Here is a 60,948-nt window from a genome sequence, read left to right on the forward strand (position 1 = left end):
CCAAAGGAATGTCTGTACGTGTGAGCTACAGTGGGCTGTGGAGAAGAATTATTCTTTAAGGTTGCTCACTTCCCTGTCTTTCAACACTTTGAGCCATTTCATTGCCCTTGAGACTTGAAAAGGAAAGCACCTGGGGACTTCCCTTGTGGCGCAGCGGGTAAGACTCTGAGCTCCCAATGCAGGGGGCCCGGGTTCGATCCCTGGCCAGGGAACTAGATCCCATATGCATGCCACAACTAAGGAGCTCACTACCACAACTAAGACCTGGCTCAACCAAATAAATAAATATTCAAAAAAAAAAAAGCAAAGCACTTGTCTCCCTACTGGGACAAGTGAAGCTATAGGCCTCCAGGACAGAAAGCTCTATTGACCCCTTGAAATGGCAAAAGGAAAATTGCCTCTTGAGAAAATTAGCCCTACTGTGTGCTGAGCACTTTGTTAGATAATTTAAAAAACTATTTTATTTACAGAAATCGTCTCTCAGTTTACAGATGAGATGTAGGAAACTAATAGTGACACACTATATAAGAAAGAATAGTAATAACCCCTAAAAATGTATCAAGCAGTTACAATGTGCCAGGCACTGCTTTAAGTGCTTCACATGCATTGACTCATATGATCCCCGCAACCCTGCAACATAAGTACTATTCTTACCATTTTACAGGTAAAGAAACAGAGACACAGAGAGGGTAGATCACCTGCCCAAGGTCCACAGTTAGTTCAGGATCTGATGCCAATCAACTAACTGATGAATACAGTTAGTTCAGACCCAGGCTATCTTGACCTGAGAGCCCATGATCTAAATCACTACTCTGCACTGTACAAACAGAGGGAGCCCAGAATTGAGTAGAAATCATGGAGATGCTGAGATGGACCACTGCTGGGAATGTATGTCAGGAAAAAAATGTTGGATGAATATAATGAGATCAATTTATGAAGGGTCTTTGAAGACAGGCAGAAGAATATGAACTTGTGATCAAAGCTAAAAGACTAATGCCTTTCCGTTCCACCTCACTGCACTGTAACATGCAGGGGTTCTTAATGTAGAATCCATGGATGGATCTTGGAGAATCTTGACCCCCCTGAAATTTTAGTGTATTTGTATCAACGTACACATTTCTGGGAAGAGGGTCTAGAGCTTTCATTGGATTCTTAAAGAGGTCCATGTCTTCCAAAGATTCTTAGCAGAAGTTCTTAACCTTTAGAGGGTGAATACCAAGGGTTATACCAAGTCCCTGTTCAGCCCTAGAGTTGGTGTAACCTTGGGTAAAACTCAGTGCCTATGTTTCTTCATCTGTAAAATAGGGATAATAATATCTACCTCTCTAGGTTAGCTGTGCAAATTAAATGATTTATTATCATTATAAATCATAATATATACAAGTCATACTATATGAAACTCATAACATTAAATGTATAAAAAACTCTAAAATGTCATAAAACAAATAAATGTGAGTTATAATGAAACATTTCATTTTAACATTTTTTCCCAACAATACAGTGAATTGGGTACCTGAGTAACCCTCCTGATGAAAAAAATTAAAATATTGCATAGAGGGGCTTTTTAAAAATTACTTTTTACGATGTTGCTGAGCTGCTGTGAAAGTAAGGAATATGCCAAGCCCCCAAATGAAGTGAAACCAGGAACTGTGGAGAGGGGAAAGTAAATGCCCAAATTGTCCTTAACCCTCACAGGATGCCTGTCAAGGCCTGGAGACCGTAATGTCCTCATTTCGTATCTGCAAAGGATATATGGGAGACAGGAGATAAATCCCAGGGCCCCTCCCAGATAGAACTCTAATAGGATATCCCAAAGGATTATAAGTACAATGCAAGAGCCAATGTCAAGTAAACCCTCACACTCAGAAAGGAGAAGATATGAAAATTTCCTGTATGAACTCTGGCCCTGGGAAGACGGGAAAATAAAATTCTCCTTTAAGAATTCATAATTTACAAGTCAGTTCCCTCATAAAATCTGAAGTCAAATCACATTACTTATATAATCCCCAAATCCTCAAACAGAGAATTTAAAGTGGTGTGGGCCAATGGCGCCACCATTACTGACAGCAATAAATGCACATTGTCTCTGAAGGAACTCAATTTCAACACAGGCCTCTCACAAATTGCTAGGAAATATGAGCAGCTCATGGTAAAAAAAAAAAAAAAAAGTCACCAAACACACAAGGTAACAAGGCACCATAAGGGAGAACAAGTAGAACTGAGAGATGGTGAAACAGACCTTCAAAGATATTGGAATTACCAGACACACAATATAAAATAAATTTGTTTAATGTATTTAAAGAAATAAAAGACAAACTTGATACTATGTGGGAACTAGTACATTTGGAAAAAGAACCAAATACAATTTCTGAAAATGCAAAAATATGTTAATTGAAATAGAAAATTCAGCAGATATTAGGTTAGAATTGCTGAGGTAACCATTACAAGAGCCTACAACCTCCAAATAAACAGAGGTGAGGAGTGGGGAGATCAATCCAAAAAAAAAATGTTTATAAAAAAAGAGAGAGGGAAAGTACAACAAATATAATGCACATTACAAGATGAGAGAAATAAATAAAAATGTATCAATCTCATTGGATGAGCTAAATTCTCCAATTCAGAGATAAAGGATATCAGACCAAATAAAACAAAATCCAGCAATGTTCTGTTTACAAAAGACAGATCTAACACATAAGAACACAGAATGACAAAGTTTGGACAAAGAAATACTAGGCAAAAAATAAAAATAAAGAGGACAAAATAACTATAGTGAGGCAAAAAGCATCACTAGAGATAAAGAGGGTCACTACATGATGATAAAGTTCAATTCACCACAGAGAGAAGGCACATTTCTAAGGTGCCTAATGCACTAATACCTTAGCCTCGAAATACTACAGAGAGAAATGGACAAATCCACCATCCCACAGTGGAAAATTTTAACACAAATTGTTAAATTTGTAACAGTAATTGATAGGTCAAGTAAACAAAAATTCAGTAAGGACATGGGAGATTTAAACTGTACAGTTAATAAGCTCTATATGTTCCAGTCATCTCTTTGTCTATCCCTACTTCACTGTCTTAATTACTGTAGAATTAAATAAATCAACCTTTAACCTCATCCTTGTCACACAGCAAGTGCTCACTAGATGTTAGTGCAGCAGCAGCAGTAAATTACTATGTGACTTTGGTCGAGCCACTCAACCTGTGAGCCTCAGTTACCACTTCTAAAAGTGGCCATAATAATAAATTATTTTTCCAAGTTGCTTTGCAAACCAGAAGAGTATGTTTGTGAAGATATTTCATAAACTATGGGGAAAAACATAAATGAAGGATCATTGCTTTTACCAGTTAACTGGTATTACAAAGCACCAAGGGTCAAGGTAAATAACCGTCAGAGTGGTCGCCTGGTGGAGCAGCAGCACTAAGGGTGTCCAGGGAGGGCACATTATGCCAGCCGTGGTGTGGACCCTTGGGCTATGGGAGCTGGGAAGAGAGCCCGCAGGTGAAGGCAGATCAGGAAAGCTAGAGGGGTGAAGGCTGCCCTCTGGTGGATGAGCCTGGAATACCTTGCTCAAACAGACTTGCACTTTCTGGGTGTCCTTAGGTAAAGCACTCCCTAGTCGGCACCTCTACATCCCCTCAGTTCCACAGACTTGCTTCCTATATACGATGTACTGTAGGGTGGGGTAATTTGGAAACAAAATTTTCATTGTGGCCTGTGCCTTACAGTGGCAAGAGCTCACCTCATCTCAGAGCCTTGCTAGGGGCAGTCTCTAAAGGGTAAGTGATTGACCGTAGATCCCACAGTACATCAGTAAAGAAGACGGCCTGGGCTCCCACCTCCTGATGATCAATCTCGTTTAGACCAGAGGATGGCAAGGGCAACCTCTCTGACTATGGTTGGAACCTCAGGAAGCCAAAGGGGAGCAGATGACTCAGGATCTAGGGCCTTTATGGCACAAAGACTTATTCTCAGTTCTCACCTGAAGGCGTTGAAACATTATCAAGGCTCTGGAACTAGTGGGTGCTTAACATTTGTTTGTAGAACAAACGTTGAAGGGAGGAAGTGGGAAAGGGTGTCCGAATTTCTAATAAAGTAGAAAGAGATGTTTAGGAGGAGCTGCTCAGAAGCCCCCTTCAGATGGCCTGGGGATCTCTGAAGGGAAGCTGGAGAGAGGCTGAACTATTCCTGGAGGCTGGAACAAGAGTATGTCCCAAGGGTCCCAGTCCAAAAATGGGCAGAAGACCTAAATAGACATTTCTCCAAAGATATAGAGTGCCAACAAACACATGAAAGAATGCTCAGCATCGCTAATCATTAGAGAAATGCAAATCAAAATTACAATGAGGTGTCACCTCACACGAGTCAGAATGGGCATCATCAAAAAATCTACAAACAACAAATGCTGGAGAGGGTGTGGAGAAAAGGAAACCCTCTTGCACTGTTGGTAGGAATGTAAATTGATACAGCCACTATGGAGAACAGTATGGAGGTTCCTTAACAAACTAAAAATAGAACTACCATATGACCCAGCAATCCCACTACTGGGCATATACCCAGAGAAAACTATAATTCAAAAAGAGTCATGTACCACAATGTTCATTGCAGCTCTATTTACAATAGCCAGGTCATGGAAGCAACCTAAGTGTCCATCAACAGATGAATAGATAAAGAAGATGTGGCACATATATACAATGGAATATTACTCAGCCATAAAAAGAAACGAAATTGAGTTATTTGTAGTGAGGTGGATGGACCTAGAGACTGTCATACAGAGTGAAGTAAGTCAGAAAGAGAAAAACAAATACTGTATGCTAACACATATATACGGAATCTAAAAAAAAAAAAATGGTTATGCAGAACCTAGGGGCAGGGCAGGAATAGAGACACAGATGTAGAGAATGGACTTGAGGACACGGGGAGGGGGAGGGGTAAGCTGGGACAAAGTGAGAGAGTGGCATGGACATAGATACACTACCAAATGTAAAATAGATAGCTAGTGGGAAGCAGCCACATAGCACAGGGAGATGAGCTCAGTGCTTTGTGACCACCTAGAGGGGTGGGATAGGGAGGGTGGGAGGGAGACACAAGAGGGAGGAGATATGGGGATATATGTATACCTATAGCTGATTCACTTTGTTATAAAGCAGAAACTAACACAACATTGTAAAGCAATTATACTCCAATAAAGATGTTTAAAAAAAAGAAATTTACAATGCAGGCCTGGCAAAGCCTTGCTCCATCAACTTGGCATGGAGCCCCTGCATCAGGCTGGAAGGGTCAGACCACTATACCCCACCTCCTCCCATTGCTAGATACATGCTGCCCTGGGAAGGGTGCGCGACCTTGGGTGAGGGGCTCAGCTGCAAGTCGTGGGCTGACTGCACTCACCACAGGTGGGCACCAAGTCCTTCCTTGAAAGTTGGTGTCTACCACAAACCACCTGGAGCGCTCAAATCCACTTCCCCGTACACATTCAAGGAGCAGCTCCTTCAGGTGTCCACTGGCCCTTTTCCCGAGGGAACTTGGGAAGGAATGTTACTGGGATGAACCACAGCCGCCACCACTGCAGCTGGTCTGGTCATCTCCCTCCTCCTCTACCCATTCCACGTTCCCCTCACCCTCAGCTATCACTCAGTGGCTCACTTGGTGGCATGATTCAGACCCTCATCCTCAGGGTGCCAGAGCCCCTGGTCACCATGCCTTTCTCAAGCCAGGGTTACCTTACCTGGCCATTTACAGTTACACCTGGGCTGGGGAATACCAAGAAGGAGCCAAGTAGAACACCTGGGATCCACACGTATTCCTCGGTGTCCCCATGGTGGAACAGCAGCCTGTTTATAATCAGGTTAAACAGTCTTGCCATGACAGTGACGTCACTTCTTGACTGCGGGTCCCTGGATACAAGGAGTTCAAAGCACCCAGGAGCCAGACTTGGCTTATAATTCAGTGTAAATTTCTGGGCAAAAGTGTGCCCTCTTTGCCTCAGAGTGGCCGGGCCAGGAAGTACGAGGTCTCCAAGGGCTTATTAGAGTAAGGGTAAGTGGGGTCACTCCTGCTTCGCCCCTTGGCTACTGTATTCCTACATTCTTCCTCATGGAGACGTAGCACCGTAAAGTTCTTTGATTCAACCAATGCTCTGTAGCAAGTACTGCCCATCAGTGTCCCATTTGGGCCAGAACTTTATACTCTCACCTCCTTCAATCACTAGATGTGGGCCGCCTCAAAGAGGATGTGACCTTGGGGAAAGGGACTCTCAGCAGCTGAGGCAGAGGTGACAGCCACAGGCAGTCAGCTAACCGTACTGCCCACAGAGGGGGGCAGTGAGCCCTTCCGTGAGGGTGCATTATGAGTGAAAGGACCCAGATTAACCTCGTGCCCCTCCTTCCCCCTCCCCCACCAACGCACACACCTTTTTCCTTAAACTTGCTGTCCTCATGGTCCCAAGATGATAACATGGTTCTAAGAATCACATCTAGAGAAAGAAAGGGGCTATTTCCTCCAGTGTCCCCTTGAGAGCAAGGAACCCTTTCCTAGGACACTGCAGCAGACTTCCTCTCTTGTTTCACTGGCCAGAAAGGGAAACTGCATGGTTTTGGAAGGCCTTCTGGGGCCCCAAATTTTTATCACCTGGTCCCAAGACCCACCCTCTCAAGAGACTCCCTCTGGACCCGTCCACAGTCCCTCCAGGGTCTCTTCAAAATTCATTCATGAATACAATGGAATATTACTCAGCCATAAAAAGGAATGAAATTGGGTCATTTGTAGAGACGTGGATGAATCTAGAGACTGTCATACAGAGTGAAGTAAGTCAGAAAGAGAAAAACAAATATCATATATTAACGCGTATATGTGGAACCTAGAAAAATGGTACAGATGAACCAGTTTGCAGGGCAGAAATTGAGACACAGATGCAGAGAACAAACGTATGAACACCAAGGCGGGAGAGCAGTGGGGGTGGTGGTGTGCTGAATTGGGCAATTGGGATTGACATGTATATACTGATGTGTATAAAATTGATGACTAATAAGGACCTGCTGTATAAAAAAAAATTAAATTAAATTAAAAAAAAATTCATTCATGAAACAAATGTATTGAGCATTCACTGGGCACCGGGCACTGTTCTAGGCACTTGGGATATATCAGTGAACGAAACAGAGATCCTTGCCTTCATTGAACTTACATTCTAGTTGGGGGCGGGGAGATATTTATGAGCACAAACAAGTAAATTAGTATGTTACAATGTGATAAGTTGAAACAAATAAAGAAGAAGCAAAGAAAAAGTAGAACAGAGTAAAAAGGATTGGGAATGCTGCAGAAAGGGGCTGGCTGACTTAATAAACAAGGTAAGGGTAGGTCTCACTGGGTGAGATAGTAACAAAGTCCTAAGGAAGTAAAAGAGGTATCAAAGCGGAGAACTAGAGGAAAGGCATTCCAGGTGGAGGGTCAAAGACCGTAAGGTGGACATAGTCGGCGTGTTCAAGGAACAGGCCAGGAGGCGAAAGGTACCTGGGGTAAAGTGGGTGAGAGGGAGGATAGTAGGAGATCGGGTCAGAGAGCTAGCAGGGCCGGGTCGTGTAAAGCCTTGCAAGCCAGTGAAGTCTTTAGCTTTTCCTCAAGCGAAACGAGGAGACTTTTCTGGGATTTGAGCAGAGAAGTGACATGATTGACTTTTTTTTTTTTTTTTTTTTTTGGTACGCAGGCCTCTCACTGCTGTGGCCTCTCCCGTTGCGGAGCACAGGCTCTGGACGCGCAGGCTCAGCGGCCATGGCTCACGGACCCAGCCGCTCCGCGGCATGTGGGATCCTCCCGGACCGGGGCACGAACCCGTGTCCCCTGCATCGGCAGGCGGACTCTCAACCACTGCGCCACCAGGGAAGCCCTGACTTATATTTTTAAAGGATTGATCGAGCTGTTATGCTGAGAGTAGACTATTAGGGATGAGGTTAGAAGAAGGGAGACTTAGAGACTATTGCAGTAATCCAGGCAAGAGATGGTGATGGCTTGGACCAGGGTGGTAGGAGTGGAGGAGGATAGAAGTGATTAAGTCTGGATGTCTTCTGGAGATGGAGCCAACAGATGCTGCTGATGGATGAGACGTGGAACGTGAGAGAGATGTGTCCAAGATTACTCCAATTGGAAGGATGCTGAGATAGAGAGGGATCAACTGAGATGAGGAAGGCAGGAGTGGGAGAGATTTGGGGGAACAGGAGATAGATCAGTCGTTGAGCTTTGGACACGTTGATTCTTGGGTTCCCAGCGATTAGCATCAATTCAAAGCTAATGTCTAGTATTTCCTAAAAGGTCTGAATTTCCCCTTCCCCCTTCCTTGGAGGAAGATTTACAGCATATGCTTGTGGCATTGCTACAAGGTCCTCCCTGAAGGGACCTGGCCTCCTATTCAATCAGGACTTCAGGTCTGTGAACTGGCTTCGATGTGGAAAGGTTGAGATGAAAGGTTGAGATGCTCCCTTGTGACAACAATTTAAGTTAGCCTTCTGCCCATAAGACATGGAGGTTTTTCTGTTACATAGCTCAATCATATTTAGTAAGTTGCTCATCTATTTCATTCCTAGAGACACTGATCAAAGATCCCTGCAAGCCAAGGGAATTTCCTGGCGGTCCAGTGGTTAGGGCTCCATGCTTCTACTGCTGGGGACCCGGGTTCGATCCCTGGTCGGAGAACAAAGATCCTGCAAGCTCTGCGGTGCTGCCAAAAAAAAAAAAAAAAAAAATTCCCTGCAAGCTGACACACCCTGATTCTTACTTCATCCTGCCTCATGTTACAGTAAAAGCCCCCGCCTTGCCTCAGGCAGTTCAGCCACTGGCCTCTTCTCCTCTAGGACCCCATCATCCCCAGTGAAGTCAGGGAGCCCATCTCAACAGTGCCTCCTTCAATATCCAAACTACAGAGGACACCCACCGTAAAATTTTTCAAGGATACTGATGCTGCTGTCACTAATGCTTATCTCAACACCTAGGTGAAGAATTATTCTCTGAGCCCTCTTGGGAATGTACTTGTTGGGAATAGGGAGTATATGCAATTTCATGTGCTAAATCTTCTCCAACATTCCTATCTTTTTAGACGACAGATACATTCACCAGGAGAATGCTGGCATCTCCACCTCACAGAACACAGGTCACGTTGAGTACTAGGTTCAGTCAATCGAACAAGCCAACTATGAGAGCTACTTTCAGGTGCAAAAGATAACATATTAAATCTAGAATCTCTAGTAAGGGCGCTCATAACAATAAAATCAGTCTGATCCAGTGTTGTAGTCTTTCCTCCTTGACTCCACCCCAGCTCTACTCAATTAGATTCTCCAAGGATGGAGGCCTGGCATCTGTCTTGTTAACAAGCATCCCAGGGAATTCCCTGATGGTCCAATGGTTAGGACTCAGAGCTTTCACTGCCAGGGAACTAAGGTTCCGCAAGTCGCCCAGCACAGCCAGAAAAAAACCATCCCAGGTAAACTTCATGTAGCCAACTGGAATCCACCCAAGGACCAGCTTTGGGGAACCACTGGTCTGATCCACTTTCCTCCTCTTAACAGATCAGAATCTGAGGGTGGAGAGAGAAAGTGACGTGCTCCAGACCAAAAGTGAGTTCATGTCCAAGTCAGGACCATAACTTTGGTCTCTTGACTCCTTATGGGAACTTCTGCTGCTCTTCCAGGCCAGCTTTACCACAAACCTGGAAATATCTGGTCAGCATACCTGAGAAATTCGTGTGGAGATGGGTTGGACTGGTGGGCAAACCAAGGCTGCGCATGTTCAATGCTACAGGCACTGGGATGAAGGTGACCTAGTTTGGGAGAGAATGATGTGTTTCCTTCTGGTTGATCTTGGTTGTAAGGGACTATAAAATCAACCCAACAGGGTTAAGCCAAAAAGAAACGTACTGGCTCACCCGGTGTCAAGACCACGTGTAGGTTTGCTTCACACGTGATGAGATACGGAGGCTCCGCTCATCCAGGTTGGTTTTCACTGTCTGTTCTCTGCTGACTCTGTCCTCGGGCAGGCTGTCCTCTCAGGGCTCTGTCTTCCCAGTTTCTTGCATAGCAGAGAACAGAGGGAAGCTTTGTCTCAGTCGTTGCAGCAAAAGTCTCATCGGCTGTAATCAAGTTACATGTCCAGCTTTAAATGACGTACTGTAGCCAGAGAAATGTGATAGGCTTTTTGACCCACACTTAGGTCAAGTGCCCCACTGAGTCATGTTACCCCACTCTGGGAGCACAGGGACTGAGAGTGGGAGAAAAGTGGCCAAGATCAGGGTAAGAATGCCAGGAGAAAGATGAGTCATTGCTGAAAGGTCAAAACTGCAGATGTTCCCAGTCCTAGGAACGATGGGGAACCTGACAACGGCCCTGGAGAAGGTGGCGGTTATAATCCGGTGGTGATGTTAAGGTGTTGGTTATAATGCAATGGTGGTGTGAGAGACGGTGGTTATAATGCCCACCTCTTGGGGTGTCCGCCTAGTCCTCAACCTCCACTTTCTCTGGGAATTGCCCTCTTCACGTATAAAAGGGTAGGTCCTCACCTTCGGGTATGTTCAGTGTGACACAACACCTCCGTGGCCATAGCTCAGTGCTACGTTTACAAGTGACCAGAGAGGCTCCCACCCATAAAGGGCCCTTGATATAAAAATTACCCCAAAAGTCATTTATTAAGGACCACATGGGCATCTGCCACTCAGGACACAGTGCTCAGCGCTGCACAGTGTAAACTCAAACCCTCAGCATCTACTCAGCCCTAACACCATTCAGCCCCAGGGAAACAGACGTTTCTCCACACCTCTTGCCTCGTCCTCCAAACAAAAGACGATTGCATCGCTCTGCCGGAAGGTTTCCACTGCTGCTGAAATTGCAGCCAGCCACTGTTTGGAGTGTGGGGGAGACTGGGGAAAGCCCTTAGGTAAGAGAAAATGCAGATTAATTAACTGGTCAAATCTTTCCTCTCAGGGAGCATGAATGTGTAGATTCCTTCATAAGGAAGTAGTGTTTCCCAGAAAATGCTAGCATCCATTTTCTTGCTTCACTTCGTGTTCCAGTGGGTAGTGTGGTATTTGCCATAGTAGCGTATGATGGCTGAGGAACGTTCTGCAGCATTAAACAATGCATTTTACACTTAAATTTGTAAATGAAGGTGAAGCATAATATGGAAGATATATTCTTGCCGATTCTCTACTGTTATGAATCTAGACATTGCTTAATGAGATGGTAAAAGTCGTGATGTAAGATATAGGGATTTATATGATGTCATTAAGATACATTGTAATATGTTCTGTGCTGATGATAATTTATCATATACACACCATTTAAATATTTGAACATGTTATGTAACACTTATAATTCATCTCTAAATTTAAGTATTAAGTATTGAAAATTTATTTTCAATTCTAACTGCTACTACCTCAGCAGAACAAAGTTTCCTCAAATTGAAATTTTAAAAACCTGAAAAAAAAATAACCAGACTAAGGAAAGGTGGTCTAATTAGACATTACTATCAGCAGAATACAAATTATGTGAAAATTTAATTATAGCAACACAATTGGTAATTTTGCTGAAATCAAAGCAAGAAAACTAGGTTTTATGGAATGAAGATATAATAATTTATTAATTATTCACATCTTTGTTTTTTCACTCATCTAACATTGCTGACCCTCATCTAACAAAACACCCCTGTATGCTCAATGATAATTAAATTCAATCATCTTTGGTACTTTGATGACTTTCTCTGTATAAAAAAATCAAAACATATTTTTCAGTGTGTCATTACGAAAGTGTATTTGTCAAGGTAGGAGGATAGATTTCTTGCCATTGCTTTCTATGAGAAGCCCCTGATTCCCTTCCACGTGTTCCTCTACTTTCCTTAGTGTAGACTGGATGCTTTTTGTTCCTTGTGCTCTATCTAAAGGCCACTTGGTGAAGACAGTGGTGGAAGGTGGAATGCTGGAGATGTTGATAAAGATGGGATGATGCAAGTGTAGGTGATAAGGCCTGGAGCACAATGCAGTTGGGGCTGACCTCCTTCCAATCCTTGCTTGGGTCCAGAAGACTTGAAGTCCTGCCCAGCCAACAGATAAGCAAGGCAGGAGGGCCAGCGGGCAGGGAGAGCAGACTTGCTTGAGCCCCGCCTGAGGGGTAGAATCGAGGCAGGCTGTGCTGCTCAGTGGGTAAGAGCCGGCTCTGGAGTCCCAGCTCTACCATCTGCAAGCTGTGTGACCCTAGGTGAGTTACTTTGCCTCTCTCTGCCTCTGTTTACTCACCACGTCACATGGGGTTTTGTGAGGAGTAAGAGAGGTACTGAGAGTCAAGCACTAGCAGAGCGCCTAGCACAGAGTAAACCCTCAGTAAACGCAGTTGGTTTTGTTCTAACTCTAGGTTGTAAGCTCCTGAGAGCAGAAATCCTATCTGTTTTATTTCCGTTGTTCGTTAGCATCTTGTAGGTGTTCCGGGGGAAAAATGTTTAATGACACCCTCCTCCCCTCTTCGGCCGCCCCCGCGGCGAGTAGCCGGCAGCAGGCGGCGCCGGCTCTGCCCAGAAGCCACACCCCTCGGAGGGAGAGGGCGCGGGAGCCAGGCTATTGTTGTGGTCGAGATTCCTTCCGAAACGGAAAGCCCGGAATTAGGGGATAGCGGCTCTAATCTGTGCGGGGCTCACCCACGGCCGGCGGAGGGGGGCTCCTCCTGTGGTGCCGGGCGTTACAGACCCCAGCCTGAGCCCCTCCCTCTCTCTGAACTCTCCACCTCCCACCGAACCCCCGTCCCCTGCCCTGAGGCCCCACCTCTCCTCTAAGCCCCCTTCTCTCACTGAGCCTGCCTTTCCTCGGTGTCCCCATCGCCTCCCTGCACCCATCTCCTCACAGAAACCCCTCTCTTCCCTGCACCCCCTCTTCTCTCTAAGCCCTCTTGAGCACCGGCCCCCCTTCCCTCTCAGCAGCCGCCTTCCCTAGCCTCTTGCCCTCACTGAGACCCGGGCTCCTGCCGTCCCCTTAGCCTATTGCTCTCACCATCCCTCCCTCAACGACACGGCGCCCCCCCCCCCGACCCTGCCCTCTACAGCCTCCCCTCCCTCCCATCCCACCCCCATCAGAAATCCCCTCCAGACCCAGATCTGATGCCCCCTCCTCTTTGAAAGCTTCCCACCCCAGCCCGGGCAGAACAGATGCCCCCCATGTGCCCTGCTTTGTTCAGCTTTGTAACAGCAGCGCTGCTCACACTTGAGCTGTGATCAGTCCTTCACACTTCTGTTCCCCCCACCCCTGCAGCAGGGTGAGCTCCCTGAGAGCAAAAGCCAGGTCTGGCCCATCTGCTTGCACAGGGCAGTGTTCAAAACGACTTGGTGATGTGGCTGAGAGTGAGACTGTGGGATTAGAAAAAAAGACTTAGGCCGTCAGTGTCGGGGAAGGCGCTGGAGGGCGGGACCTGAGAAGCCAAGACTCCTGAAATTTACAAGCACCTGACGCACCAGGTGCTTTCTCAGGCACCACTTCTTTGTGCCACACAAAAGCTGGTCTTGCTCTCATTTTACACAGAAGGAAACTCAGAGAGGTTAAGTTCTTGCCTGAGGCCACAGAGCCAGTGACTGACTGACCAGGATTAGAATCAGAGGCACCGAGGTGTGGTTGCCTGTGGTGAGAGGGCAGTAGCTGGCTGGTGAGGGAAGTGACACATTTCTCCTCTGCGACAGTGTGGATCTGGGGCCTGAGGCTGGAGCTGAAGGGTCTCCCGACCTGTCCTCATCACTCCTGACACTGACCAGAGATGTGTCCCCATCCTCCCACCACCCTCTCCTGGAAGGAGCCAGTTCTGACTCAGCCATTCCCATCTACCCTCATCCTCAAGGTGATCCGGGAATGAGCTCGGAAATAGGAAGGAAACATCCCTCGGATTTGGCCTCCCCCCTCAACAAAGGTCCTGGCTCTAGGGCCAGAAGGAGTCACTTTAAGGCTCTCCCTGGGGACCCATGACCAGAAAGACAGATGATCCGATTCAAGTCAAGTGTGACCAAGCGACAGGCAGGGCAGGCAGCTGGATCTCTCATGATCTCCTCCACCTCCCACCTCTTTCAGGGCTGACTCCTTCAGGGCTCTCTCAGCCGAGAGCCAGTCCATTCAAACCTCGCCCCCACGACTCTGCTCTCCAGGACGGTAGTATGTGTCTATTGACATCCTGGGATAGGGTACCGTCACCCCTCAGACTGGGAGCTCCTGAAAGCAGGGCTCTTTGACCAGTCCCCACCCCCAGACTCCTGAGGGCAGGGCTGTGTCTGGCCCTTCTGACTGGGGACTCCCAGGGCTGGGGCTGTGTCTCCCTACTCTGAGCACTCCTGAGGGGAGGTGGGCTCACCTTTAGTCACCCTCATCGGACTGGGGGCTACCCCAGGGCAGCACCTGCGTTGCACTCTGAATCCCCCTCTTTCTGTAGCCCAGTATCTGTCTGGAGCTGAGAAGGAGGCCCCGGCCTGCCCTGCCACCCAACCCGGATGCTCCTTTAAGACCAAAGGGATGGGGGTTGTATAAGAGTCAGACACAACAGCCCCATCCTCCCCCTCCTTCACAGGCCAGGTTTCCTGCCATTGACAGCATCCCAGCTGGGCCCTGCCCGGCCTCATGCTTAACCCCTTCATGACCAGATCTCAGGGCTACTGGCCTGCACCTGCAACCTTCATCTATAAAATTAGGAAAATAATTGGGTTGTTTTGAGGATTAAATGGGTTAATCATTGTGTGAAGTACTCAGAACAGTGCCCTAGGATATATTAGTCTCTCAATAAAAATTAATTGTTCTTCCTAACTGTGTGAGCTTGGGTGAGTCATTTCACGTATCTGAGCCTCAGTCTCTTTAGCAGTCAAATGGAGAAAATAACAAACCTACTTCCGAAACATAGTCCTGGGGATGAATTGTGATCATGTATACGGGAGCATTTTATAGAGTGCTGTAACAACACAATATGGAACTATCTATCATGAACAACAAAAAAATACTCCCTCTAACTAGGTAATAAAAATCTCTTACCAGGAGATGGGCCTTCTGGTTTTCAGACTTATTACCTTACTTGACAGGCAGAGGGTGCATTGGAAAGAGTGGATTGGGGGTTGGAATTAAGTACCCCCCTTTAATCCTGTTTCCTTACCCATAAAGTGGGGTGGTCACTCCTGCTGGGTCCTCTGTTTAGGGTCCTTGGGAGGGACAAAGGAGATCAGAGAGCACAGGTGTGAATGTGCTTTGCAAACATTAAAAAGTGCTAGAAGGGAGGGAAAGGGATTTGTGAAAAGTGGCCATGGGGTGGTGGTGCAAGAACCGCTTGGCAAGGACATTGGTCTTTGAGCTCTGGGTACTGCAGAGTTTACCCACTGGGGAGAGAAGAGGGGCTCTCTTGGAACCAGCGTTGTGGAGCCAGGGCTCCCCCTGAAGACATGAGGTGTCAAATAAGAAGCTGTGCTAGCTCTAGAATTTCCCAATGGGGGCAGAGAAGGAAGGGGGTCCTTTACCCAGGCTTGGCCCCAGAATCATCCCTTCATCACCCTCTTCCCAGACAATCCCATTTGCCATCAGAGGACCTTGAGCAGAGGCAGCTCCAATGGGCTCCCTTGTGACCTTCATGACAAGACTTGCTGGGAGGGGCTCACCCGGCACATCTGCAGCACCACTGCCCCCCGCCTTTAGGTTGCAGATTCCTGGCCTCACCCCTTGGGAGAGCAAGCTTGACACCATCCACACACCTGGACCGGGACAGGTCTAAACCTGCTACAGAGGGAAAAAGCTGGTTAACTAGAACCCTGCGCCTTCTCATCTGAATGAGGATGACCTGCCAAGGCCCAGCAGAGGGGGCTGACCCCACGTGAATCGCATGTCCCCACCCCAGGCTCTGGAGGAAGCTTGGGAATCAGGAGACCTTGTTTGGGGTGCTGGCTGTGCCCCAAGCTCACTGTGCCTCTGTGAAAATCACTTAACCTGTCAGGGACCGTATGACCATCTATAAAGTAAAGGAGCTGGACGTGGTCCAAAGGTCCTCTCCAGCACTGAGACTGTGACCAGGAAGGAGTTAACAGAGGCCAGGCTCCAGGTCAGGAAGGCAAGGGTTAACCTGGGGGGGTGGAGGCTCTCTTGGCTTTTCCTGTGTAGAGTGAGGTTTGGCTGCCACCAAAGTTACTTCCAGTCCCTGCTGTCCCTCCTGCCTTCAGTCTGGACCTGCCTGGGGACCCTGGCATTCAGCCTCACCATGCAGAGGTGAGTGCATCCTGAGCCCAGGGCTGGGGTGGGAGGGCACCCAGGGACCCAAGGGCAAGGAGGCTGGCACCAAGCCAGGGAGCACAGTCCCCTAGCCTGCATCTGCGTCCAAAGCCAAATGCTTGGGCAAAGTTCGGACCACTAACCCCAGTACCGGGAGAGGGTGGGCAAAGGGATGGCGGGCGCAAAGATGTCTGCCAGGCTTCTAGGGTGGAATGTCTGTGGTTGGGCACCAAGGCAGCCCAGAAGGCAGGGAAGAGGCAGTGGACAGCAAACTATTTTGGTCCCTGTGTTTAGGAACTTTTTATAGCCGCCTGCTCAGGGCTCGGAAGAGAAGGAGGGGACAGGAGGGTACCCTTGAGGTCAGACAAGCACAGTGCCCTCCTGGGACCTTGGAATCTGACCTATTGCCAAGTTTAGTCCTTGGGAGGCAGGAAGGAGGGCACTGCCAGGCTTTCCTTGTTGCCTGGTTTCCCAGTCACCAACTACCTATGGACTGACTTGCTAGACCCTAGATGGGTGTGTGTGTGTGTGTGTGTGTGTGTGTGTGTGTGTGTGTGTACACACAGGCTGCCCTGGGGTGGGTAGGGTTGGCAGTCTCTGCCCCAAGGCCCCTTCCCCCATCCCTGGCAAGTTCTGTTCCTTTGTTGCCTGCAGACCCGAGGTCTCCTCAGCCCCCAGAACTGATGTGTCCCTCTCAGCTGAATGGAGGATGGGGGGAGCAGGGAAATAGGGATGGGGTAGAGTGTACTGAGCCGTGTGGGTGGCCCATTCTGTTACTGCCAGGGGAACTGTCAGCTCTTGATTTACAACCCCTCCGGCCCCCCTTCCCCAGCAGAAGGGAGCTGGATGAGAAGGGTCACGGGGTTTTAGGACGAGGGACCCTGAGGGCAGATTTCTGGGAGCGCAGGTTATTGGGAAGAATTAGTGGAAGGAAATTTTTAGTGAGATAAGGGGCCAATCTCTAGCAGAAAGTGCTTGGTTTTACAGCAGCAGGAATAGAAGCAAAACATAGAGGAAAGTTTTGATAGGCAAGTGAGATACTCATTTGGAACTAGTTCTGGACTGTAAAGCAAAGAGATCTGGGTTCCAGTCCTGGGCCCAAACTCTCAGTAAGGCCTGAACAAGCCTCCTCCTCCCTGGGCCAGTTTTCTCTTCTATGAAATGGAAATGCAGAGGTAAACAAGGTATACAGTTGGGCATTGTGGAATTCCCTTCGCAGGGGCACAGAGCAGGTGGCAGGTAGCTGGCTGAAGTGACCTGGTGACCACCTCCCTCTTTCCCTGATGGCCCTGCTGGGCCTGGGTAGGGCAGTTGGCTGCAATTACTGGAGGCTCCTACCCTGTGGTTATATCCCTGACCTCTGTGTTTGGGGGCGGGATGGGTGGGTCCTGCTGGAGCCAGCATGTGGCTGGGAAGCCTCCTTGTCTTGGACTCAGAGTTGCTAGGTTGGGAAGAGGTATTTTTTCCGGTTGAGGCTACTGTCGGGAATTGGGCAGGGACCAGCCCCATTTCCTTTTCCAAGTGTCCTGCTTGCCGATGCCTGCTTGGCATGGCCCTGTGGCCAGAATGGGGCACCCTCAAAGGGGCATATGCTTCTGGGTGGCCAGGGAGCCCCTGCCCATTGTCTCTGAGGGATAGGCGTGGGAGGGATACCTGAGCCTCTGCCCCCTGGGCATGGCACCTGGCTGACTTGGATGGGGGAGGGGTGGCTGGCTGAGCCTATTCCCAGGAATGCCTGCAGGAGAGGGGCAGGGACATTTCCTACTCTCCCCCTGACCATTCCTCTTTCTCCACAGGTCCCAGGAGGCCCCAGCCAATTGCTCTCAGCTCCTCAACTATCTGCCTACCTCCAGTGGCTTATGGGGCACTGTCCTGCCCAGTTCTGCTAAGATGCTCCTGGCCTCTCCCTCCACCCCATCCAGGGGACGGACCCCCAGCGCTGTGGAGAGGCTGGAGGCCGACAAAGCCAAGTATGTCAAGACGCACCAAGTGATAGCGCGACGCCAGGAGCCAGCTCTGCGTGGGGGTCCCGGGCCGCTCACCCCGCACCCCTGCAACGAGCTGGGGCCCCCTCCATCGCCCAGGACGCCCAGACCTGCCCGCCGGGGCAGTGGCAGGCGGCTGCCAAGGCCTGATTCCCTCATATTCTACCGCCAGAAGCGCGAATGCAAGGCTTCAGTGAACAAAGAGAACGCCAAGGGCCAGGGGCTCGTGCGTCGCCTCTTCCTGGGCGCCCCCCGAGACGTCGCTTCAAGCAGCCCAGGCTCAACGGAGCGACCCGCGGCTCCTGGGGGTTGGGCCGCGCCCCAAGATGCCCCAGACGCAGCGGGAAAGCGGGCATTGTGCCCCACGTGCTCGCTGCCCCTGTCGGAGAAGGAGCGCTTCTTCAACTACTGCGGTCTGGAGCGCGCGCTGGTGGAGGTGCTGGGCGCCGAGCGCTTCTCTCCGCAGAGCTGGGGCGCCGACGCCAGCCCCCAGCCCGGAACGTCGCCGCCGCCCGGCTCTGGGGACGCCAGCGACTGGACGTCCAGCGACGGCGGCGCAGAACGCCGGGACCGTGCGGAGTGCGGTGGCTCGGAAGCGGCGGGCTCGGCGCGGGACGGGCGCCCCCAGGTGTCGGTGGTGGAGCGCAACGCGCGCGTCATCCAGTGGCTGTACGGCTGCCAGCGCGCCCGCGGCCCGCCGCGCGAGTCCGAGGTGTGACAGCCGCCGTTCGTGAGCAGGCTCTGGTGGAGTCCGGGGTCCGGGGAAGGGCAAGGGGTGAGCGCGGGGCTGGACCCAGGCACGGGCGGGGACACCCTGCCTCTCACGCGCCGGGTGCTTTTGGGCAAACCCTTCCCTTTGGATCTCGGTTTCCCCTCGTGAACCTTGGGAGGATGGGACAAAAAGATCCCGAAGGCCCTTCCCAGCGCAGGCGGCGGACGGGGAGGGGGCGGCCTCGTGGCCCCTGTGGAGGCCGGGAGGCTAGTGAAGACTGGGCGAGTGAAGACTCGGGTGGGAGATCAGAGAACCTGCTGAATAAAGTCAAAAAGTTATTTAAAGGAGTCGAGAGGCTGGATTACAGAGCAGACGCGCGAGGGTTTTGGAGTGTGGGTTCCAGGCAGACTGTGCCTCTCGGGACCGCAGACACACCCCTCGGTGATCAAAGTATATTTGAAATGGTCACAAAGCGCTTGGCAAAGTTCCTGGCATATAGGAAGTGCTCAATAAACGAAGCCGCTATGACCACCACCGAATTAGTACTAACACTATTATGATCGTCTCCGCCACCGACCCCCTCCAGGAGGGTCCAAATTAGAGCTGGGAGCCAGGAATCGCGCGTTTGGGGAGTTTTGGGGAGGGGTCTGCTCCAGAAATCTGGGGTTCACCAGCCCCTGAAGGCTCCCATTCCTGGAGCTTTGCTACCCATTTTGGTTACTAGATATGAAGGGCTGAGATGTGGAGGATCCAGAATCGAGGACAATAAAGGACTCTTCAAACCAGGCCTTTGCAACCCGCAGCCTCACATCTTGTCACCGTCTTCCTTTCCCTCAAAGACAAACAAGGTCACCTGTTTCCTCACACGTTCACACCTGTAAGTCTTTGTTCACGGCCTTCTCCCTTTGCCTGGGTTACCTTCCCCTTTCTCTCCACTCATCCTTCTAAGATTACATATACGCATTCTCTCTCAGGAACTCCTGAATTTCCCAGCCGGGGTCATCTCCTCTGAGCTCCCAACTACAGCCTTATTTTTGTGCCTCAACTTATCACCTTGTGTGGGACCCGCTGGTAGTCTGGGTTCTCTTGTTAGTCACTGACCTTCCCCTAGTACAGGGACAGCCCACGTAGCAAGGCCACAAGAAACGTTTGTCGAATTAAAAGGGGCTGGACAGGGCGGCGGGACTTGTCCTTTAGGGTTCCCCAGATTCCTGGAAAGTTGTACCCTAAATCGAACACAATCTACCCTGATACCTAAGAGGTCTCTGGTCATTTTATCCTTGTATGTTTGTGGGGGGAGAAGGCGAGGACCAGTCCAGCTGGACCCTGCCCTGAGGTTGCCTACCCAAAAGCAGCCTTCCCCGCCGTATGGAAAAAAGCACGCGGTCACACGGAGTGTCGGGCCAGGGTTTTTTTTTATCGTGGGAGGGGAGGAGCGGTCGCCCAGTTAGGCCGGCAGACTAGTCGCCCTTGGGCGCAGCTTTCACCCTCATCTCGGCCAGTTTGTGGGTGAGAAAGCCCCACTTGAAGCCGGCTGCGGGATCGGCTTCCCGCGGCTCGGGGCGCTCGGCGGCCTCGTCCCCGGCTTCAGGGTCCCGATCCGGAGTGGGTTCCGCGCCGCTCAGCATGGACGCTGCCGCCGCCTCCTCCTCCTCCTCCTCCTGCTGCTGCTGCTGCTGCTGCTGCTGCTGCTGCTGCTGCTGCTGCTGCTGCTGCTGCTGCTGCTGCTGCTGCTGCTGCTGCTGCTGCTGCTGCCGCCACCTGCTGGCGAACACGTCCCAGAACCCGGTCCCGCGCGTCTCCGCCGCCTCCTGAGAGGAGGGCTGCGCCGCCAGCGGGCTGCAGGAGAGAGGCGGGGTCAGGGGCTGGCCGAGAGGCCCCGGAGAGGACAAAGGACAGGAGGCGGGGTCACGGGACCAGTAGTGGGGCCAGTGGGGCCCGGGTGAGGTCAAGGGCTGGAGGGGCCCGGGAGACAGGCGGCAGGGCCTGGAGGCAAGGGGGAGGCTCAGAGGCATTGGGAAAGGGGGCTGGGGTGGGACAGGGTCAGGGGATTAGGTGAGGGGTCTGGGAAGAGGGGACCGGGATCAGGATCCCTGGGGAGAGAGCTGGGGTCAGGGGTTTAGGGTAGAGGAGAGGGGCGAGGCCAGAGGAGGGGAGCCAGAGGCGCAGGGTCTGGGAAGGTGGAGGAGGAGGAGCCCTGAGAGAGGGGCGGGCGGAAGGATGCGAAGAGACTGTGGGACCCGAATGGGAACGTTAGATCCGGGGAGGGGGCGGGGTCAGACTCTGGGGGCGGTCGTTCCGGAACCCGAGGGCAGAGCCCTGGGGAAGGAGACGGGGCGGGGACAGGGTTCTGGCTCCGGGATGGAGGAAAAGAGGGTCCAGAAAAATGAGGGTCGCTGGGTAGAAGGATGGGTGGAGCGACCCCGAGGGAAGGAGAAAGGCCTAGATCAAAGGCTTACGGGAGAGGGGAACTAGGGAGGTAGCAAGTAGATGTGGGGGAAAGGGCAATCAAGGAGCAGTGATGAGGCTTGAGGTAGGGAGAGGGGGTGAGCGGGAGGGAGAAAAGGAACCCTGGGGCAGGAGAGATGGGTGGGTCAGGGGGAACCTAAGGAAGAAAGGAATAGGGGAATGCCAAAAGGGAAGTGTGACTGGGCTGGAGGAAAGGGCAGAGATGAAGTGTGTGCCAAAATAGAGCTAGGAGGAAGACAAGGCCCCGGGTCTGACCCTCTACGCCCCCAGCATCAAAGACCTGCTAAGACAGTGGTTCCTAAACTATTGTCCTCAAGTCTTCAGGGAGCTCGCTGAAAATATAGATACCAGACCTCAGCCAACACCGGCTGAATCAAAATCTTTGAGGGAGGATCTGGGAATTTGAGTTTGTCTCAAGTTCCCTGGGAGGATGAGGGTTTAGACCAATACTTGGGAACCACTGATCTGAACCACTCTCTGTTCCAAACACCTAAAACTTCTCTCCTGGGTTCCCTTCTTCTAGGGAGATGACCCCTCCCACATGGATGGGGAGAGAGAGCCCGTAATACCTTTTAGCATCTCAATCCCAACAGCTGGTAAATTCCTCCTGAGATCTAACCTAATCTCCCAGATATGCTGATTGGGCCTCTTTCCTGCTGAGAGAAACAGAAACAGCCAGGGGCTGGCCCTCCCCAGTCCTCCGTAGTCAGAAAGACAAACAAACCAGAGGAAAGGACATGGGAGAAGGGGATCCCCAGGCCCATCCCAGACCCCCTCAACACACACACGTACTGGTCAGCACAGGGCTCTGGTGGCAGCAGCTTGTCCTCGTCTTCTTTGTTAAACAGAGACGACATTGTCAGCCAGCCTCTCACCCCAACCCCCTGAACCTGGGAGAGAGGGGCTGGGAGTCAAGGAGGGCCCCCAGCACCACCTCCCAGGACTCCACAGCAGCTTCTGCCAGGCTCCCCAGGGTTGGGGTGGAAGAAGGGAGAACTCACCCGGCGGGCCAGCTGTGACATGGGATTGAAGGCCTCTTCAGCTGGTTCTGCTGCTTCAGACTCCACTAACGCTGGGTTCTCCTTCTGGGACACAAGACCCCTACCCAGCATGAGAGAGGCCCCAGAGGAATATGACTTCCCTCCCCCACTGCTAGCCTGGTACACATAGACCTGGCACCTCCAAACCCCATGGAACAAGACGCACACCTAGGCCCCTGACACCTTCCAAAAATACACGCAGCTGTACCTCTACGCAAATCTACCTGTCACACATTTCCTGTACAGTCAATCCCCACAGACACCTTTGAGCTCACATACTGCCCACCCACAGACACATGCAAAACATGTGGACAAGGGCTTGCACGCCAGTGTAGACACACACCTGTACAGGTGCGTGCCTCCGCATGGCTACAACTCTTCCCCTGTATGTACACAGATATATGTGCTGTGAGGCACCTACACAAGGACACTTACACAGTTATACCATTCACACCTGTGCACTTCCACAACTGAAGACAGCTGCACGGAGGCCCACTCACAGCACACAAAACCTCTCCACTCATCCAGACACCAAGACACAGATGTTCACACACGCCCAAACACACACGCCATACAAACATAGTACCTGCGAATGCCTGCATGCCTCTGTAGACTTCTGCCCCCCAAAAACACACCTGAAAACACCTGTAACCAGTTCACACCTGCACACACACCTTAAATGGGGGTTCCACATGGACGCCAATCCCAATACTGACCCACAGACACTTCTACACAGGGCCAGCCCTAGACACCAACCTGTGTAGACAGACACGTGTTCACACTGACATACACACACCCCAGCACTAGTTCCTGCCTCTGCCATGTCTGTTTGTGCAATTGCCATTTATCGCAGCCTCCAGAGGTAAGGCTGTTTTGGAGCCTTTTCAGTTTTTCTTTTTAAATGTCAGAATAAACATGGTCCAAGTATGGCTCTGTTCTGTTGCTGCTACAGTAACCCTCAGTGTACAAGTGCCACTTCCCCTACTTCCCGGGGGCTTGCTTCCTCTCAAGGTGAGTCATCCTGCTTTTGCTCAGCTCTGCCCATTAGAAAGTTGTGTCAAGCTGAGTGTATCTGTGTGGGTACTGTGCATTGGTCCTAAAAGGATCCCTTCCGTGTGGCAGCCCTTGAGATCTTTGGAGACAGTGGCCACTCTTCCAGTGCCCCCCAAGTCTTTTCTTCCTTGGTTTTCTGGAACGTCCTGACTTTCTCACACTGCACCGTGCCATTGGTCATCCATGAATTGACAGTTGCTTCTGTACAAATCTCTCTTTCTCTCTCTCTCATAGCCAGTCCCTTGCCCTTAGTATCTTTCACTCCTGCTGCCCCTCTGCCCATGCCCCACCCAGCAAGCAGGATACTACCCACCTCCTCTGCCGGGTCCTCCTCAGATTCCCCACTCAGGGTCTGTAGCACTTTGGACTTGTAGGTTTTCCAGAAGGTTTGGTTCATGGCTGCAGGGGAAATGGGCCTGGCACCCAGGCACGGGAAGCACCCAGTGTGTCTGGCTCCAGGAACTTGGTGAGGCTGAGAGCCTGTCCCAGGGATCAGGTGACCTCATTAAAGATGCACCAGCCTCCCCAGATGGCACAGTGCCCAGCAGGTGAACCCGATCCAAAGGAGTCTGTGGTGAGAGCCAGCTTCTGCCACTTCAGCCCCTCGTCTTGACCCATATTCGCCAAGAATAATGAAGACTCCCTCCACAGAAGCCTCCTTCCTGGGCCTAGGAGTTCTTGAATTTGATCATTTGGAATGGCTCCAGAAATATTCTCTTCCATTCACGAATTCCATTTACAAAGTCCTTGTGCTCAGGACCCACAGTGGTTCCCCCTGTGACTGTAGCCATACCAGCTGTGCCCTCAACAGGGCTCTGCCCTATGTCTGCACTCAGCCTCTGTGAACTGGAGTGGGAAGGTCCCAAGGCTCCCAGTCGGTGCCCTGGGCTTACATTTCACCGCTTTGTCTGGGCTGGAAACTGATTCCTCTCCCCAGGGATGCACGTGCTGGTCTCCCTGTTTCCTGGCAACAGGTTCCAAAGAACCGGAGCCCCTGAATTATTGCTGAGTTCCTCTGGTCAGCCTGGAAGGCACCAGGCTCTGGTGCATGGGAAAAGGCTCTCTGGCCCTCTCCCCACTCTGAGCACACAACACCTGGGCTGTATCTCTCCCTTTGATGCCAACCCACGCCTGGGAGTCCAGGGCTCAGAGAAGGGGCTCAAAGATGGGAGGTCCTTCTGGGAGCATCTCCTTTTCTTGTGAGAGGAGCCGACCCCTCTTGAGTCTGACAGTACGCCTAAGCACTGTGATCTCTGGGGAGGAATAACTGGGGAGGGGTGAGAAGTGGCGAGGGCTTTCTCAGGGACTAGAGGTATTTCTGTGGGGGCCGGGATCCCAAACGTATTCACTCTCGTTCATTTATTAATTTATTAACATCACAGACATTTTTCAGTGCCTCCCAAAGATGCAGTATCCCCGCCCACACGCGCAACGTGGAGTCTAAGATCTGGGAACCAGGAAGGGGTGATAAGGCCAGAGGACGGTGCTGTGGGCCAGGCGGGGCGGGCAGGGCAGCGGACGGGCCGGCATCCCCCCAGGGCACGCACCACCCTGCCCTTCCAGCAACGGAAGAGGACGCTTCGTGGGGCCCGGCCCCGAGCTCCGTCACTGACATCGACGGCCGCCTGGGGGCGCTCGAGGCGCGGCCCGCGCAAGTGACGTCATCAGAGGCGGTCTGGCAGAGCCTGATCATTCCCAGGGCGTCACAAGGCGTCATTGAGCAGTCCGGAAGCGCCCACACGTGTTCTCCCAGCTCGGCTCTGGGACCCCTAGTCCTGCTGTCACCCGCCATGGGTCGCTCCCGCCGGACGGGCGCGCACCGAGCGCACTCCCTGGCCCGCCAGATGAAGGCGAAGCGGCGGCGGCCGGACCTGGATGAGATTCACCGCGATTTGCGGCTCCAGGTTGCCGCACGGCCCCGGCCAGACCCAAGCGCGGAACCCGATCCCGACCTGCCAGGGGGCGGCCTGCATCGCTGTCTGGCCTGCGCGTGAGTTACGGCCGGGCCCAGCCTGAGGAGGAGAAGGGTCCGCGGGACGGGCCGGGGGTGTGAGATTCGGGTCCCGGGACGCGCAGGGTCTCTTCTCCTGGGACCAGTGGGTCTGCCGGCCTCCCATCCCTTCAAGCCCGGAGCCTAGCATCAGGGAATGAGCTAGAGTCAGGGAAATAGGCGTACCTGAGAGGCATCACCTTCTAACTATCCTCCTTACCCCCCATCCCTACAGGAGGTACTTCATCGATTCTGCCAACCTGAAGACCCACTTCCGATCCAAAGACCACAAGAAAAGGTATGAAGTAGTAAGGAGAGGATTGATGGATGTGTCCCGGGCAGACAGGGCTTGCATCTGGTCAGCTCTCAACTCCTATTCTTTTTCCCAGGCTGAAGCAGCTGAGTGTGGAGTCCTACAGTCAGGAAGAAGCAGAGAGGGCAGCGGGTATGGGTTCCTATGTTCCTCCCCAAAGGCTGGCAGTGCCCACAGAAGTATCCACCGCGGTCCCTGAGATGGACACGTCTACCTGACATGGCCTGAGGATGCAAGGCAGAGGAGCTGCCCATGGACAGTGATGCAAGGGCCAGGCTGGGAGAGACTATGCCAGTCTCTTTTGGTTTGGGAAGTAGATGGCCTCTGCCGGGTGCCCTCCCTCCCAATAAAAGAACTGGATAAAGAGAGCTTGCCTCTGACTCACTAACCTCCAGGCCACTCCTCCAAATTCAAGCCCTGTAAGGGTTTCTCTCTACTCCTGTGTACAGGGCCCAGGGTGTTTGCTCCCTACTTCAGCTTTAGAACCTGCATCCTTTCCGTCCCTCAGGGGTCCTAGCATCTGAGCTGAAGCCCCCCATTGCAGCCCAGGTGTGTGGGGGGGATGGGTAGGATCAGGTTTATACTACCTTGCTTCCAATGAGGGCAGGGAGTGACCCCCCCCTCAGAAAAGAAGTAGGCTTCTGAGATTGTAGCCCCCGCGAGTCACCTACCCCCCAGGGCCCAGGTGAGAGGCTGCCTACTTCATCATGGAGCCTGTGGCGGCCGCCGCTGCCCCACCATCTTCCAGACAGCATAGCAGGAGCCGCCCAGCCCGAGGATAGCCAGCAGTGCAGCCACGATCCCCACCAGCGGACTCCGGGGCTCTGCCTTCAGGTCCCCGGCTATCTGCATCTGGAGGTGCACAGAGGGTCCACCTGAGGGGTCAGCTGAAACTTCTGGGAAGGTGGGGGGTGGAAAGGGGCTGAGAAGCTACAGCTGCGGCAAGGAGATATGGATACCATTGCTGCCCCAGGGAGATTCCACCCCAATCTCTCTCGCTTCACTGCCTATGTGGGCTATGTGGGCCCTGGCTGCTCAGGCGGCAGGGAACGTGACAGCCTGGCTGCTGGGTATCATCCCAGCCATGGTAGGGGGAGGAAGGGGTCGGTCCCAGAAGCCACCATTTGGGGGTGCTTACCTGTAGCACTCGGAAGTAGCCAGGTGTCAGGCGTCGAAATCGCATGGTGGGTGCCGCTAGTCTTCCTGATGTCCTGTGGGATGGAAGCGGGAATGAGGACCAGTGGCGTTCATGGTACCAAGAAGCGGAAATCAGGACAGAGAGGATGCTCACCAGCGTCTGCCTTCCCAGGTCTGGCAGGGGGCGGGGCAGCTAGACCTTTAAATCTGTCCCTTCCCCCTCCTGCCCGCCCTGCCAGCCTTAGGAGCAGCTGTCAGGAGAGATCAGCATCAGGCCTGAGCAGCACCTCCCCCACCCACCAGGGAGTCCAGGCCGGGTAGGCAGGAGAGGCCTTGCCTGGCAGTGTTGAGAAGTCTCAGGCCTGGACCAGGTATGGGAGGGCCTCCCAGCCCTGGTCGTGGCCCTAACCCTACCTCAGACGATTGGATGTCACCAGTCAGCTCTCAGCAAAGGAGGGGTTGGGTGCCTTATTAGCACCCCTCCAAACAGGAATAGGCCTTTTTCACTTGGTTTCTGTTGGATCAACCACACCTACCTTGGGGGAAGGCACATTCCACCCCTTTCCCCAAGATGGAGTTCTTGTAGGGACTTCCTTACCTCAGCTTGGGGACAATAATAAAAGATCTGCATCTTAAGAAAGCTGTCTGAGGGCTTCCCTGGTGGTGCAGTGGTTAAGAATCCGCCTGCCAATGCAGGGGACACATGTTTGAGCCCTGGTCCGGGAAGATCCCACGTGCCACAGAGCAACTAAGCCTGTGCACCACGTCTACTGAGCCTGCGCTCTAGAGCCCGCGAGCCACAACTACTGAGCCCGTGTGACACAACTACTGAAGCCCACATGCCTAGAGCCTGTGCTCCGCAACAAGAGAAGCCACCACAATGAGATGCCTGCGAACCGCAACGAAGAGTAGCCCCCGATCGCCGCAACTAGAGAAAGCCTGTGCACAGCAGCAAAGACCCAATGCAGCCAAAAATAAATAAATAAAAATAAATAATGATAACATTAAAAAAAAAGAAAGCTGTCTGAGGTGTGCTAAAAAATAGTAGCTGACTGGGAGTTCCCTGGTGGCCTAGTGGTTAGGATTCCAGGCTTTCACTGCCATGGCTTGGGTTCGATACCTGGATCCTGCAAGCCACGTGGTGTGGCCAAAAAAAAATAGTAGTTGACTGTGCTGGGCATTATTTGTATGATTTCATTTGGTATTGATTAACTCATAAAAATGGGGGGACAAGCATATTTCCAGAATAGCATGTAGAGTATCTGCATATAGAGAGAATGGAAGAACACCCAGAAAACTTAACAGTGGCCCAACCTGGGCAACAGGATGGGGACATGCTGGGGAAAGGGCATGTCCTCCTTCCACTTAATGACCTACAGTTATCGCTGAAATTTTTACAGCAAATAGATCCAAAGACCTTTCATAAACTCACAAAACTCCCTTCAGAATAGAAGCTGCCGTTTACTGTGCCCCTCACTGCCTATAGCCCTGCCACGTGTTGGGGACCCAGAGTAAAGGCACTGGTGTGGTTGTTAGGACACCAGTCCTTTACAGGGAGTATCTGAGTACACGTGGCGAGTTCTTGTTGGTTTCTCCCCTACAGGATTGTGAGTTCAGGGAGGGCAGAGGCTGGCTGGCTTCTCCCCTCTATCTTATGCCAGCTCAGGGTAGGTGTTTGATGAAATCAGGATGGTGGAGATAGGTCTGTGTTTATTGGATTTCCCCAGAGTGCCACAGGGAGGCCAGTGTAAGAAGAGGCAAAAACATTAAAGGGGAAAGCACCGAGGAGTGTTAAAGGGATACACACAGTGCAGCATATGAGGACGTGAGGCCAAGGACAAAGCCAGAGAGGTGAGGGCCAAATTGCAAATTGGGAGCCTACTGGTTCACAAATGAGGGAGCAAGTCCTATGGGGACCTGGTGAACTGGAGTCCCCTTGAAAGGAAGCAGCCGACGACGTGCACTCATGTTTGATGCCACGTGTGAAGGTGGGATGGGGTGAACAGAGCTGGCCAAGTTTCAGAGAACTCAATTTGTATGTGAAATTGTTAAATGATGACAAAACACACACACCACATGGACGTCTGTGGGCCAAATTCAGACTTCAGGTCTCTGGGTGACAATCAAGATCATGACAGGCTTTGGAGGCCAGGTATTGGGGCGCTGGTAGAGATTCCAAGTTAGGTGACACAAAGGGGGCAGGCCTCCCAGGCCACTCCCCACGGAATTAAAGCAATAATAACTCATATCTACCTCATATTACAGATTTCAAAATATTTAAAAGACATCCTCACAGAGCTAAGGTCTAGTCATACCCCCCCCCAGCCCCTGGGTTTTAGAGAGGAAGAAACAGGTTCAGAGAGGTGTAAGGGGTGGGCTCGGTCACATAGCAAGTGGAACTGATTTTTTTTTTTTTTTTTTTTGGCTGCCCTGGGTCTTAGTTGAGGCACACGGGATCTTTTATAGTTGCAGCACGTGGACTCTTAGTTGCGGCGTGTGGAATCTAGTTCCCGGCAGGGATCCAACCCAGGCCCCCTGAATTGGGAGCATGGAGTCTTAACCACTGGACCACCAGGGAAGTCCCGGAACTGATTTTTTTTTTAATTGAGATGTAGTTAATTTACAATGTCTTAGTTTCAGGTGTACAGCAAAGTGATTCAGTGATATATATATATATATATGAATACATATTATATATATTTTATTTTTTTATTTTTTCTTTTTTTGGCTGCACCACATGGCATGCGAAACTTCCCTGAGCAGGGATCAAACCCGTGCCCCCTGCAGTGTAAGCGCAGCGTCTTAACCACCACCACCAGGGAAGTCCAAGAATATATATATATTCTCGCATATATATTCAAATTCTTTTCCCTTATAGATTAGCACAAAATATTGAGTATAGTTCCCTGTGCTGTATAGTAGGTCCTCGCTGGTTATCTATTTTATACATAACAGTGTGTATGTTCATCTCAAACAAGTGGAACTGATTCTGCCTGATTCCAAAGTCCTGGGAGTCCCCTGGCCTGGGATGATGATAATGATGATGATAACTGCAGACACTTAGTCTGTGTCAGACATCGCTCTAGAGGAAAGCTCTTAACCTGGGCTTCCCAACTCAGGGGGCCTATACACTTGCATGGCAAAAAAATTATATATTTATGTTCACTAACCTCTAACTAAAATTTACCATTTCCTTCTTTATGGATAGAAATATTAGCAGTATCTGTGGCTTTGCCACCAGTAGAAATCAGATATTTTCATATCAAATTGTAGTTATCACAAGTATCCCAAAATATCACTTATGCTCATAACGATCTCAAAATGGTGACAGTTATTAACCCACTGCTAAATCACACTGTTTCAGACATTCCTGCAGCATAGCTGCCATTGATGGTGCCCAGTAGAGGGTCAGTGACCAAATGGTGACTCCATCTGCTCTCACATTGGTCACCCAGCTTATCTGTGACTCTCTTGCATCCCCTATCTGTAGGTGTTTGCTGATCAATAAGTGCAAGGAGGTGAGTCAGAGACCACCTCCACAGTTCGGTGTTATTCATGCTGAGTAACAACATGCTGATCGTTAGAAAAGGAATTTAATTTGCCAGTCTTGCTATTTAATGCTGATAAATGCATATTACTATATCATAAATTTGTGGGGTTTAATATATTTTGATAATAACTGTCCTCCTTGTAATCTTCAGCACTTTGCTTTATGCTTTTAAAAGCCTCATTCTAAGAAACTGTCCAGGGTTTCCACCAGATTGCCAAAAGGGTCCACGGTGCAAAACAAGAGGGGGCTAAAAACCAGTTCTGAAGGTTGTAGAGCTATTAACACAGGTACTCTGCATAGCAGCCCTCTGAAGTAGGAACTATTATACCCATTTTACAGACAGGGAAAGTGATGCCTGGTGGGTAAGCTTAGCCCTTGGTCACACAGCTAACAAGCTGCCAGGTCAAGATTTGCACCCAGGCTCTGGCCTCCTAACCTCTGCGCTTTGCTGCCGTCCTCACTGCTCACTTTTTGGCCCCTTTTTGAGGAGCCTTGAAGGTCAGGGTCACACCCTGCCATTTGAGGCCAGTTTTGGGCGGGGATCCCAGGCCAGCTCTGAGGTCCCCTGGGTCACACATCAGTGGCACCACCCCAGGTCTGGCAGCCCAGCTGCCCTAGGATGCCTGAAGGGCAGGGCAGGAGGGGGACAGGCAGTAGGCCAATGGCTGTCACAGCACCTCACCTAGCCAGCTTTGTGGGCCCAGGTATGCTAGTGGCTCCGCCCCCAGCCCAGCCCAGCCTCTCCCCAGGTCAGAGCTCTGGGAGCGGAAATTCCTGCGCGGGCGAGACGGAGCGCGGAGCGGGTGCGGATCCGAGAAGCCGAGCTTGGCCATGGAGCCAGTAGCGACCTGGACCCCCGGGAAGGTGGCGGCTTGGCTGAGAGGTGGGTGGGGCTGGGGCAGTGTCGGGCTTGAGGGGCACTGGGACGGGGAGAGGAAAAGGACAAAGGACGTGCCGAGTTTGTCAGTTGGTTAGTCAGTCAACAAGTATTTACAGAATGTCTGCCGTGAACCTGGCAGAAGGATAATGGACGTGACCCCGGGGGGGCCCCCCCGAGGACCCAGAGGAGGTCTCCCATCCCCCCAGAAGCCCAAGAAGCCTCCAGGGTGGCAATGGGGAGGCAGTGGTTGTGTAAGGAACACAGACGGTGTCTCCCCAGCTGCCCGCCCCCACTGTATCTCCTTCATCTTCCCTCTGCCCCAGGGCGCAGTGGGCTCTTATTAAACGTATTTTTCAGAAGCCGAAAACTACACACTGAGCCAGGAAGTGATTTGCTGAGGCTTTGGAATAAGGCCGGTGGGGTGTCTTTTCCCTTCCCCCCACCCCGAAGCTCCCAGTGAGAGCGGAAGCCCCGGCCTGACTGGAGGGGTCAGCACAGCCCCTCCCTAGGCCTCCAGGGGGGATGAGCCCAGTTGGGTGGGAAAGGTCCCAGACTGTCAGCCAACTCAGAGACATGGAGACCTTCTGACCTGCAGCTGGGAGCCGGGAGGTGAGTCAGGACACTCCTCCTACAGGGAGGAGCCAGAGTGGAGGGGGCTGCCGGAGTCCACTGAGGGCGGGCTCAGGGTGACCAGCCCCGGTGAAAGCAGGGATGCAGGGCTGGCATCAGACTCCCAGACTGAGTTCCAGGCCCAGCCCCTCCACTCACCAGTTCTGTGACCACAAGTCTCAGTTTCCCTATCCATCAAATGGGAAAGGCAACTCTGATCTCATGAAGTGAACCAAATAAGACAACCAGGTTGAGGGCCTGGCACGTGCAGTTCCACATCAGGGTCTGTTGGGAGGGAGGCAGCACAGCACATTTGCTGTGTGCACAGGGAGGTGCTCGAGGGCCCAGAGCCACGGAGCCACAGGTTCACGAACTCCTAGTCAAGTGCTCTTAATGTCACACAGGGAATGAGGGAGAGCTATTGATCACAAAAGACCCTGGCTTGGAATGGCAGGGGTTCCTTCAAAGAGTGAGAAAGCTAACTGTTAACCTCTATTTGTATGTTTTCCCACCTGTGGAATGAGGGTAACAGTATCTCTGCTTTCTAGATTCGGTGAGGATTAAATGTGTTAATATGTATAAAGCCCTTAAATTTTTCCTAACACATAGTAAGCATTCACTAGATATTTTTCTTACTTGTGAGTGTCTACCTTGTAAGAGGCCTGGGCTGGAATGAGAGATGAACACTTGTTTAAGGCCCAGTCCTGGCAGAGCTCGTGATCAAGTAGGAGAGCTTAGTGCTTTGATGCAGGGGTTTGTGGAGGTGCAAGGGGCAGTGAGAGCAGCAGAGGACCCCAACCCAGCCTGGGGAGTTGTGGAAGGCGTCCTGGAAGGAGTAAGATGAAAAAGGACGTGAAGGAGCTGGAAGAGCACTCCAGGCAGAAGGAAGAGCACATCTGAGGACCCTGAGGCAAGACAGCATTCCAAGAGCTGCAGGGAGTTAGTGCTCTGGATCTGAAGTGTTGAGTTTGAGGGGCTGTGCGCCAAGAGATGACGGTAGAGGCAGGTGGTGGCCGGATCGTACAGGGCCTTGGGGATCACGGTAAAGAGTCTGGCGATAATAATACGGGGGCTGTTACTGTCTACCATGAACCAAGGCAGCTGGCCAAGTGCTTGACATGTGTCGTGTCATTTAATACACATGATTAGAAGGTAGGCGTTTTTATTTTCCCCATTTTATAGGTGAGGAAACTGAGGCACGGAGTAATTAAGTAATTAAGCTCAGTCGCTGTCACTCAGGTCTCCCTGCCTCCAAAGCCCCATCAAGCTTGACTTCAGCAGCATCAGAACACCGGGAGGATTTGTTAGAATGCAAATTGCTGGGCCCTGCCCCTGAGTTCTGATTCAGCAGATGTGAGAATTCGTTTGTTTTTGTTTTTTTGGCCATGCCGTGTGGCTTGCGGGATTTTCGTTCCCCGACCAGGGATTGAGCCTTGAGCCGGGGCCATGGCAGTGAAAGCCCAGAATCCTAACCGTAGTCACCATGCTGTACATTACGTCCCCCAAACTGACATAAATAGAAGTTTGTACCTTTGGACCACCTTCACCCATTTCCCCTAACCCCTCCTACCCTGCCTCTGGCAATCATCAATCTGTTCTCTGTGTCTATGAATTTGGGTGTTTGGGATTCCACATGTAAGTGAGATAATACAGTATTTGTCTTTCTCTGATTTATTTCTCTTAGCATAATGCCCTCAAGGTCCATCCATGTTGCTGCAAATGGCAAGATTTCCTTCTTTATGCCTGAATAATATTCCCGTGTGTGTGTGTGTGTGTGTGTGTGTGTGTGTGTGTGTGTGTGTGTCATCTTCTTTATCCATTCATCTGTCAGTGGGCACTTAGGTTGTTTCCATGTTTTGGCTATTTCTCTTTTTTTTTCTTTTTGGCCATGCCACACGGCTTGTGGGATCTTAGTTCTCCGACCAGGAATTGAACCCGGGCCACAGCTGTGAAAACACTGAGTCCTAACCACTGGACCACCAGGGATTTCCCAGAATTTGTATTTCTAACAAGTTTTCCAGTGAGGCTGCGGCTGCTGGTCTGGGGGCCATCCTTTGAGAACCACTGCCCTATGTGACCCTACTTCTCAACTCAGTAGGCTTATTTGTGAAATGGGCAGGGCAGAACACTGCCTGGGTCTCAGGGTCATTAGGAGAAGGACTTTTGCACTGACCAGAAAGGCCTTGACACCCCCTGGCTCCCCCATGCTGACCCTCGTTCTTCCACCAGGCCTCGATGATTCCCTGGAGGACTATCACTTTGAGGACTGGGAGCTGCCTGGCAAGTACCTGCTCCAGCTCTGCCCCCGAAGCCTGGAAGCGCTAACTGTGTGGCCTCTGGGCCACCAGGAGCTCATCCTGGAAGGGGTGGAACAGCTCCGGGCCCTGGTGAGTGAACGGCGGCCACACTGGCTGCAGCTTCCACCCACCTTGGGGTGCTGATGGGGGGGCTGGCCGCTGCCAGGAATTAACCTGCCCTTCTGCGGTACAGAGCTCCGGGCTACAGTCAGAGAACCTGCAGAGCCTGACAGAGGGGCTGCTGGAGGGGATCCGGGTATTCCAGAGCTTAGTCCAAGGTCGCCTGGGGGGCTGTGCTGAGCCTCCTGCAGATGTCCTCAGCGCGGCCATGGAGCTGGTGCATGAGGCCCGTTCCCTCCTCTTCTGGCTCAACAGGTACTTCGGTCTCCTCCTAGGGTCTGAGTAACTGGTGAGGGGACCCTTCTCATCCTTGGCTTCCTCTGGGACCTGGGAGAGAAAAATAGAGCTTTGCTCTTGTTCAGATATAGTGGAACTGGGCAAAGAGGTTAATTGGTCTGTGTAGGGGCCCTGGGTTGCCTGGGTTCCCACCCCACCTCCTGCTTGTAATCATGACAGTCACATCAACAGCATTATATAAAGAGCTCTCTACCCCCTTCACTGGCCGCTGCTTGTCCCATAGGTCCCAGCTCTAATGTCACCTCCTCAGGGAAGCCTTTCCTGTTACACACTCTCAGAGCTCCCTACACTTCACAGCAGTAGAAGTTAAATCATTATTGATGTAATTATATGTTTAATGTCTGTCTCCCCAGTGCCTAGAACAGGGCCTGGCATTTATTAGGCACTTGACTAAGGCCTTTAGATGTATCAGTCATCTCCTTTACCCCAAATCAAAACCCATCAGAGTCTCAGATGTGTAGCCAGTGCAGGGTGGTTCAGTGGCTTGACTGTTAAGCTCAGTTCCCTAACCACTGCTCCATCCTTCCCTCTGCCAGGTACCTCTTCTCCCACTTAAATGACTTCTCATCCTGCCAGGAGATTGGGGAATTGTGCGGGGAGCTGGGCCAGGCCTTGCAGGAGGTAGGAGAACCAGAGGCCAGGCTTGGCCCAGGCTGTAGAGACCAAGTCAGGCTAGAGCTTTTTATAACTTGTGAATCAGCACAGGATCAGGTGTGAGAGCCGGAAGAGGCGAGGGCAGAAAGAGAGGAGGCCCGGCCACTGGGTAGGGGGTGATGGGGGCGTGGGAGCTCCTAGCTGGCGAGGGCAGCACAGGAAGTCTGATTCTCAGGAGGGGGTGAAGCAGGGGAGGGCATGTGTGGTGACTTCTGGGGGCCTGGCGTCAGGGGGATGAGACCTTGGGGCGAAAGCTCTAAGGCCATGTAGTTCTGGGAAGGGGGCCAGGGTACGGGACGCCGGGAGGGACTGCAGGAAATCCCCCTGCCCTCAGGCGAAGGCAGTGCGCCCTGCTCAGGGCAGGCCCCTGCTCTCTCACTCTGCTTCCAGGACTGTCCAGCGGCTGAGAAGGAGAGCAAAGTCTTGAGGATTGTGAGTCTGGGGGGTGAGTGGGGTGTGGGGATGGGGTGGGACGGGGCTCAGGCTAGACATCCTGCTCTCCATCCGCCAGAGCAGCCACGTGGCCGGGATCTGCCACAACATCCTGAGCTGCAGCCCAGAGGAGCTGCTGGAGCAGAAGGCCGTGCTACAGCACGTGCCGCTGGACGATCCTTCGGTGAGCCCTGACCCCTCAACTCTCACCCCTGACCCCTCAGCAGCCTTGTCTGGGCCCTGAACTCTGGTTCTAGGATCCTATACTGAACCAGAATCCTATACTGTCACAGCTGGAAGGCCCTGTTTTTTTCTTTTTTTGGCCAAACCGCGTGGCATGTGGGATCTTAGTTCCCCCACCAGGGATCAAACTTGCGCCCCCTGCAGTGCAAGCGTGGAATCTTAACCACTGGACTTCCAGGGAATTTTTGTACAGATGTTAAAGGCCCAGGGGACTTCCCTGGGGTCTCACCGTCATTCAGCCCCTTCTCCGGTCCTGAGGGGCTGCAGCTGGTGTGGTCTCAGGTGACACATCCCAGCCCTGGGACACGGACCTAGGGGAGAGGGGAGAGGACATGAACTTTTTTGCTTTAATCTTTGACCAGTTGGGAAAACCAGAGGCCCCAGCCCTGCCCTGTCCCGCTCCTGTCCCTGAGGTATGAGATTCTTCAGGAAAGTTGCTGAGAATCTCATACCTCAGAAGTCTGCAACCTGCTCCCCTCAGCCCTTAGGGGAGGAAGAGGCAGAGCCCAGAGAGGTGCAGTGGTGAGCCCAAAGTCACATGACAAGTCGAGCGGTGCCAAGCTGAGGCCAGCTCTCTCCCCCATTCCACTCACCTGTGAGTCCTGGTGCCTAGCAGGCGTCCTGGTCCGGCGGTCCCCACACCCTTAGTGACTGCAGCCTCTGCCCTGCAGGGCCTGGAGATCTACACCACCAGCAACTGCCTGCACTTTGTGTCTCGAGTGGGCACCCAGGTGAGGCTCCTATACCCTTCTCAGGCGCCCACCCCCGTGGCCCTCCAACCTGCCAGCCAAGCCCGCTTCCAGCCCCATGAGGGTGCACTCTCTGAATCTCACCCCCTACCAGGTCCCCACTGATTCCCGGCTGCAGATCCTGCCTGGAGACGAGATTGTCCAGATCAATGAGCAAGTGGTGGTGAGGGGAGGGGAGGAGCGTGGTGGGAGGAAGGGGGTCCTGAGTAGAACTCAGGTCGGTGGGTGGGGAGGTTCCCTTGGGGAGACCAGGGCTGTGGGAGCTGCCTTCCGTGAAGCCAACCAGCTCACACAGGTCAGAGGGGCTCGTGGAGGCTTCCTGGAGGAGGACAAGGTGAGGCTGAGGGAGTGCTCCGAGGCCGAGGGCTATCGGGTTGCCTCAGAGCCTCCTGCCCAGTTCAGTCCCGCCCAGCATCCCTGCCCTGCCCTCTGCCCTGTCCCCCAGGTGGGCTGGCCCCATAAAAACGTGGTGAGGGAGCTGCTCCGGGAGCCAGACGGGGTCAGCTTAGTGCTGAAGAAGGTCCCAGTGCCGGAGACACCCTCACAGGTACCTGCCGCCCACCCCTGCCCCCAGTCTGCTTTCAGACCCCTGTCTGTCGCCAGCTCCATCACCTGTTTCTGATTATTCCTCAGACCCCTCCTCAGGCCCCAGGCCCCCCACGCCCAGTGAGCCCATCGCTGGCTTCGGCCCTGCCGTCTCCCAGGTGACAGGCTCGGGCCCCGGGTAGGTCTTGGCCCCAGGTAGGTCTTGGCAGGTGGGCCATGGCTCACCTCATCTCTCCCTGATCTCTCCAGGGCCCCATCGGAAGATGTCTTCGCCTCCGACCTGACTTCAAACCCAAGTCTAGGACCCAGCCCTGCTGCCTGGACAGGTAATTTCAAAGCCCCACCAGTCAGCAGATGCCCTGGACAAGGCATGTGGGCTGCCTGACCCTGGACTCTTACACCCCCACCCTACCACTGGGCCCGGTTCTGAGCTCAGGGACACTCCCTCTCTCTCCTCCCTCCCTGACAGCCTCGACCTCCCTTGACCCGGAGCCCCTGCCCAGCCCCCATGCACCCTCAGCCACACTCCTAGCTGGGGTAGCAGATGCTCCAGAGCCCCCAGAACACCCTGACAAGGTAAGCTCTGGGGCTTAGCAAGGAGGGGTCTGTGGCTTTGTACCCATATGCTTCTCTAACCTCCTGTGGTCCTTTCAGAGTCCTGTCCCTGGCCGCAAGAAATCAAAAGGTATGAAATGCACCTGACGGGGTGGGGGTGATGCCCTGATATGAGGAGCTCTTACAAGTCTTTACAGTGCTGGGCGAGACCCGCCCCCGCTACCAACACACACTTCACACACAGCCTCTCCTAGAAACAGCTCTGTTTCTGGGGTCAGACAGACCTATGCTCCCAGCCTGGGCCTCTCGCCAGCTCTGTGACTTCGGACAAACAGCTCGTCCTCTGATCTTCAGCTTCCCTGGCTCTAAAATGGGAAGAGTCATCCCCACCTCAGAAGTGACACGTGTCACATTCTGAGCCCAGAGCACGGGTTCAGAAATATCAGCTGGGGGTGCTCGTGGGGGGCAAGGGAGCAGGTTGGGGGTCCGGGACACCCCGCCAGCCCCTCACTGACCAGCCGCGCTGTGCTGCTGCAGGCGTGGCGACGCAGCTGAGCCGCCGGCGGGTGTCCTGCCGGGAGCTGGGCCGGCCTGACTGTGACGGCTGGCTCCTGCTGCGCAAGGTGCCCGGGGGCTTCATGGGCCCGCGCTGGCGCCGCTGCTGGTTTGTGCTCAAGGGACACACGCTCTACTGGTACCGCCAGCCCCAGGTGAGACCCCATACACACACAGGTAAGCAAGTGAGTCACCTCAGGGCCTCGGCTCTTGTCCCTCCTCCACGGTCCACTCCCATCTGTGGTCGCAGGTGTGCCCCAGTGTTCCTATGTGTAAAACGGGGACAGTCTTCAGAGAAAACTGAGCCGATGTGTGTATAAAAGCGGTCTGGAAAAGGTATCACAGGCCGGGTAGAATCTCTTTGATTCTACCCGCCTTTCCTTCCTCTTCTGTTAATCTGTTCATCCTAGCTATGGGCCGTTCAAGCAATTGTTTATTCATTCAACTAACATTCAAGGTGCCTACTGTACACCCAGCTCTGGGCTGGGCCCTGGGACACAGGGAAGAATTGGACCTTTTCCGTTACTCAGGCCGGTGGGGAGAGGGATGAATACACACTCAGGGACAATATGGGAACACATACTATGATGGCAGAAGAGCCAGGGGTGGGTGGGAACCCAGCAAAGGTGGCTAGTCCACCTGAAGAGTGGTGAAGGCTTCCTGAAAAATCAATGCCTGAGGGTTAGTCGGATGGAAAGGAGAAAGACGGCCAGGCAGGGAAAGGAGCAAAGCAGCTTTGTCTGTGCCTGTGATGGAGCAAATGCAGGAGGGGGCTCCTCTTCCTTGACTGTTTCTCTGGATATCTTTGGCTCCCCTTGCCAGGCTCAGAGGCACCCCTTGGTCACACCTCCTGACCCCAGCCCAGCTTCCTGCCCTGAGCTCTGGGCACTGAGAGATGAGCGGTTAGAGAGCCCAGGAAATGCCCTCTCCCCTCCCCCACCCTCAGGAGCCTGACTGGGCCTTGAGGGTATTGGGGCTTCAAGCTGACCCTCACACTGTGATCTCCCCAGGATGAGAAGGCTGAGGGCCTCATCAATGTCTCCAACTACAGTCTGGAAAGTGGACAAGATCAGAAGAAAAAATAGTTAAGTCCTGAGGTGTGACAGGCTGGGGGTGGGGAGAGAAAGGGAGAGGTAGGTGACAGGAGGGGTGGGTGGGGGCGGCAGGTAGCTGGGATGCCCCGTCCAGCCTCTCTGTGTTCTGGATGGGCACCCCCAGGTGAGTGAGGCCCCTCTGCTCCCTGGCAGTGTGTTCCAGCTCACCCATAACGTGTACAAACCCTTCATCTTCGCTGCTGATACCCTGACAGACCTGAGCATGTGAGTGCCACCCTCTTCACCTCCACAGCTTGCATGGGCGTGCCCGGGGGTCTGGGCTCAGGAGCCTGGATTCAGAGCCCAGCTCTCTGACAGGGCTCATCAAGACACTCACTCCTCTAAGCCACAGTTTCATCTTCTCTAAAATGGACTAGTAAGAATTCCTATCTCTGAGAGTTGCTCTGAGGATTAAATTAGAAGATGATACAGGCGAAAGCCTCAGGCGTACAGTAAGTGGAAACTCCCTGAGACCCATCTGCCCCTCCACAGGTGGGTGCGCCATCTCATAACCTGCATTTCCAAGTACCGGTCTCCAGGCCGTGCCCCCTTGCCCCGAGAGGAAGGTGGGTGCCTCACAGGGCTGGGTCTCTCCCTGAGCCTCTACCTTCCCTGGGATGGGGGCTGGGAGCTCAATTCCCCCGAGCCCACCTCCTGGCCTGCCCAAACCCTGTGAAGCTGAGTGGGTTCCCCAGCCACTCTTGTCCACCCCAGACTGCTACAGTGAGACGGAAGCAGAAGACCCCGACGATGAGGCTGGATCCTGCTCAGCCTCGGTGAGTGGGAGCTGGCGCGGGGTGAAGAGCAGGGCGTGGAACTCAGACTGATACCCTTCTCTCCTTCCACCCTGCCCGCAGCCCAGCCCGGCCCAAGCTGGGAGCTCCCTCCACGGAGACACATCACCTGTGGCCGCCCTCACGCAGGGCAGCCCACGGACCTCCTTCGGCTCTCCGACAGGTGCCAAGCCAAGCCGGCGGGGGGCGGGGGTGCTGGGAGCCGAGATGGAGGGCTGGGGGCAGGCACACGCTCACCCTGCTTCCCCTCCCACAGACAGCAGCGAAGGGGCCCTGGAAGGAATGGTACGGGGGCTGAGGCTGGGTGGCGTGTCCTTCCTGGGCAGGCCGCAGCCCCTCACTCACGAGCAATGGCGGAGCTCTTTCATGCGGCGCAACCGAGACCCCCAGCTGAATGAGCGAGCGCACCGCGTGCGGGCGCTGCAGAGCACGCTCAAGGTCGGCGGGCGCAGGGCACCATTAGGGGCTGGGCTCGGGGGCGGGCACAGGGCACCATTAAGGGCTGGGCTCGGGGCTTTCGGCTCGGTTCCTGGCCCTCAGCCCTGGGCTCTGCTGTGGACTGGGCTGAGTTCTAGGTTCCTGGAACCAGGCTCTCGATTTGAGGATGGGGGCCGGACCGGGCCAGGTGCTGGGTTCTAGGCCACTGGACTCCAGAGCTAGCTCTGGACTCAGGCTCTGCTCGCTCCCCGGGTGATCATGGCCCTAACCCCTACACCTCTTCCAGGCAAAGCTGCAGGAGCTGCAGGCCCTGGAGGAGGTGCTAGGCGACCCCGAGCTCACTGGGGAGAAATTCCGCAGGTGGAAGGAGCAGAACCAGGAGCTCTACTCAGAGGGCCTGGGGGCCTGCGGAGTGGAGCGGGCTGAGGGCAGCTCCCAAGTCCTGAACTCTGACTCCAGGGAACCGTCTTCCCACCCCCCACCCTCTCAGCCTGAGGAGCACTCCTGCCTCTGCCCCCTGACCCCAGAGAGTGACCTCTGACCTCCTGACTTCTAACTGGCCAGTACCCTAGTTCCTGACCTCTGGCCTTGAGGACCACCTCTGACACATCTAGGACAGAGCATCCCTGCATTCTGTTCCAGTTTGGAAGTAGTGCTTGTCCATGGTTCTGTCCCAAGCTGACTGCCTCTGCCTGAGCTGCTGCCATTTCTGCTCCTCCCTCCCCTGGAGTGGGGTGAAGTGAAGTGAGCTTTGTGCCAAGGAAGGAGCAAGAGGCGGGCCGAAAGAACTCTCTCCTACCCTGTGCTCTGTGGGGTCACAGACCTGCCCCCTCCGCCCCGCAGCACTTCGTTTGCCAAGCCATTCTGTATGGGCGTTCTTCACTTTACCCAGGAGATGCTTTTCAACTAAATAAAGTCAGTTTCTTTAACAGAAATCTACATGTGCCTTTGACTTCTGTATTAGAATCTGGAATCTGTTTCCCGGAGGGGACTGGGATGAAAGCTGTCAGAGGGGGGGTGAGTGCTTTTGGTAACTAGCCCACTGTGTGGCCCACCAGCCTGGGCTCTGTACCTGAAGCCCCATGCCTTCCAGGGTGGTGGGGACTTCTACCCATGCCCATCTCTCCCCAGCCCTTCAGAGGCCGGAGTGCTTTCCTGCCCCATCTCCAGGGGCGAAAGGTGAAAAATAAGAGACCAGCCTTTCACTCTACAGCTGGGGAAATGTACCTTCCCTGGAAAGGCGGCCAGGGCTGTAGCCCTGGAGACTGGAGTGGTGGGATGGGGTAGCTGGTGGGCAGGGTTGCAGGCTGAGGTCTGCTAGGAGGAGGACCACAGAACGAAATACCTTTCTCCTCTTCTCTCCTTAGCCCAGTCCCACCTCCAGCTCCTAGATACAGAGCAGGGACCCGCCCCTGTGTCTCCATCCAGGCTGCACAGGAGACCTGACCTGCTCTTATCAGCCTCTGACCTCTGACCCCACCCAGCCCCTTGGTGTCCGTGGCCTCCTCTGTGGCATACTGAGGGGAGTCAGTGGGAAGAGCTTCTCTTGGTGTGAGAATTCCTTGGTGGAATGCGGACAGGTGGAGGTCACAGAAGCCTCTATGATATCACCGAAGGGGGGCAGGACAGCTTGGAATGAAGTTTCTTTGAGGAGTGGGAGGGACACTGAGCAACTATGGCGCATAACCAGAGGACCTGGTGGCAGCACTGGACTGACACCACCTATATCAATCCTTTGAACCGCATGGTAGGTGGTACCTGCCTGGCTGCACTGCCCAAGCTGGGCATCCTGGGGCGGGACGGGGCACTGGAGGACCATACTGAGTCCGGAGGGGCAGTGGCTGCACTGATGGGCCCTCTCCTCGCCCTTGCAGAGGGCCGCTCACGAGCCCTACCTCCGGCCAGAGGAGCAAGTGCTCGTCAACCGCCGAGATATCACTAGCAGTAAGGTAAGGCCGAGGCCAGGCCTGCAGCCTGTTGGGGGGTCTGCAGCAATCCTCACCCCCACAGTGACCCTTGTGCAGCTGTGTCTATGGGGCAACCGGCCCTCAGAATACCTCTGCCCCTTCTGCCTTCTAAATGTCCCAGCTGCGATCCCTGCAGTGACCGCCCCTGCCATGGTATGTTAGTAACCACCCGGCTGTGCCCCTACAGGAGCCCCTATATAATGACAGCCACTCCCCAGCAGAGACCCCAAAAGAGTCTCCCTTACAATGACCCCTACAAAGACGACCCAGCAGTGACCCGCTTTTAGTGGCCATTTAGGTAGTGACCTCTACATTGAGGCCCCCGTTCCATGATCCCTTCTCAGGCAACTTCTTTCCCAAGAGTGGCCCCCAAGGGTCCCTATTCACTGAGAGCAAACTTCCAGGCAGAGGCCTCCTACAGTGACACCTGCCTGAAGGAAGGTCCCCCACCCTCTCCCAGGATGCCTGGGACATGCAGGAGTTCATCACTCGCATGTATGTCAAGGAGCTGCTCCGACACCCGGCCTTCCACCTGCTGCTGGCCGTGCTGCTGGTGGTCAACGCCATCACCATTGCTCTCCGCACCAACTCCGTTCTTGACCAGGTGGCACTCCAGCCTGACTTCTGACCCCACTGATCTAACAGGGGCCTGGGCAAGTCACTTCCCTCTCAGGGCCTCAGGCTCCTCATCTGTTCATGATGGTTGGATTGGATGCTTTTCAAGGGCCTGTCAGTGCTGACTTTCTTAAAGATCAAGGAAGACTTCGTGGTGGTGGGGACCCAGCTTTGAGAAAGGCATTGGATTTGCAGAGGAAGGACAAGAGAAAAATGGTGTGAGCAGAGGCAGGCAAATGGGTGCCTTGTGGGGAAGGGTATCCCATTTTAATCAATAGCCACTAAGTGAGAATCACTCTGTACCAGATACTGCACTCAGTGCCAGGTACGGACACAACAGACCCAGTTCTGTCTCAGATAGACAGACATATCATTCCAAATGCCTGGGTGTCACAGAGTATGTGGAAGCTCAGAGGAGGCATTGACCCTAATCTGGGGGTCAGGGAAGGCTTCCTGGAGAAAAGGACATTTAAGCAGAGAGCAAAGAATGAATAGGAGTTGGCCAGGCAGAGAGAGGTGGAGAAGAGTGTCTTGGGCAGAACAAACAGCATGGAAGTGAGTTCTGTGTGTCCAGCTTGAAGTCTGCTATGGCTTGGGTCTTACCCTTGATGTTTTAATTTCTTACAAGGAGTCTACCACATACGTGGATTGTGCTATTGAAAATCAATATCTTTAAAATGTCCAGTGTGGTGACTGATGAGTTCAGAGGGGTGGTCAGCAGCAGATCACACAGGGTCTCGTTAAAGAGGATGGGTTTTATCCTATGTCATTGGAAAGCCAAAGTTTATTTTATTTTACTTTACTTTTATTTTTTTAATTGAAGTATAGTTGATTAACAATGTTGAGTTAATTTCTGCTGTACAGCAAAGTGATTCAGTTATATATATATATATACACATTTTTTTTTGCGGTACGCGGGCCTCTCACTGCTGTGGCCTTTCCCGCTGCGGAGCACAGGCTTCGGACGCGCAGGCCCAGCGGCCATGGCTCACGGACCCAGCCACTCCGTGGCATGTGGGATATTCCCGGACTGGGGCACAAACCCACGTCCCCTGCATCGGCAGGCGGACTCCCAACCGCTGCGCCACCAGGGAAGCCCTATACATTCTTTTTTTATATTCTTTTCCATTGTGGTTTATCATAGGATATTGACTGTGGTTTATCATAGGATATTGTATAGTTCCCTGTGCTATACAGTAGGACTTGTTGTTTATCCAGGAAAGCCAGGGTTTAAAGTATGGCAACATGAGAGTGACTGGCATCTAGGTGGATGGTTGCCGAAGCTCAAGGAATGGATGAGGTTGCCTGGAGAGAGTGTTGAGCGAGAAGAGGACCAAGACAGAGCTCTGAGGAGAGCCTCCAAGTAGAGGGCAGAAAATAGAGGAGATGCCAAAGGATGCTGAGGGGGAGTGGCCAGAGGAGTGGGAGGAACCCCAGGAGAGTGCATTACCAAGGGAGCAGGCACAGGGTCAGATGTGGCTAGGAGACAAGGCAAGGAAAGGACTATGAAGCATCCCTTGTTTAGCTCTTGTGACCTTGACACAAGCTGCCTGTGATGTGGTGGAGGCAGAAACCCAATTGCCAAGGTTTGCAGAATGCATAGACTACAGGGCAGATCAAAACCCATCAATGGCTCATGAAATGAGTTCAGAGTGTAGATAGCAGCATTTTGAAGTAGAATGAAATAAAATGAAAAAGAATGAAGTAGAAATTGTGGTGGGGGAGAGGGAGAGAAAGCATTATGGTGTAAAATGTAAAATATATTTCTTTGAGTCCCAGTCAAAAATGCTAAAATCCCTGATATAGGATATGTGCCCATGAAGGTCAAATCCTAGAGACTTGTGAATGCCAGACTGGTTTTGAACTTCACCCTGCAGGCCATAGGGGGCCATGGAAGCTTTGTGGGTGGAGAAGGCAACTCTGATTTAGCCACAGATGTGCATGACTTGGAGAAGGCAGGGGGACTGTTTAGGAAGCTCTTTGAATAAATAGTAAGGAGAGCCTATTGCCACCAGTGGCCAGTGGGGTAGAGCTGAAGGGAAAGATGAAGGGAAAGAAAGCCCTTCCTTTTTGTAGGCAGATGTCCCTGGCCCATGATGCCCTTTGGGAATTTGGAACAGGCTGGAAGCCCATAAACTTTAGCTCCCATCTGAGTTTCAGAAGCTCTGCCCAGAGAATTCCCTGGTGGTCCAGTGGTTAGGACTCCGCGCTTCCACTGCAGGGGGCCTGGGTTCGATCCCTGGTCAGGGAAATAAGATCCCGCATGCTGCGTGGTGTGGCCAAAGAAAAAAAAAAAGAAACTCTGCCCAGCCTCGCACTGGCTGGTGGATGGGGTTGGTGGCAAGGTGTGGGGAGCAAGAGGCTTGAAGCACTGAGTCTGTGGGTCGTGGAGGTGAGGAAAGGGAGGAGTCCGGGTGACTTTGGTAACTGCCAGGGTGGAGTTGGGGGCTGGGAGCTGTTCATGTCCCAAACTATAGCAGAGTTACAGCTTAACAGGAGATTGCGTGAACATGAGTTGGGTTTTAAACAGAACTCCAAGTCATGGATCCATCCATCAATCCGTCCACCCAGGAACATGTCTTGGACCCGTGAGTAGGGGGATACCCAGGAGTTTGGTCAGGCCTGGCTGGGGGGATTTGGGAGCTGAAGCAGCAGGAGTGGTTGGGACAATCAGAGAAACAAGGATGGGGCTTGGTGTCCTCCATCTCAAGGGCCAGGTCTTTTCCTCCCAATCCTGGAGTCTGTTCTGCCTTTCTCCACCTCCCTTTTCCTACTCTAGAGGTTAAGAACAAGGGTTTGTAGTCAGACAACAGTCTTTATCATTAACTGTCTGACCTTGGGCACCTCTCTGAGGTTCCCATCAAGTGCAAGATGGAAATTAAACCTACTTCATAGGACGATGGTGATGGTAACATGAAATAATACATTTGTGGTCTTAGCACAGTGCCTAGCACGTACATGGAAGGGGTGCTCTAAAGGAAGCTACAAAGATGCTGATGAAGAGCAGTAAGAATCTGGGCTTCCCCTCCCCTGAAGACATGCTCTCTCCCTGGTCTTGCCACCCCCTACTCACCTCTCTGCCCTTCCTTTTCTCTATCTTCCATGTAGAAACACTATGAGTTGTTCTCTACCATAGATGACATTGTGCTGACTATCCTTATCTGTGAACTTCTCCTCGGCTGGTTAAATGGCTTCTGGATTTTCTGGAAGGTGAGATCCTGGGCCCTCCCTGCCATCACATCTATTCCTCCTTAGGGACAGCACCCCACCCCATCCCCATCCACCTGGCCCTGCAAGGTGCACAGGGGGAGGGGTGTGTGTGCATGTGTGTGCATGTGTGCTCATGCAGAAGGAGAAACTAACTACTTCTGAGATGTCTGTGATGTGGCAGAAAGTAATTTGTACTAGAAGTGCAGCCTCCCGGGGTTCCAGTTCCTGACCCAGCCTTCCCTAGTTCTGCAATCCTGGGCAAACCTTGATTTCCTTATCAGAGAAATACAGTTGAGAGTATCCACCTTAATTTACAGGGTTCAAGAACAGGGGTCAGTAAAGATTTTCTGTAAAGGGTGTTGACCTTAAGAATAAAACAGTTATTTTACCAGCAAAAAAGGGTTTATCTGGGAATAGCAGAGAAATCGCAAATCAGGACTAGCAAACGACAGCATAAGCCATAGACTAGTCCAACAAACAATTGAGAGGAACGTTATTTTATAGAGAAAAAGGAGGAAGTTGGGAAGGGTTGTTTTGAACCAAAATCTACTGGCGAAAAGTGAGAGTTCAGGGTGATGATGGTCTCTCATTGGCTGAGTTGCTGGAATAGTTGATTTCTTGCAGGAGATGCAATGTACATCTTTTCCTGTTGGGGCCTGTAATTGATTATTCTTTCCCCTTTGGGATTTTTCTGTTCAAGTCTGTAATTGACAATGCTTCCTGTAATTGACATCTAGTGATACTGCGTGAGAGCTCCCCCTTTTGGCCTCCCAATTCCATTGTAGTGAGGTTTCCCTTTATTAATTTTCACAAGGGCCAGATAAATATTTTAAGCTTTGTGGACCATACAGTCTCTGTTGCAAACACTCACTTCTGCTGTGAGAGCACAAAAGCAGCCATAGACAGTACATAGACAAATGAGCATGGCTAGGTTCCAAATCAGTTTTATTTGTGAATACTAAAATTTGAACTTTATGTAATTTTCACATGTCACAAAACATAAAACATATATATATATATATATAAACCATTCTAGACCTGAGGGTCTTTAAAAAGAGGGGCTGCTGGTCAATTTGGCCCTTGGGCTATAGTTTGCCTACCCCTCTTCTGGAGGGTATCAAAAAGCTGTCTGGGTGGGAACAGATCTTAACATTACATAAAATGAGACAAAGACTCAAATTCTTTGTTTCAATAGGACTTATAGAGTTAAGGGATTTCTGGAGTCAAGGGATTTATCTTGCCTTTGGGCATGTGCAAGAAGAGGCTTTGAAAAGAAACACCTATCAGATTTTTATACCTTTCATAAAAAGGAATCATCATTTAAATACCTTTACCAGGAAAACCAATTAGAATTACAAGCTTTCCAGGGGTTAGAGGTGTCACTTCATAGAACACAGAATGTAGAACCTAGAACAATATTTCTGAAGTCCAGATATATATTTTTTAATACATTTATTTATTGGCTGTGTTGGGTCTTCGTTGCTGCACACGGGCTTTCTCTAGTTGCGGCGAGCAGGGCCTACTCTTCGTTGCGGTGCACAGGCTTCTCATTGTGGTGGCTCCTCTTGTTGCAGAGCACGGGCTCTAGAGCACAGGCTCAGTAGTTGTGGTGAACAGGCTTCGTTGCTCCGCAGCATGTGGGATCTTCCCGGACCGGGGCTCGAACCCGTGTCCCCTGCATTGGCAGGTAGATTCTTAACCACTGTGCCACCAGGGAAGCCCCAGATGTCTTAAAGAATGCTTTGTGAAAACAACACTTGGGAGGATGTTTATTAACAGAAAATAGAATAGGATGGTGCATATTTACATGTCTCCACACTGGAGAGGAGAATAGGTACCATGCTTTTTGTGAACATTTCAATGCACCACTTTTTCACAACTAGCTCTAGGTTACAGGCAGACATCTGTTGCATGAGAGAGAACATTTCTTCCTTCCTGTAGACGTGAGATTTCTTTTGCTACCGGCCAGGGTTCTTGGCCTCCTTAATTAATAGAAACTGATCAGAGGCCAGACAAGAAATTCAGGCAAGGCTTTATTGGGGCCCCTGCTGCAGCAGGGGGGAGAGAGAACAAGTAACAAGTTCCCTTGTCCACTCTCTTCAGAGGGGGGATGAGCTTGTGGCTTGGGTGGTTTGCCCACCCCTTTGGTGATGTGTGCAAGGGGCATGCACAGTACCCTGCTTTTGATCCCAACCCCCTACCTTTGCTCCCTGCTCTTCAGAAGTGGCATTTGGACCTTTTGTATCTTTTTGTCCATAATTTGCCCCAGCTGCTCATGCGTGCAGTTATTTTTAGTCCCTTATAGTTTCTTTGTATTTTGTTGCTCCAGGAGTCTTGTATCAGGTGCAGGCACTGCAGCCAAGGGTCCCAGGTCCCAGCCTGTCTCACTTTTAGCAGCAGTTAGGAAGGCCTGCACTTTCAAGGGGCCTGCACTTTCAAAGCTAAGCTCTGTTTCATTAACACAAGAGAACTGGAGCAAGCTTGAGAATCTTCTGTTCTTCCAAGCCACTCTGCTTGTCCTCTCAAGGGCAAGATTTCTCAGCCTCGGCACAGTTGACATGTTGGCCTGGATAATTCTTTGTTGTTGGGGGACTGTCCTGTGCATTGTTTAGCAGCATTCCTGGCCTCTACCCATTAGATGCCATTAGCACCCTCCTACCTGTGACAATCAAGGATGTCCCCAGACATTGCCAGATGTCCTCTGGAAGGCAAAACCACCCTCCAGAACTAATGGCTGAGAACTAATGTCCCAAACCCTAACATTCATCTGAGGCTAGCCTCCCAGGGCCAAAAGCCAGGGCTTGTTAGAGGCCCTCTGCTGTCTCCTTCCCCACCCCCAACCCCTCCCCTGGTCCCAGTGTACAAGGACTGCTCCCTGTTGAATGGGTAGATGGAAAGGGAGAATGCAGGGGAGGGAGGAAAGTCTGCAAGTTAATATCTCAAATATTACCCAGGCACGTGGGGCTCCCCAGAGTTTTGCCCCTAGTGCCCCCTTTTCCGTGGCCCTTGTGTGGCTCCTCCCTCTCCTTACCTCCATAGCCTATTAATTACTATTTCACCACCTAAATATTTCTCAGATTTCTTGCTGCCTCTGCATCTCTGCTATCCCTGTTCTAGCTCTTACCTTGTCTTCTCTCACCAGGATGTTGCTATGGCTTCCTGTGTACCCCACCTGCCATCAAAGTAATTTTCTGAAGGCCCAAGACAAAGTACCTTAAACTACTCCAGTGGCTCCCTATTGTTTCTAGGATCAGGGCTAAATGCCTCACTGTGCTTAAGGCCTTCCATGATGTGGCTCTTGCTTGCTTTTGCAGCCTCATCACTCCTGGCTTTACCCTTGGGTATTCCAGCTGCATCAAGCTGCTTGTAGTGGCATTCCCCAACACACACTTTCAAGTGCATGCACACACACACACACACACATACACACTGCTGTTTCTCACCTCATGCCCATGCTGACCCCTAGTCTATAAAATCTCTTTGCCACTTACTCACTTGCTTTCCTCCTACTTACAGCTTAAGACTCTTGCAGATGTTTTCTCTTCCAGGAAGTCTTCCTGTCTCTTCCAGGAAGTCTTCCTGTCTCTCCCAGGCTAGGTTAGTTGTTGCTCTGTCTCCCTAATGCTTTGTACTCACCTCTCACCTGGAGTTAAAACTTACTGTCTGGGGCTTCCCTGGTGGCGCAGTGGTTGAGAGTCCACCTGCCGATGCAGGGGACAGGGGTTCGTGCCCCTGTCCGGGAAGATCTCACATGCCGCAGAGCGGCTGGGCCCGTGAGCCATGGCCGCTGGGCCTGCGTGTCCAGAGCCTGTGCTCTGCAATGGGAGGGGCCACAACAGTGAGAGGCCCGCGTACCGCAAAAAAAAAAATTACTGTCTATCCACCTCCCTCAAAATAGTCTGTGAGCCAAGCAGGGCGAAATCCTGTATCTTCAGGATCTGATTTGAGGTGTGGCATATAGTAGGAGCTTAATACTGAATGGATAGAGGGATGGATCTGTAGACAGGCAGACTTGTGTCTCCTTGTGTATGTTTAGGCACCGACACTTTGAATGTGAAACACAAGGAGGGCTTGTGTTTATTGGACTGCCTAATAAATTTAAGAACTTTTTCTCCATTAAAAATCATTTTCTTTTTGAATATTTAATGCAGCTACATAGGGCTTCCCTGGTGGCGCAGTGGTTGAGAGTCTGCCTGCCAATGCAGGGGACATGGGTTCGAGCCCTGGTCTGGGAAGATCCCACATGCCGCGGAGCAACTAGGCCCGTGAGCCACAACTACTGAGCCTGCGCGTCTGGAGCTTGTGCTCCGCAACAAGAGAGCCCGTGATAGTGAGAGGCCCGCGCACCGCGATGAAGAGTGGCCCTGGCTTGCCACAACTAGAGAAAGCCCTCACACAGAAACAAAGACCCAACACAGCCATAAATAAATAAATAAATAAAATTAAAAACAAAAAAAAGTTCTCTTAATGCAGCTACATATTGGTCAAAACTGTATTGAGAGACTGTCATATAGAATGAAGTAAGTCAGAAAGAAAAAAACAAATATCATATATTAACACATATATGTGGAATCTAGAAAAATGGTATAAATGAACTTATTTGCAAAGCAGAAATAGAGTCACGGACGTAGAGAACAAACGAATGGATACCAAGGGGGGAAGCGGGGGTGGGATGGATTGGGAGATTGGGATTGACATATATACACTACTAAGTATAAAACAGATAACTAATGAGAACAGACTGTATGGCACAGGGAACTCTACTCGGTGCTCTGTGGTGACCTAAATGTGAAGGAAATCCAAGGAAGAGGGGATATATGTGTACGTGTGGCTGATTCACTTTGCTGTACAGCAGAAACCAACACAATACTGTAAAGCGACTATACTACAATTAAAAAAAAAAAAAGACTGTACTGAAAGGCACACACAGAATTCTTGTTCCCACTCCTGACCTTTCTTCCCTTTCCCTCACCCCCACCCTCTTCAGATAATCTTCGTTATTTATAATCTCTTGTTTATCCTCCTAGTGTTTATTTTGCAATCATAAGCAAATATGTACATATTTTTAGTCTTCCCTTTCCTAACAGTAGCATACTGTAAACACTGTTCTGCACTTTCCTTTTTGTCACTTAATGGACCTTTCTGTATCAGTACATGGAGACCTTTCTTATTATCCTATACTCCACTGAATGTGCAGTAGTTTATTCAACCAGTGTCCCAATTGCTGAACACTTTGGTTATTTTCAGCCTTCTACAAATGCCATTTTGTACTTGTACTAGAGTTTGTGTGGGTCGGATTTCGAGAAGTGGGATCACTGGTCACAGGTAAATGCGGATTGTTTATTAGAGCAAATTCTCCTCTGTAGTGGTTGTGCTCAAATTTGTCATACACATGAGCTTCCTTCCTCCATCCCCATTCTAAAAGAGTTTGTGCCATATTGGACAAAGGGCTTGCAAAATGTGCCTTTCTTCTGCAGTGAGAGTTAGTTCACCTCTGACCTGGCTATTGAAGCACTGTTCCTTAATGTTTTAATCAGTATTTATTTTCATTTTATTGTTAATTGTAGTGTGTGTCACACAAAGCTGGAGCATCCAAACACTCTCAGGTCACCTAACTGCAGGGCAAGGCCATTGTCAGCAGCGCAGTAGCCAAGGTGGGCGCTCAGCTTAGGAACTGGCTGTGTATATATGAGAGACTCCACTGTGTGCTTCAGACACTGCACTTGGCTATTGACACATGTATGAGACAGCGAGCGCATGCATGTTTTGTGGCGTGTTTGGGGCGACAGCAGGATGAGTAACAGCAGTGGATGGCAGATGACTGGCCCTGCTTCGAGAGGACCACTGAGTCCCCCATCCTTGGGGTGTACGGAGGGCAGACCCAGGATGAACCCATGGGCTGGGCCTGACAGACCCTGCTGGGGCTGGCCCACCCCCCAGGACGGCTGGAACATCCTCAACTTCCTTATCATCTTTATCTTGCTCCTGGGGTTCTTCGTTAATGAACTCAGTGCCATCTCTATCACCTACACCCTCAGGTAAGCTGGGAACTCTGAGAAAAGGAGGGACCTGTCTGGACCCTGGGAAAGAGAGGAAGGGGTTTTTACCAGGTGGGGATCAGCTCTGCCTTTCTGGGCAGGTGGGGGGATGGTGAGGAGGAGGGGTCTGGGAAGGGCCGAGGGGCACCCCTGAGAGGCTCTGCCACAGGGCACTTCGTCTGGTGCACGTGTGCATGGCAGTGGAGCCCCTGGCCCGGATCATCCATGTCATCCTGCAGTCAGTGCCCGACATGGCCTACATCATGGTGCTCATCCTCTTCTTCATGCTGGTCAGTGCCCTCCCCTGCCCCCGGCTACTCCCCTTCCCTGAACAGGCCCCTAGGTCCCTGGGGATACAGGGTGTCTGGAGAAGAGGAGAGGCTATGGGCCTGAAGCCCTGTGACTCCCCTGGCAGCTCATTTGCATGGCCTGTCCCTAAGGCCCTCTGGTGAAGTCCGGGCGGGTCTCTGGTCTCTCTGGCAGGTGTTCTCAGTATTCGGGGTCACTCTCTTTGGTGCATTCGTGCCCATGCATTTCCAGAACATGCAGGTTGCCCTGTATACCCTCTTCATCTGCATCACCCAGGATGGCTGGGTGGACATCTACAGTAACTTTCAGTGAGTGCCCATGGGGCTTCCAGGGGAGGGGGGTGGGGCCCAGTCCAGGCAAGCTAGCCAGGGAGAGGCTGGGCTCCCAGGGGCAAAAAACTGACTGGGGAGGGAGAGGTGCTGCTCCAGGGCTTGGGATGAGGATGGCACAGCAGGAGGGGGATGCCTGGGGCTTTAAACTGGAGAAAAGCAGGCTCCCTGGAGCTGAGGGCTCTGGGTTTGTAGTCTACTTGAAGAGTCATTCCCAATGAAACTCCACCCATTCAAGGTCCCACTGCAGGCTATTCAGAGAGATTTCTCCCATTATGCTCAGCAGCTGGGCAGCTAGGCCTTGGGCAAGGGAGCAGGTCTGTGGTTGCATCTAGCGCTCCAAGGCAGCCTCCCAGCCCACACTGGAGCCCACCAAACTGCCTGCACTCCTGAGAACTTAGGGTCTCATTTATTCATTGTGAGACCCACTGCCCAGGGTCATTATTGGCCACAGATGGCTGCCTGGGTTCTGTTCTTTACCTCTTTCCCATTAAGCCTAAACTCTATTTGTTTCCAGTCCCCTCCAGGGAGTGGGTCCCCCTGACTGATTTTCTTTTTATCTCCTTCGTGTGAGAGTAAAAGCCCAGCTGGTAAAGGGGCTTCTGCACTCATTACCCATTATGATGTAGGCAGTAGAAAAATCATGGAGTGTGCAATAAAGGTGGCCTGGGGTTCTGAGTCTGCTCCACTGCACTAGCCATGCAGCCGTCTGAGGCTCCGTTTCCTCATCTGTCAACTGGGGATTAAAATACATTATTAACCATGTCATGGATTGCTGTGAGAATTAGTAGAGACTGGCACTGTGTGCATGCACATGCACACACACGCATAGCAGGAGAGAGAAAACTATTATTTGGGAAAATATTTTATGGGAGATTTATAATAGGTATTAACAGTAGGTGGGATTTTTTTCCTGTATATTTTCCTTCTGATCTTTCTACAATGAGCTTGAATTACTTTTTATAATAAGAACGACACGACTAAAGAATATAACCAATAGATTAAACTCGGTAATGCTGACATACAAATCCCCACCTTGCAGGGCTGGCTTGAGGACCGCCCACTGTCTGGCAGTACAGCTGGTGCTCAGTAAAGAGCAGCTGCGGGAACAATTAGGAGTAAGGCATTAGAGCTCCACAACAGCAGTGAGGCAGCAGAAGTCCCAGCGGGCCTTGAGATAATTTCCCCATCTCATAGATGAGGAAACTGAGGCTCAAAGGGCCAGGGAGGTGATAGGGCCCCTGACTGCCATCTCCAGGATGGAGACAAGGGAGTACGCAGTGGAGATTGGGGGCGCCATCTACTTTGCCATCTTCATCACCATCAGTGCCTTCATTGGCATCAACCTGTTGGTCGTCGTGGTCACCACCAATCTGGAGCAAATGATAAAGGCAGGCGAACAGGGGCAACAGCATCAAATAGTCTTCAGTGAGGTGAGTGAGATGGGGAGGGCAGAGGGGGGTGAGGCAGAGTGTATATGAGTGCTGAATTGAGCGTGTGTGTTTGTGCGCGCGCGCACACTCGAGTGCCTGAAGAAAGCCAAGCCTGAGATGCGGAGGCAGCATTGCCCACGGCCAACTCACCAACGGGGGCTTCAGAGGAGTGTGGAGTTCCTAGGTGTCTTGTTCTATGGCAACTAAAATCTAAGCAGCTGAGTGACCTTAGGGCGTTTAACCAATCTAAGCCTCAATTTCTTCTCCTGTAAAATGAAAATAATTATAGTACTTCATAGGGCTATTATGATAATTTCATGGGTAAACGAACAGTACTTGGCACATACTAAGAACTCAATAAATATTAGCTATAGTGTTATTCATTCAGGGGTAGAGCTTCCGAAAGGCTGGAGAGTGTAGGGTGGAGTATTGCCTAAAGTGTTGAGGACTGTGGGCTGTGACTTGAGAGTAGATAGGGTTTCAGAAGTTTGCTGGGTAGGATTTATCAGGAGTGAAATGGTGGGGGAAGCACTAGGTTTTGAAAAGGGGTGAGAATTTCCAAAAAGGTGAGGGATGGGCTCGCGCATTTCAAGTTAAGCTCCCACAGCAAAGGAGAGAGCCTAAGATTGGTTAGAGCTGAAACAAGGGGCGTTAGAACCCTGGTGACCTGAGACTCATCCTCCCTGAAGCCAAGCAGGAAGGGGCAAGGGGAGGGGGTGCCGGCTGACCTGTCCTTCCCTCTCCATTTCCCCCTCCCCAGACAGGCAGCGAGGAGGGAAATGGGAATAACGAGCTGCCGCTGGTGCACTGTGTGGTCGCCCGTTTGGAGACATCTGGCGTCCCCCAGGAGCCGTTTATGGGGGGCCTCCCGACGAACCTCTCAGAAAACACATTCGACAACTTCTGCTTGGTGCTCGAGGCAATACAGGAGAACCTGATGCAGTACAAGGAGATCCGAGATGAGCTCAACACGTAGGGCGGGTACTGGGGGTACCCTCGAGTCTCGTGAGTCAGGGCTGAGTGGAGCCTTAGATTCTTCTGGCCTCACGCCCTCACCATTTTTTTTCCTTTGCGGTACGCGGGCCTCTCACTGTTGCGGCCTCCCGTTGCGGAGCGCAGGCTCAGTGGCCATGGCTCACGGGCCTAGCCGCTCCGTGGCATGTGGGATCTTCCCGGACCGGGGCACGAACCCGCGTCCCCTGCATCGGCAGGCGGACTCTCAACCACTGCGCCACCAGGGAAGCCCACGCCCTCACCATTTTATCATGCGGACCCTGGGGCCCAGAGAGGTTAAGTGAATTGTCCAGGTTTCCCCAGCCTGTCGGTGAGGGAACTGGAATCCAGACCTCCCGGTTCCTCGCATCTCACAAGAGCCTTAAGCCTCGGCCTGGGTCTCTCTCAGAGTAAAGGGAGAGGGCGAAGGGGGCTGGACACCAGGGAAAAGATGGGAGGGCAGCCTTCCAGCCCTCACCCTCGGAACGCACTCACCTCTCCGCCCTCAGGATAGTGGACGAAGTACGCTCCATCCGCTTCAACCAGGAACAGGAGGAGGAGCTGATGCACAGGCACTTGTCGTGGAGCCCGTCGAGGGCAAGCGGGTCCTCCATAGCCACCCGTGAGATGACTTGCCAGCAAGACTTGATCACTGCGCTCGTCAACAGGGAAAAGGTGCAGCTTCCTTCCCCTACCCAATGGGTACTCAGCTCGCCACGCCACCCAGCTCAGCCTCAACCCCATTAGTCAAGGCCTCTGTCTATTCCAAGATCTGGTCCGCCCCCTAGACTCCCAAGCACCCCAGCAGTCACCGCCAATCTGGTTAGGTTCCAACTTTTCCTTCTTCGGGAGGCCCCGCCCCTCCCATAGGGCTCCAACCACTGAGCCATCTTGGTCTTCAGCACCGTCAAACCTACCCTTTCTTAGTGAGACTTGAGCGGTTCAGTTCCTGCTTAGTGGCAGATACTCAGGCCCACTGGGGGCATAGAACCCCCAGGTCCTGTCTAGGGTGCATAAGAGGAGCAGCCTCCTGAGGGACGAAGATTCTATGGAGAAAAAGTCACACTCCCACATTATTTAGTTTCTTTCTGCTTCCCACACCATCAGACTGGGAACCTTGTGAATGTCCACGGCCTGAGCTCCCACAGTCAGAGAGCAGACTCGGCAGGCTAGAGTTAGACGTGAAGGACTTCCTGCCAGGCCTGGATGAACAGCTGTTGAGCTGAAGGAGGGGAGTAAGGGGGCATCTGCCATGTCAGGGTGGGGGCATTGACAAGAAGACCTCTTGGTTTGCAGGTTCAGGAATCCAACACAAATGTACTCCTTAACAAACACAAGTTGAGCCGCTGAGAGGGCAGGACGGTAGCCAACGGGCATGAGCACACACACCCAGCCACTGCATCTTCTGCGTCACTAGCATGACTTGGCACATCCTGGCCTGAACCCATCCTCTCCCTTACCCCCCGGGCAGATGCCTGGGGATGGAAGGGGGCAGCATCTCTAGGGCTTGTGCCTGGGAGCCCCAGGTCCAGAGGAGCCGGGATGGAGAAGGATGCTGGATGAGAGTGGGAGCCCTACCACAGGATGAGCACAGAAGGGGGTGCTGGCCAAGGCAGCCAGGATTTGCCCTAAGGATGGGCATCCCTGGTATCCTGCTAGACCAGAACTAGATGGAGTCTAAGTGGGCCCAAGCACCAAGAGAAGAAAGGTGAGGCCAGTGGGGCCAGGTATCTGTATCAGCAATAAACTTTTGTGTTGGGACCAATGTGTCTGACTGGTGGATCTCCAAACCCTTGAGGCAGCCTTGCCCCTCAAGAGCCTGTTTGTCCAATGGGAGAGTCACTGGCTGTCCTCCAGAGCTTCCAGTCTAATGGGAGAGAAAATCCACACCCTGAAAATTTTTGACTTAACGGTAGAGATGTAATCCCTGCCCTCAGGGTCCTAAATTCTGGGGGTGAAAATCTGGTCCTCACAGTTCCTCACAGTTGGGAGTGCCTCTCTTATGAAGGAGACGCCCTACCCTCTCTCTGTGTCTGAAGGTGTAGGAGACTGGTCCTCATTCTGGGGAGTTCTAATCTGATGGGGTCACCATCGACCAAGTCATGCAGGTACAGGAAGCTCTATCCTGGATCAATGGAGAATGGCTGGGCGAAGTGTGGGTCCTGGCAGGCTCTCTGGGGAAGAAGAGCACTGAAGCTTCCTGGAAGGCATCAGGAGGAATTTGAGGGTCAGGTGGATGAAGTCCGGTGGAGAACTTGGGACCTGTGAGACCTCTTTGGGAGCTTCATACAAAGACCATCGAGAGCCACAGCAGGTCCTGAGCTAGGCAATGCAGAGTCTGAGAAAGCTGTGGCAGTCGTGGGCACTATGAAGAGCTGCCTCGGTGGATTCTCATCCTTGGGCAAATCACTGGGCCTCATTTTCCCCATCTGTGCAATCGGGAGAGGATAAGATTGAGCACTAGCTCTAAAATCAAACGGCCAGCACTCAGCCCCAGAACTGGGAGACTGATGAGATCAGCTGTACGGTTGAGACTCAGGTTCCCTGATGTTGTGCGAAGGGAAGGCTGGAAGAGATGTTGTGTGAGAGTTCTGCCCAGCTGTTCAGCAAAGACTGACAACTAGGGGCCTTGGGGATATTCACCAGTTGGAATGGGAATCCCCAGAGGCCCACTGATTGCAGGTGACGGGAAACTCCACCCTTCATCCCCTCCCACTGGCATTGCTTCCAGCCCTGAAAAGCCCCCTGGGGCCTGCTGGGAAGAAGTCTGGACAACTGGGGCAGGGGTGGTGCACTCAGCAGGCAGGTGAGAGGTGGCACCCCAGCAGTGCTTCACTGTCTTGGAGTGCTATCTGTTCCCCTGTTTGGGCCAAGACTCCAGGACCATCAACCAGCAGAACGATGGGCAGCCAGTGGCTTTTGCTGCTTCTGCTGCTATTTATGGGGAATGGAGCCCTCAATCTGCCTGGTGAGTAGCCACATACACCCTTTCCATCCATCCTTCTCTGGGGGCTCTCACAGCCTTCTTCTGGCTCACCAGGGAGGGGAAGAAGGTGGTGGAAGATCAAGTAGTATCCCCAGGAAGATCTCATGTGAGCACAGCCATTCCCCAACCCACCCCTAAATTGTCTGAAAGGCTTGGGGCACCAATGAGCTCGGGGGAAGGAACATGATGGGATGACCTCCAAAGAGCTTCTGGCTTTGCCCATCCATCCTCATCCAGGATGCTGTATTTGTCTGTCTATTCCCTCCATTCTGTCTGTCATCTCAGCTGTCTCCCCTTTTCTGTCTGTCCTTTCCATCTGGGCTGGGCCAATAGCTTGGGGTTTCAGTAGGCTAGTTCCCTCTCAATCTGGCCCAGAACTGAGGGCCCAGGGGCTTGGACCCCTGCTGCCCTCCCCTGCCCTACTCCATCAAAGGTCAGCCGCCACCCCCAATGCCTCACTGAGTCCGATGGAGGAGTGCAGCCCTGGATCCTGAGCTCCTAGGACAATATAGGGGAACATGTTGGGAGGTGGCAGGAAATTGCATGTCTTAGCAATCCCATGAGTCATGACTTTTTCCAAGGCCAGGAGTATCCTTGGCAAAACACCCAGGAAGCAGATAGCAGTTTTGGTGAGAGGCACAGAAGGGGATAATTATTATCAATAGCAGTTTCTACTTATTGAGCACCTACTGTATGCTAAGTACTGTGCTAAGTGCTTTACGTGCATTATCTCATTTAATCCTCATGACCACCAGTGAGGTAGGTATTGTTTTCACTGCTGTCTTACAGTTAAGGAAACCGAGACTCAGAGACATAAAGTGATTTGTCCCCTCATCAGAGCTGGGAGTCTGTCCCAGGTCTGACTTTAGAGTTCAGGCCACATTCCATTGCTTCTCAAAGGAGCTGCTGTCGGCAGGAAACTTCAATATCACATAAATGTCAGTTCTTACCAAATCTTTAATTGTGACACACTTCCAATCAAAATCCTAACAGGGTTTTTTGTAGAAGTTGATACGCGGATTCTAATACACATAAGGGAGAACAAAAGGCCAGCAACAGCCAAGATAACTTTGAAGAGCAAGATGGGAGACTCACTCTACCAGATACTAAGACTTACATTAAAGTAAGATCATGTGGTGGTGTTGCAACAATAGACAAGCAAACCAATGGAATAAAAGAGCAGGGAAATCAGTCTGGATGCGTAATAACAGGTAGCATCACAAATTGATCAGTGGGAAAAGGATGGATTTTTCCATAAGGGGGCAGGGACAACTGGTTAACCACATGGAAAAAACATAAAATCAGATCCAGTGGAAACATCTCTTCCCGCACATAAAAACTCGAGACTCCCGTAGCAAGACATCTGTTCATTTCAGCCTGGAATTTTGTTGCAAACAAACCCACGGATCACTAGAGTTTAGAGGACTCTTGCGATATTAAGCCCAAGTCCCTCACTGTGCTGAGGGGGATGTAGAAGCACTGAGAGTGGGGGGGGGTCTTCCCCAAGACTACACAGCAAGTCAGTAACAGAGCCAGGTCTAGAGCCTAGATCCCCCACTCTTTCCGTGCATCCTGGCCAGCACTCCTGCTCTATTGTGACCCCTTAGCTCTATTCAGGGCTAGAAGAAAGTGGGAGGCGGAAGGAGCAGATGCCAGATGGGGGCGGGGTCAGGGAGAAGGATCAGTGCCTCTTTGGAGCTAGGTTGTAGGAAGGACAAGCCCATCACCTCCAGTTTTCTAAACTAGTCCTTTGACAAAGACCAAGGTTGCAATGACAGGGCATCAGGTGATGCGCCTATTTCTGCCCATTGCCCAGGGGGAAGAGGAAGGTTTTCAAGGGATCCAGCTCAGTGTAGCTGATTTGGGCCTTTTTCTCTAGAGAGAGTGGCTGGCTTGGACATGAGAATGAAGCAATGTCTTTGTGAGGCAGTGCAGCGTGGTAGGGAAGACATTGGGCTCTGGGATCTGATGGATCTGATTTCAAATCCAGTGCCACCACTTCCTGGCTGTGTGACCTTGAACAGATGCCTTCACCTGTCTGAGCCTCAGTTTCTTCATCTGATAAATAGAAATAATTTTCCTTACTTCAGGGTGGATGTGAGGATTCAGTGCACCAACACTTGCACATTGGAACAGCACCTTACTCAGACAAGGTGAAAAACCAAAGGTTGTCAAAATTATCTTTGACTGCTATTGCACTAAATGAAGCACTTGGCTTTTGATGAGGGGTCACGTTGTAAAAAAAAAAATTGTGTATCTTTAAATATTAGAATCATGTTCAATGCAGTAGGAAACACATCAAAAAAGCCATCGAGAAA

General features: G+C 52.0%; 6 protein-coding genes across 6 annotated transcripts; 4 read left to right on the plus strand and 2 right to left on the minus strand.

Moving 5' to 3' along the window:
• The first annotated feature begins 16,130 nt into the window (after window positions 1–16,130).
• Window positions 16,131–19,069, plus strand: FAM110D (family with sequence similarity 110 member D). Its single transcript, XM_067724912.1, has 2 exons — window positions 16,131–16,235; window positions 18,035–19,069. The coding sequence occupies exons 1-2, from the start codon at window positions 16,228–16,230 to the stop codon at window positions 18,939–18,941; spliced, it is 915 nt and encodes a 304-aa protein (XP_067581013.1). The 5' UTR covers window positions 16,131–16,227; the 3' UTR covers window positions 18,942–19,069.
• Window positions 19,070–20,337: 1,268 nt separating this feature from the next.
• Window positions 20,338–23,941, minus strand: C2H1orf232 (chromosome 2 C1orf232 homolog). Its single transcript, XM_067724913.1, has 4 exons — window positions 23,811–23,941; window positions 22,406–22,489; window positions 22,197–22,294; window positions 20,338–20,774 (listed from the first exon to the last, which is right to left on the minus strand). The coding sequence occupies exons 1-4, from the start codon at window positions 23,892–23,894 to the stop codon at window positions 20,396–20,398; spliced, it is 645 nt and encodes a 214-aa protein (XP_067581014.1). The 5' UTR covers window positions 23,895–23,941; the 3' UTR covers window positions 20,338–20,395.
• Window positions 23,942–25,180: 1,239 nt separating this feature from the next.
• On the plus strand, window positions 25,181–26,168 carry ZNF593 (zinc finger protein 593). The gene is made up of 3 exons (XM_067711746.1): window positions 25,181–25,487; window positions 25,723–25,785; window positions 25,877–26,168. The coding sequence occupies exons 1-3, from the start codon at window positions 25,288–25,290 to the stop codon at window positions 26,016–26,018; spliced, it is 405 nt and encodes a 134-aa protein (XP_067567847.1). The 5' UTR covers window positions 25,181–25,287; the 3' UTR covers window positions 26,019–26,168.
• Window positions 26,169–26,505: 337 nt separating this feature from the next.
• ZNF593OS (ZNF593 opposite strand) lies at window positions 26,506–26,983 on the minus strand. Its single transcript, XM_067709276.1, has 2 exons — window positions 26,939–26,983; window positions 26,506–26,652 (listed from the first exon to the last, which is right to left on the minus strand). The coding sequence occupies exons 1-2, from the start codon at window positions 26,981–26,983 to the stop codon at window positions 26,506–26,508; spliced, it is 192 nt and encodes a 63-aa protein (XP_067565377.1).
• Window positions 26,984–31,237: 4,254 nt separating this feature from the next.
• Window positions 31,238–41,685, plus strand: CNKSR1 (connector enhancer of kinase suppressor of Ras 1). Its single transcript, XM_067724915.1, has 21 exons — window positions 31,238–31,370; window positions 34,206–34,363; window positions 34,467–34,648; window positions 35,227–35,311; window positions 35,735–35,776; window positions 35,856–35,960; window positions 36,691–36,750; window positions 36,863–36,931; window positions 37,214–37,315; window positions 37,402–37,472; window positions 37,564–37,640; window positions 37,784–37,890; window positions 37,969–37,999; window positions 38,407–38,579; window positions 39,435–39,508; window positions 39,672–39,743; window positions 40,011–40,084; window positions 40,233–40,294; window positions 40,376–40,475; window positions 40,569–40,750; window positions 41,037–41,685. The coding sequence occupies exons 1-21, from the start codon at window positions 31,319–31,321 to the stop codon at window positions 41,289–41,291; spliced, it is 2,133 nt and encodes a 710-aa protein (XP_067581016.1). The 5' UTR covers window positions 31,238–31,318; the 3' UTR covers window positions 41,292–41,685.
• A 553-nt stretch (window positions 41,686–42,238) lies between these two features.
• Window positions 42,239–57,398, plus strand: CATSPER4 (cation channel sperm associated 4). Its single transcript, XM_067724917.1, has 11 exons — window positions 42,239–42,497; window positions 42,625–42,699; window positions 43,178–43,321; window positions 46,441–46,542; window positions 52,483–52,580; window positions 52,750–52,870; window positions 53,064–53,197; window positions 54,477–54,651; window positions 55,412–55,623; window positions 56,154–56,319; window positions 56,941–57,398. Exons 1-11 carry the CDS (start codon window positions 42,426–42,428, stop codon window positions 56,992–56,994), a joined length of 1,353 nt encoding a protein of 450 aa, XP_067581018.1. The 5' UTR covers window positions 42,239–42,425; the 3' UTR covers window positions 56,995–57,398.
• Window positions 57,399–60,948: the final 3,550 nt, after the last annotated feature.

The sequence above is a fragment of the Pseudorca crassidens genome, chromosome 2 (genome assembly GCF_039906515.1).
Source record: "Pseudorca crassidens isolate mPseCra1 chromosome 2, mPseCra1.hap1, whole genome shotgun sequence".
NCBI classification, from domain to species: Eukaryota; Metazoa; Chordata; class Mammalia; order Artiodactyla; family Delphinidae; genus Pseudorca; species Pseudorca crassidens.

Bases quoted from the DNA above. Each gene is read 5' to 3' on its own strand.
- CNKSR1 (XM_067724915.1), top strand. From the start codon at position 31,319: ATGGAGCCAGTAGCGACCTGGACCCCCGGGAAGGTGGCGGCTTGGCTG. The intron at 34,364-34,466 runs GTGAGTGAACGG...TCTGCGGTACAG, and splicing joins TGGAACAGCTCCGGGCCCTG to AGCTCCGGGCTACAGTCAGA. The intron at 35,777-35,855 runs GTGAGTCTGGGG...TCCATCCGCCAG, and splicing joins AGAGCAAAGTCTTGAGGATT to AGCAGCCACGTGGCCGGGAT.
- ZNF593OS (XM_067709276.1), bottom strand. From the start codon at position 26,983: ATGCGATTTCGACGCCTGACACCTGGCTACTTCCGAGTGCTACAG. The intron at 26,653-26,938 runs GTAAGCACCCCC...GTGCACCTCCAG, and splicing joins GCTACTTCCGAGTGCTACAG to ATGCAGATAGCCGGGGACCT.
- C2H1orf232 (XM_067724913.1), bottom strand. From the start codon at position 23,894: ATGAACCAAACCTTCTGGAAAACCTACAAGTCCAAAGTGCTACAGACC. The intron at 22,490-23,810 runs GTGGGTAGTATC...CTTGTGTCCCAG, and splicing joins AGGAGGACCCGGCAGAGGAG to AAGGAGAACCCAGCGTTAGT. The intron at 22,295-22,405 runs GTGAGTTCTCCC...CCTCTCTCCCAG, and splicing joins TGTCACAGCTGGCCCGCCGG to GTTCAGGGGGTTGGGGTGAG.
- CATSPER4 (XM_067724917.1), top strand. From the start codon at position 42,426: ATGGCGCATAACCAGAGGACCTGGTGGCAGCACTGGACTGACACCACC. The intron at 52,871-53,063 runs GTCAGTGCCCTC...TCTCTCTGGCAG, and splicing joins TCATCCTCTTCTTCATGCTG to GTGTTCTCAGTATTCGGGGT. The intron at 54,652-55,411 runs GTGAGTGAGATG...CCCCCTCCCCAG, and splicing joins ATCAAATAGTCTTCAGTGAG to ACAGGCAGCGAGGAGGGAAA.
- ZNF593 (XM_067711746.1), top strand. From the start codon at position 25,288: ATGGGTCGCTCCCGCCGGACGGGCGCGCACCGAGCGCACTCCCTGGCC. The intron at 25,488-25,722 runs GTGAGTTACGGC...CCATCCCTACAG, and splicing joins CATCGCTGTCTGGCCTGCGC to GAGGTACTTCATCGATTCTG. The intron at 25,786-25,876 runs GTATGAAGTAGT...TCTTTTTCCCAG, and splicing joins TCCAAAGACCACAAGAAAAG to GCTGAAGCAGCTGAGTGTGG.